This window comes from Diceros bicornis (genome assembly GCF_020826845.1).
Source record: "Diceros bicornis minor isolate mBicDic1 chromosome 13 unlocalized genomic scaffold, mDicBic1.mat.cur SUPER_13_unloc_1, whole genome shotgun sequence".
NCBI lineage: Eukaryota > Metazoa > Chordata > Mammalia > Perissodactyla > Rhinocerotidae > Diceros > Diceros bicornis.
In genome coordinates, this window is record NW_026690866.1 from 16,842,302 (window position 1) to 16,914,390 (window position 72,089).

The 72,089-nt window shown below is 39.1% G+C and overlaps 1 protein-coding gene and 3 long non-coding RNA genes across 4 annotated transcripts; all 4 read right to left on the bottom strand.

The window, feature by feature from the left end:
* Positions 1 to 15,541: 15,541 nt before the first annotated feature.
* On the bottom strand, positions 15,542 to 20,424 carry LOC131401681 (uncharacterized). Its single transcript, XR_009217834.1, has 3 exons — positions 20,389 to 20,424; positions 18,305 to 18,387; positions 15,542 to 15,917 (listed from the first exon to the last, which is right to left on the bottom strand). It is a non-coding gene; the product is annotated as an uncharacterized LOC131401681 (long non-coding RNA).
* Positions 20,423 to 37,402, bottom strand: LOC131401663 (centromere-associated protein E-like). The gene is made up of 4 exons (XM_058536908.1): positions 37,202 to 37,402; positions 28,437 to 28,622; positions 20,461 to 20,496; positions 20,423 to 20,428 (listed from the first exon to the last, which is right to left on the bottom strand). Exons 1-4 carry the CDS (start codon positions 37,400 to 37,402, stop codon positions 20,423 to 20,425), a joined length of 429 nt encoding a protein of 142 aa, XP_058392891.1.
* Positions 31,143 to 35,441, bottom strand: LOC131401682 (uncharacterized). The gene is made up of 3 exons (XR_009217835.1): positions 35,387 to 35,441; positions 31,856 to 32,146; positions 31,143 to 31,232 (listed from the first exon to the last, which is right to left on the bottom strand). It is a non-coding gene; the product is annotated as an uncharacterized LOC131401682 (long non-coding RNA).
* A 12,778-nt stretch (positions 37,403 to 50,180) lies between the features above and the next one.
* Positions 50,181 to 56,178, bottom strand: LOC131401742 (uncharacterized). Its single transcript, XR_009217919.1, has 4 exons — positions 56,031 to 56,178; positions 52,196 to 52,247; positions 50,615 to 50,702; positions 50,181 to 50,261 (listed from the first exon to the last, which is right to left on the bottom strand). It is a non-coding gene; the product is annotated as an uncharacterized LOC131401742 (long non-coding RNA).
* Between the last annotated feature and the right edge of the window lie 15,911 nt (positions 56,179 to 72,089).

Here is a 72,089-nt window from a genome sequence, read left to right on the forward strand (position 1 = left end):
GCTCCTAAACTTGCAGACCTTGGCTACTTGGGTCTTCAGTGAGCCCAGCCTGGTCCCCACTTGGACTGACAACCTAGATTCATTTATTCATTCAACCAATGTTTCCTAAGCACCTCTGTTTGCTAGGGACTCTTCTAAGATATAGCAAAGGAGGAAAAAGCCCAAAATATCCAAGACTTTGCCGGATCCTTGCTGTAATGGATCTTCCCTTCTAGTGGACCTTGGATTCTGCACCGACCTCCTTACAGTATTTTCAATTTGTGCTCTGCCTTTTGACTGATCTTTCAGTCTTGGAATGATTTTATGTATGTCTCTCCATGAACAGAAATTTCCTACGTGTTCTTATGTTTTGACTACTTGACCTTTCAGATCTGCTTGGACTGCAAATCCTGGCTCCCTGTGGAATGTTCTAACTGTGTATATGCGTGTTATGGTTAACAGACACAGAGGATTCTAGACAATTAGGGCTGGAAGAGGTTGTGTAATCCATCGCCCTCACTTTAAACAGAAGAAACAGATGCTGAGAGAGCGCCAAGGCCATGTCCCAGAGCACCTGGTGAATGAGGAGCAGAGCTTAGGCTGAGCCCAAGGTCTTCTGACATCAGAATCCGAACTCAGGGTCTGGCTGGTTAGAGTCACCTTAACAAGTGGCATTGACTCCTTCTGATTCCCTATCCCAGTCATTAATATTTCTTGCGATTTTTTTTTTTTTTTTACAAATGAGTGTCATTGGCTCACATGGATTATTAAGATGCTTTACATCATAGGCAGACTCAATAATTTGCAAGTTAGTGTTTGGTATTTTAAAAGTTAACACTTACATATTAAACTTTCAGCTTCACTGTGCCCCACCATGTCCCTCCCTGATGCTTTTACAGCACTCCAGACATGAAGGAGACTGGGTTCACACATGAGTCTCACATGTCTTACCCACTGTGATCTAAGCTTTCCCCTTTTACCATTGCCTATGCTTCTTCCCAAATCCTGTGATAAGGATCAATTTTCAAAAATGCATCTAAGTTCTGAATAACATAGAGGTTCATAAACTCCAAACAGGCAAAAAATGGTGATTTATATTTTAAACAAATTTGCTAGTTCAACATTCTGAGGGCCCACCCAAACATCCATTCTATGCACTAAACAAGTAGTTTAAAAGCAAATTCCTTTGTTACTGAGTCAATTTCCATATCTTTCCTTTCAGCATTCATCTGTGTCCTTCTTGACATTAGGTTGAATCTTCAGAGCAAAGTATCAGCCCTGCTGTGCCATTAGAAAGTTCTTCTTCTGCCCTGGGTTGGGTGGCAATCAGGACTTCAGTCATCTCCTCCAGCTGGCATTGATGGGAACAGTGGCTCTTCTGCATTTCAATAGGATTTAACTTAGCCTTGAACTGAGCTGGTTCTGTACCTAGTCAACCCCTTTCATTGTCTGAGCCCATGCTATCTACTACTGCTGGCTTATAAGCTCATTTGAAGTCAATGTTTTTTACATTTATACCCCTCTCCCCCAGAACACCGAGTGTAGTGCTTTCTATCGAAAGGCGCTTAATATTTATTTGTAAAATAATATGAAAAACATTGATAAGCTGTGTGAAGGCTGGAGAATTCAAAGGTGGCTGACTCGGGAGGAACACTCTTCAGCGCACACAGTCTCTCAGCTCTCTGGAACATCTGTGGTCAGTGCAAGACAGGAGTGCAAGGAGGATGCTCAGGGTACAGAAAAGCAGTGGGGTGCATCCATCTTGAGAGCGTGTGCCTAGTTTTGACTCTAGCCACTTGCTAGTTATGTGACTTGAGCAAGTTTCCCAACCTCCTAGTTTCCCCCTCAGTACAGCAGATGGGATAAAGTAGTACCTACCTCATTGGTTTGTTGTGGGCCCAGAGGCCTCCTTGCTATCCCTCTCCCTGGAGGCCTCTCTCCAGACAGCTGAATGGGTAGCACCCTGCCTTCATTTGGCCTCAATGGAAATCTCATCTTAGCAGTGAGTTCCTGGCCTTACTGATAACCGAGCTTCTTTTTTCTTCTTATCATTTATAACCACCCCACATGTTACATGTTTATTTGATTATATATTATCCTGCCTCACCTCTCCAAAATGGAACCTCCCTTACAGAAGAGACTTTGTTTAGTTCTCTGATTTGCCTTTTGCACTTAGAATGGAGCCTGGCATGTAGAAAGTGCTTAATAAATATTCTTTGAACGGGTGAACTGGAAGGTTCGATGAGTTAATTTATATCAAATGCCTTGGTATTCACGTTCATTACATGTTAGGCATGTTAACTATTATTACTCCTCATCACCTGTGGGGATTCTTTTGGATTCCAAGGATCGAGACCTGGAGACTAATGTGGTGCTCATCTTAGCAGTGGTGGTCATTTTACTTAGGGAGAAATGACTTGATCATCAGGTACATGTTGTGGACGCTGAGATTCATTGAGAAGTCCCAGTCTTTCTCCTCACAGTCCAGGATGGTTCCATGATGGACAAAACTGGAAGAGTGAGTAAACAACGGGGGAAATTGTCATTCAAAGATATTTCTATTCCATTTACTTATCAATTTTTTTGTCATTTATTGACTTAGACCACTGTCCCTTCCCTAACAAGACTTTTAACAATTCAAACATAGTATCACTTGGGACATTAGGTAAGTAAGTGTCTCAAGAACTTAAGCTAAAAAAATGTATTTGAAAACAGGATCTTACTTTTAAAAGAAGAAGGCAGGATACTGGCTGGGTGTCATAGTGGTTACGTTTGCACGCTCTGCTTTGGTGGCTTGGGGTTCACGGGTTCAAATCCTGGGCATGGACTGATGCACTGCTTATCAAGCTATTGTGTGGCAGCATCCTACATACAAAACCGAGGAAGATTGGCAACAGATGTTAGCTCAGGGCCAATCTTCCTTACCAAACCAAACAAAACACAACAAAAAGGCAAGAGTTTGGAGCCACCAAACATAAGAAGCTTTATACGAAAAGCACAGGAAACGTCAACACCAATAAAAACAAATGAGGATGCCTGCCCTATGTGTCTCCTATTTCAAGAATTACAGTGCCCTCAGCTGGCACAGATTTAGCATTGATGAGGGAAATCAAAGTTGCAGGGAAAACAAGTATCTCATCTTCTCAGGGCAGAAAAGTAATGTTGCTACTGTTCAGTTCTGGTATATTGATTGAAAAAAGCAGAGCAAAACAAAACCTTAAAATAGCCTTCATTCTTTTCCAAGTCATGTTTCCTCAAGGAAGCCTTCTAAACAATCGAGTCCTAAAGATCTCACTGCCCACCGTACCAAAAGTATGTAATTACTTATAAAATATTGTTGGTTGTGATTCCCATGTAGCACTGTACCTTCAGTTCGATCGAATGACAGCAAGAACCAACCACATTTCTTGCTATATTTCTATATCCCTTACTTTGATGAAAATGTAATAGATGCTCAAAAACTAACTTTGCTAGTTGATTTTTTCATGGCTCTAGGTATATTCTCATATGAGAGATGAGCAGGTTATTTATAAAATAGATCATTACAAATTGTTGCTTTGCTTTAATTTCCATATATTGTAACATTGATAAACTATGGATAGACTGAGATGTTTTTCATTCTGAAACATAGTTAAGAAGAATCATAAAAGTATATTAGAAAGCTCTAGGAATTTTCTATCAATGCTGCAGTATAAATGTAACACCACATAAGAAAAGTGTAACAGACTTTATCTACTTAGTCCTGTGAGAGCCTCACCTACCCTGGTCTCCACTGTCATGCCTGGGAAGGGAGTGAGCACTAGCACTCGCTGCTCCAGGAGCAGCCGCACCAGCTCCAGCCTCTCAACTTCCTTGCGTAAATCAGCAAACTGGGTATCACACTATCCAGTTTGATTAAGCCATTCTCTTTGAGCTGTATTCAAAGGGACAGAATGAAATTTCTTTGGCTGGTAGTAATTGTCCGCTGTGCTTGGGAGGTGTAAAGGACTTGCCACATAGTCTGACAAAAAACTGGGAACATTCGCATTTCAATAAACTGAGTTCTTGTCTTCTGGTAGATATTCTTTGCTTTAAAGACACTCCTGGAAAACAGCTTTGCATTTTATTTTATAAGTCCTAGTGGAACATCAGTGACAAGTCCACTGGTGTGAGCCTGTTCCCAGTCTTATGAAGATCAATAGCTTTGGACTGGTACCAGTTGTCTTGAGGATCCTTAATTGCCTTTAGACCAAAAGCCCATGTCAATTCCATGGCTGTCTTACTTGCTGAATCTTTCTTGTAATAAAAATTCTGTCCAAAATCCAGCAGCATTTCCTAAAGGATATATTGGGGTTCACAATGAATAATATGGCCATACTATCAAAATTCTTTTAGAAATCAACAAGTTATGAAAGAATGAAAAAGTTATGTTACCCAGCAACATGAAAGAGAATGTCACTTGTCTCTATGTCATTGGCAAACGGATTGTTTTTTTAATTCTTTGTGACATCAAGGACTTGAGTTGAATACCTAGAAAATAAAACAAGGAACACAATTTACTCACACCCATAAAAACTGTTCAACTTGAAGAGGTAGCTGCTTTGAAGAATGAAGATTGTAGTGTCTGTCCATTTAGGCTTCATAGGATTGTTTACATTGGTAGGGTCTTAAGAATCTTAAGAATCTCATTAATGAAAATCTTTAAGTTCTCCACATCTTGACCTCCCAATAACACAACTCTCTCTCTCTTTCCCTTTCTCTCCACTCTCTAAATTGAATAATAAAGGTCTTTTCTGAGAAAAGACTTCACAGTGAAGCATGAATTATCTATGTCAGGAGCATCCCCATGAGACAGCAGGAATAACTGAGAGCAGGCTCGCTGTAACCCACTCCTCCCCAGAGGTGGAGGCCCTGCCACAGGAACCCTGGCTCCTGTCTGAGAGAGGTGTGGGTAAGGACATGGCAATGGGACAGGAGACTGTTTCCATTTGTGTGCTTTACCTTCGTGTCAATTCCATTATTTACTGGAAGTGTTGGGCAAGGGGGTCATCACTTATTTCTGGACTAAATTGCAAGGAGAAGAAATGAGGGGCCAGGAAAAGGGATGAAACACTTGAAGGCTAGACATGAGAGATCCTCCCTGGGGACTGAGAAACACAGTGTACCAGTTACTAAATAATCCCAAGCATTCTCTAATGAAATAAATTGTCATCATTTTTATGTTTTTTAAATACATACATATGATTTATTTTATGATTCTCATAGATATAGAAAGAAAAGATTATAAACAAAGAAAAGGGAGAGAAAGGGGAGAAGGTTTCAGAAAGACTTCCTGCTCTGAGTGCTTTTCCAGTACAACAGCTTCCCTCTGACTTGGGCTTACAATTCGGCACAGTCTAATTCCGTTCACGAATTCAATAAGCTAATTTGTTTTGATCAGGTAACCTGTTCTATTTTGTGGGAACAGTTAACCTTCATATGAGCTCTCTGTTCTGATTTCCTTCAGAAGAATGCTAGTGGAAGTCCTTTGATGGAGTTGGGTTTAGTGTGGTGCAGTGAGGGGTGACACACAGCTCAATAATCTAGATAATCTCTAAGGGTTCCGGATCATATGTGACTTTAGCGCTGAGCTGTCCCCAGTATGGTAGCCACCAGCCACATGTGGCTGTTGAGCACCTGAAATGCAGCTAGTTGGAACTGAAATGTGCCATGAATGTAAAACACACGTGAATTTCAAAGGTTTATTATGGAAAAAAGAGTGTAAAATATTCCATTAATGATTTTTATATTAAGTAGGTTAAAATGATACTATTCTAGATAAATGGAGAAAATAATAAATCATATTACTAAAATTAATTTTCACCTGTTTCTTTTTACTTTTTAAATGTAGCCTCTAGAAAGTTTAAGTCACACATGTGGCTCACATCACGATCTACTGGACAGCACTGCCCTGAGAGGAGGGGCACCCCAGGGAGAGTTGTCATCAGTAGTTAACATAACAACTGTTCAATTTCCACATACAATTTTGTTATTAGGTACTGAATCCTTCAACATGTTGGATAAAAATAAATAAGTATACATCTTAAAATCCTGTTTGTATATTTCAGTATACAGAGTTTTGTCTGTAGCTTCACAGAATATAGATTTGATATCAAAGAATCAGGCTCTAAAAAGAAGGCTGATAGAGCTTAGCAACAAAGGAATTTCCTTTCAGCATGCAAGTACTGTTTTTATAACACCTCATGGACTCTGGATCCCAAGTTCAAGCTGCTGAGTTGCTTACCTAGTGCTTTTCCAGTTCCTGAAGTGTGGACTCATTGACATCTGTGGCTATGAATTTGGCACCTTCTCTTGCAAAAGCCTGGTAGACACAATGCACCAATAAACCCTTTGTTGACTTGGTTAAGTTGCTCTCCCGAATGCGAAGTCATGTAGCCTTTTCTCCCTTTATCTTTCTTTCATTGTTGTTCTCCTTATAAAATGGGTGGAGTTTCAAACTATCTAATCCCACTTCACCCTTCCTCTTGTGACTATTTTTATCGTTAATTAGAACTAGGTGACATACATCATGCTTGTCATTTGATGTTGTCCCTTTAAGTAATATCAAATAAAATGGTGTTTTTAAAAAACTAGGATTCTGTTATTAACACCTCTCAAAATACTACTATCCTGTAATTTGACAGCCTGTATTCCATTTCTGAGCAGGTGACTAGACTCCACATAATAAGAAAAATGGGTTATTTCAACACTTTTCCACATAAGAGTGTACTAGTGTTTTCATAAATGTCAAACCATGTCCTACTGTGATATTTAAGGTTCATTATTAGCTCAGGAGAGGAATATAATGTGCAAAAAGTTGTTATAAAATAGAAGGTAAAGATAAACTTATAGTCTTATAACTCTGGAGTGCTAAATATGAATTGAAATGATTTCAGAAAGCTATGCACTCCTGTAGGACCCCTGCAGTATATTTATTATGGTGCAGAGATACTGAGGCAGAGAACTAAGTTTCGCAGAGTCAAAAGTCATGAGATCATAATGAACATGTGAGGTGTGCCCTCCTTCATCTGCCTGGGATCAGGAGCAGCCACTTTTATATTTGTAACTTAAGACAACAGAAGCACAAAAACCAATAAAAAATTAGAGCAGAATTAAATAACCATGGGATGTGTTTGCATAATTCAATACCTCAAAAGTTAGTGGACAAACAACCAGAGATAAGAACTTACTAAGGCAGCTGCCCGGCTGATCCCCTGAGCAGCAGCTGTCAGGACGATGACCTTCCCATCAAGTCGACACGTAACGGAACCTACAGTTTGAACTACAGATACGTGTGTTTCATGGCTACACTGTAGCACATGGTCCTGCAGAGTAACATCTAGAACCTTTAGAATGGACGGGTCAATGTACTCCTTTAAGAACTTGAAGATGGCAGTGTCTGATTTCTCCAGGAATACTTATTCTAGATACCCAGCTTTGTACATCAAGACAATTTGGCAGAACCCACCGAAATGATATCTGGTAACAGACAGACATTGGACTTTACCCACCTCTTAGTTTCTTCAGAACCTGGAGAAGACAGCCTCTGATGCTGATCCAGCTGGAGAAGAGTCCTACCCTCCACACCACCTCCTCCCCACTGCCCCTACACCACTGCTGTGGCACTGACTTGTCCTCCCTGCTTTCTCTCCTGTAAACTTCTGCTGAGGTTTTCACGATCAACCATCAATGGTTTATTTATATATTTATTTATTTATTTATTTTGAAGGAAAGATTCACCCTAAGCTAACATCTGTTGCCAATCTTTCTCCTTTTTTCTTACTTCCCACCACGCCCTCCACGCCACAAGCCCCAGTAAGTAGTTGTATATTCTGGTTGTAAGTCCTTCTAGTTCTTCTATGTGAGCCGCTGCCACAGCATGGCTACTGACAGATGAGTGGTGGTTCTGTGCCCGGGAATTGAAACCCAGGCCGCTGAAGTGGAACGCACTGAACTTTAACCACTAGGCCATTAAGGCTGGCTCTCGTCTATCATTTTTCCTTGTCCCCTGGAAAGACTTCACCATTAGCCTCACAGTCATTGAACAAAAGAGCTGGGAAATCTTATCAAGTAGAATACCCCCATTTTACAGATGAGGACACTGATTGGGCCTGCTCAAGATAAGAGAGGCAGTCAACTGCTGAGCCAGAACTAAACCCAGGCCTCCGGACTCTTTTGCTATGTGAACATTCCAGCCCCTAACTCTGCTGATCCTCTTCTAAAGTCTAAGCATACAGTAGTAACACTTTAACAGACATAACAATTTTTGAAAGGGAGGACTGAGAAATTCTGATAGATGGTAAATATGATGTGCATCAGATGTTTGACCAGTGCTGACTGTAGACGGCAGGGTGAGAGGAATGGCTAGTGATGAGGTTGGCGGTGGTGAGGAGTCAAATGATGATCAAATGAGGTTGTCTTCAAGGAATCAGTTTCCTTCTCTTACCCTGCTGTCATTATTGTGTGCCTGTGACCTCACACCAGGTCGCAAAATGGCTGTAATGTCCCAAAGCATCATATCTGCATTTCAGGACAAAAAAAAAGGGAAGGAGCAAAAGCCCAAGTGTTCTATCCAAGAAGGAAGCCCTCCTCAGAAATCCCAGCTCTCCTGTCATTCGTCAATCCTAGCAGCAAGTGACACTAGGAATTTGAGAGTTCTGTTTTCCTCCCCTTACAATGCGAAAGGCAGGGGAAAGTGAGTGGGTGGGTCTGAATGTACCCACTGAAATAGCACACACACAGCCTACACACGCCCTCGGCTCACTGACCTGCCTGACAAAGAACAGGCACCTAGTCTTGCCTAGAGAGCTCCTCCTATCCAGTCCCTTCCTTTTGAACTTCCCTCCGTCCTCTTCAGCCAGATTTCTCTTCCCCAGTGAGCGCTCTCCTCTGAGGCCCCTGTGCGGCTCTGCCTGCTGAGCAGGGTCACTCAGCAGCTGGGGCGCGGAGACTTCCAGAGTGCGCCGGCACAGATGGGCCCGGAAGAGGACCCGGCGTGGCCAGAGCCTCAGCTGCCATGGTGCAGACGAGGAGGGGGCGAGGCGAGGCTGGAGCAAGGCCCGCAGCGAGGAGCGTGAGGGCAGGAGCCGGCGCTGCGGCCGGCGCGCTCACTCCAGACAGCCCCGCCAGGAACGCGCACCTCCTCCTGCTCGCGGCCCTGGAGACCCCGTGGACGATGGGTGGCGCTCGCCCCCACCCTAGGGGGCGCCTGCCCTCCAGACCTCGAGCCCCCTGTTGAGCCGAGGCCGCCTTCCAGGCCGCGCCCGCGCCCGCGCGCGGACAGGAGGCGGGGCCATCCTGTGGCACCTGGCTGAGTCCCCCAGACCCCCACACTCCCCACCCCCATCCAGCCCCGTCCCTCCTCTCCGCCCCACCGCTTCCCTCCTGACACCCATGGCAGAGCCTCCTGAGACCACTGCCTGAGGTCTCTGCCCATGGCTGCCCCTCCCCACAAGGAAGCCGACCTGCTCTGAGCAGTGAATATTCACTGGTTTCCCCCTTCTCACAGGAACTGTTCATTATCAGTTTTAAACAGGGAAGAGCTGAGCTGTCTTCAGTATACGCTCTGGAAAGGTGGAGACTCCAGTCACCTAGCACCGGTCCTGAGTACGGCGGTGACTCGCTGTCCCTGGCCTGTGCTGTGGATGCACTGCCAGGCCCCCACACCTGTGATGCTGACTGTGGAGCAGTCCACACGATAAACCACTCCCTGGTGGCCGCCCTGCCTTTCTGGGTCCGGTTCTGGAGGCAAAGCCTTAGGGTTAGATCAGCTGCACTACCACAGTAAAACGGAGTTTTTGGGAAAATGAGTGCAAATGGCCTGAAAAGGTAAAACAAAGCAGCTCTCAAATCCAATGTGAAAAGCAAATATGATGGCTTTCTTACTCTCAACACTGGAATGAAATTGTTAATTTTTGAATAGCAGAGACAGAGCATTTTCAGGAACTCTATCTTCATGAGCCAGGAAGAAAAATGTTCACTTAAGACACTGTAAAAGCCTCTCATCTGGGGCTTGCCAGTGGCGCAAGCAGTTAAGTGCACGTGCTCGGCTGCGGTGGCCTGAGGTCCACTGGTTCGGATCTTGGGCACGCACCAACGTACATCTTGGCTAGCCGTGCTGTGGCGGCATCCCATATAAAGTGGAGGAAGATGGGCACAGATGTTAGCCTAGGGCCAATCTTCCTCAGGAAAAAAAAAATAGGAGGATTGGCAGATGTTAGCACAGGGTTGATCTTCGTCACAAAGAAAAATCCTCTCTTCTTTGGAGATTTTGAAAAACTTACTAATATACCAGAGTTTCAAACTTGTTAAAATTGTATCCTTATCCTGATCTAACTGCTAAAATCAATCCTGAAATAAGTAACATGCAGAACAAAGCAACATCTAAAAATTAAACCTCTCTTTTTCCCAGTCCATTTAAAGCTTCATTTTGAAAATATCAGGAAATGTTACTTTAGAGCAGCAGGTGGATGGCGTGCACCAGGTCAGTGAGGGAGCAACAAACGGAGACCTGTGTGCAGACAAGTCAGCCGCTTGATAATGCATGCTGGGATCTGTAGTTCTGGTTCCTTCCAAATTTGCTCCGTTCAGTTTCCTTGAGTTTTCAGCAAAAGAGTTCTACATTAGTGTACTTAAGTGTGTACGTGCTGTCATTCTAGTGGAACTCAGGTAGAACTAACATGGAGTAAAAGGTAAAATAATGGAAAAGCCCCTCACAGCATAGGTAGGACTGGAAATCATTCTCTTGGCTTTGCCCCCTCTCAGTCCCTGGCATTTGTTTGTGTCTACTGCGTGCTGTTCTGGGGTGGTCAAGATTGAATGAGTCAGAGAGTGCATGTGGAAGATGGCAGAGCCTCAAATCAGAAGGTGTACAGCTCATTGAAGAGACTGGAGGCTTCCCTCCTGGCCCTTGACCAAGACTGTTGAGGGAGGGAAGTACAAGTTTTCTGTGTTTAAGGTATAGTTATGGTTCTTTTGTGACCCAGTCTATTCTAGCACTAATACATATTCAGTGGCAGAAAGCAACCGTCCTGACTGCACTGAGGGGTGGCACCGGGGAACATGTTGAGCTTCAGTGGGAGTGTGGAGGCTTGAAAGGGAAGAACACGTTGGGTAAGAGCAAAAAGCCACATTTGGCTGAAGAGAACAGAGATAGAAGATGGAAAAGAAAGGGCTAGGTCATGGGAGCCCTCTATGCTAGGCGTAGTACCTGGGACTTGATCAGGCAGGTAACTGAGCAGAGGGAGTGTGTAGGTTGTTTGTTCATATGCTATTTAAGCGGGTTCACTCAAAACCCACCCCACTCATGCTCCCCTGCCTTTTTCATTATAAGGATGATAAAGAAATGACAAGTAATAGGCTATACTGGAGTATATGAGGAAGCCATTTGTTTGAAACTAATTTGGCCTGACCTTGTTTTTTCAAAAGGGCCTGAGGTGGCCTGTAGAGCATGCATTGTAATCTGCTTTAAGAATTTACTATGTCCCGAAGACAAGAATGATTCCCCTAAAGGAAAAGATGCAAGCTCTCCCACATCAACATTCCCTTCAGGATAAGCATCTCTCCCTAAACTAAGAATTAATTACTGAGCTGCTGTGCTCACCTGTGACCACTCACCTTGTGACCACCAACCTGCTGTGTTCACTGACCTGCTGTGCCAGCAAAGCAGTCTCATGAAGGTTGTAAAAGGGACATTCCTGTCATATGTGATGTATGCTCTTTGTTCCAACACGGTGTATAAGCACTCTGTACACCCTGGGCAATAGTCCTCAGATATGGCTCATAATAAATTCACCCTAATTTTGATTTATAGACTGATGACGGATTATTTGTCTCCACAAGGGGTGGAGAATGAAACTTTCAACTTCCTAGCCTCCTTTGCTGCTGTTGGCCAATGAAACGTGGGTTGGGCTTTCTGAGGAGGGCTTCCCTTTTGGATAGAAAGGCCTTTGGCTTTTGCTCCTTCCATTTACTTGGGGCAGTGCCTGGAATGAGGATATGATGCCTTGGGACATAGCAGCCATTTTGTGACTTGGTGTCAAGTCAGAGGCACACATTAAGAACAGTAGGGAAGAAAAGGTACCCCGTTCCTTGAAGACAGGCTTAAGACAATAGCCCTAAACCAACCCCTCTGGACTTTTCACCTGAGAAAAATGAAGGGTGAAATGAAGGGAACCATAGCACCAAGGACTCAGCGTGGAAACCAGCAGCACAGTGTCTGTTACATCTGTGCTTAATAATGTGAATGATCATTAGAAATTCAATTACAGTGGGTGGCAAAAATTGCCCTGAAAGTGTTTTAAAGCCCTGACTTAGTTTCTGCTTGTGTCCACCTAAGGTCTGTGGTAAAGCTGTCACTCACTGGCCCACTGTAGCTCCTAATCTGGGGCCAGTGACAGTAATCACACCCAGCTGTGCTCCTTGCTTTACAAACAACACCTTTTCTTTGACTTTTGAAGATTTTGGAATAGACTTTTTATGAATATGGCAGTTCCTCAATCAAGACTCACTCACGTACCTCTTTCTTGATGCAGCTGTCTTCAGCCTCCTTTTGTTCACAGATCTTTGACAATTATGCTTACTCTACGACAGCGGAAGTCACGTGGTATTGCAAAGATCGGCTCACCCCTCTGTACAGTCACCGGACTAGATTCGTTCAGAGCTAGGGACTGTATCATTTTTGCCCTTACATTCTGATCAGCTCATATTAAATGCACGAGTTATCTGTTTTTTCAGATCCTTTTAGTGTAGTCTGACCATATTACTGCTTTTTAACAGTCTTGCAAGTTTCCATTGCTGATTTTCATCATTGTTCCTTCAAAATCATTCATCATATGATACTGAAACTCAGATCATGAGTTAAGCAACATTCTGAGGGAGACGTCAGCAAGATGGAGAAATACACAGTCCCAGCTCTCTTTTCCCCACAGACACAGACTTACCGGCAATATATGGACCAAAACACTTTGTGAGGACTTCAGAAGTCACTAAACAATTTGCAGTACCCTAGTCGAGGGCAAAGCTGAGAACACCCACCCTGAAGTGGGTCAGAAGAACCCTTTCATTTTACCCACGGCCACCTTTCCTTGAAGCGAGCACAGCGCAGACCTGCTCATGGTTTCTCACTCATGGGCAGTAGGGGAAAGAGGCGAGAGGAGAATTCATGCAAATTTCTGTCTTTTGGAGGGCTGCCCGCAGACTGGTTTGTGTCTCACCTGACCTGAGTGCTGATGGAACTAGCATGGTCTGGCACCAGAGGGCCTGCAGTGCCCCAGACAGAGGCTGGTGTGGCTCACCACCATCAGGAGAAGGTGCCCAACTCACAGTTTCATGCTCAGAAGGCAGGGAGGAATGTAGGCCATGTGTCTTGTGTGCCAGCTTTTTCGAGGGCTGCCATCGGGACTGGTTTCTATCTCACTTGATTTGGGGTGCTGCTGGGGAGCTGACATAATTTGGATGCCTGGGGGCCAATGAGAACAAAGGAGAGTGGGATGGCTTCCTTTTGCAGCACCAAAGAACCTGCAGTACTGCAGACAGACACCAGAGGGAGCAAGAGATTATGAGCGCCTGAAAGAGAAACTGGCCAACCTCTCCAATTGGCAAATTATGCACACAAGCCTAGAGAAGTCACATCCCGCCAAAAAGATTTCAGAGGACCTCACAATCTAGCACTGGGCTGATTGACGAAGGTCTTCCCCTGTATGAAGCAGCCCACAAAGACTGGAAGAGGTGGCTGCTTCTTCAAACGCATAAAACTCAGCAAAACGTCAAAAAGTACACAAAGAAACAGAGAAACATGGCCCAATCAAAGAAACAAATTAAATCTCCAGACATCAACTCTAAAGAAACAGTGAACTATGAATTACCTGACAAAGAATTCAAAATAATAGTTACAAAGAAACTCAAAGATCTACAAGAGAATGCTGATCGATAACTAAAGGAAATAAGGAAGAGGATTATGAACGGAATGAGAATATTAAGCAGATGGGAACTATAAAAAGGAACCCAACAAATTCTGGAGCTGAAGAATACAATAACTAAATTGAAAAATTCACGAGAGGGGTTCAGTAGCAGACTTTATCAAATAGAAGAAAGAATCAACAAAGTCGAAGACAGATCATTTGAAATTATGCAGACAGAGAGGCAAAAACCAAAAAGAATAAAGAGCAGTGAAGAGAGCCTAAGGTATTTACGAGACATTAGCAAATGGACCAATATATGCATCATGGTACTTCCAGAAGGAAAGAGAAAGGGACAAAACGTTTCTATGAAGAAATAATGGCTGAAAACTTCCCAAATCTGTGGAAGGAAATGGACATCCAAATTCAAGAGTTAAGCAACATTCTACTAAACCTGATATATGAAGACTGATTATATTTTTAATGGCATTAAAGTAGTTATCACCCAGATGAACTTACCTACTACTTCACATTACTCTTCTTCAGTGGAGGAGCAGACATAGTAAAGAATCAGACCTTCAGCTGTGTCAGTGTTTTTTTTTTGGGTGCAAAGAACAAACAAGACTGCCGAGGGACATGCCTGCGGGAGAGGATTATAGGAAGGGAAAATTTCCCCTTCACCCTAGTGAACCCTATGACAGGATGTTAAGGTAAGGGAAATTTTCCAATCCATAGACTTGAAAGTCTTGCTAGATGCAATTCATAATCTCTTCCTTTGAATGAGTCTTCTTGCCAAAGAGCCAGGAATGTCTTGAAATCACTAACTCTTTTCTGAACCTTATGCAACTTGCTGTTTTATGTGGTTTTTCAAAGTCACGTGAAACAAAAGTAATATCGGATACTTTGTAAAACCATAGTTCTTAACCTCTTGTAGGGTAATAGACCCCTCGGAGAGTATGTTAAAAGAAAGAATGGACCCTACTATCCTAGAAAAATGAATCCACACACAAAAGTGAACATAAAATTTCAGAGGTTTTACAGACCGTGTGAAGCTATCCACAGATGCCTTATGTGTTTGTGGTGACCCCAGTGTTAGGAATATTACTTTGAAAGATATTGGTGCTGGCTGCTCATGTCTAAAATGAAAGGGTGGAATAAATGTTCGATGAGGTTCCTCCAGCTGTGAGTGAAGTGAAATAGAGCATAAAGTCAAGTAACAAGCCAACCAAGTGAGAGTGCTGGTACATGGTGTGGGGTGGGTGGGCAACAGAAAAGGGAGACAGATGTCTTGCAGTTGTTACAGCAAAGGAAGATTAAGACTAGAAACTGGAGAGGTCCCAGCACCTGTGATCCTTTAACAACTTAAATCCAGAAGGCGTGTATATTTTCACAGCAAAATTCAGTCAACAAATGAGAGAGGAGAGCCAAATACAGCCTGAGTACCCCACTGAGAAATATTAACTAACCTTATGTGGAGTTGTTACTGGAGCTACTAATTAAACATTTACTGAATGTGTAAAGTATTAAAAAAAGAGTGTATAATTTTGTTAATTAAATGATGCTATATATTAATTGATGTATTATCTAAGTCACGTGTGGATAACTTTACATTAATGAAATATACACACAGAGACTGGAAATTTCCTTCAATGACTTTATTATTTACAATAATATATAAAGAAATAAAACAATCCAGCTTCTAAAGTATTACCACATTCAGGAAGAAGGTATTGCTGTCACTTTTCTAAATTACTGGAATGCCTTAATTTCCTATTCCTTCATCTTCTAACTCTAGTAGCAAAGTGACAACTGAATTGAAATTAAGTTAGAGGCTGACATCGCTACCAATGACAGACAAATAAAGTAACAGATACAGTCATTTCCAAACAAGGGACACCAGTCCCCAGGAAAGTGATGGGAGAGGGGTCTACTGAGTCTGGCACGTAGGCACAGCTCTTCCTGACGACGTGTGACAGGGGACCCGATGAGGATCCACTTGCTCAACTCCAGGTTTTTGTTCTTCTGAGAAAAAAATAAAAAACAAAAGTCATCTCCTAAAAAATACACAAAAAGCAAGGACGACTGGCGGTGGACAGGATGTTAAAACCGTAGAGACGTGAAGAGTGAAAAATGTCAATGTGGTCATTAACTTCCTCAGGTTTGGTCATTAAAAATGTATATTTCACTTCAGCAGAGTTGGAGAAGTTTATTCCCCATTTTCTGACAAAATGAATTGTTAAGAAAACCCTGTTGCACATAAAACCGAGAAGTAATAAAGTCTTATTCAGAATGCATCAACTGAAGATTCAAAGTGAATCAAACATTAATTAATTGAGTTTGATTTTCTTTTGACCTATTTTTAGGAAAAAAAAACCGTTATGCTAAACAAATAGTGTGTATTTTAGAGAATATTTATCATCTTCAGAAAAATTCCCTTGAGCCTTTAAAAAGCACTACAGCTACATCTATTTCTTTATAAACAATATTTATTTTCAAATAATTATATTCATAAAAGTGAATCTAGCGTAACCGCTCTTATCAAGTATTTTAAGTTGTTGAGATAATTCAGAATACCTTTTATAATTAAAATTAAGAACTGACATTAAAATATTTTAGACTGATATATTAGAGACTATGTCCTTGAATTCTGAGTTGGTCAGTTTTTGATTTATATAATCCTCTAGACTACTCCTTTACTTATTTCACTTAAAAACAGTTACAGAGAGATCCAAATATTGACAAAAGGAATTAAACATTTGAATTTGTGGGGTCTGTCCTGTGACAGCAGCAGTGAGAGCTGTCCCTCACTGTCAACGTCCACAGCATTGGAGTCTGTCCCCATGATGGCAGCAGGGAGAGCTGTCCCTCACTGTACCCTCCACGGCAGTGGGATCTGTCCCAGTGATGGCAGCAGGGAGAGCTGTCCCTCTCTGTCACCCACCACGGCAGTGGGGTGTCACCTGTGATGACAGCAGGGAGAGCTGTCCCTCACTGTCCACCTCCACAGCAGTGGTTTCTGTCCCCGTGATGACAGCAGGGAGAGCTGTCCCTCTCTGTCACTCTCCACAGCAGTGGGGACACCTGGAGGGCTTCTTCCATGACACAGTTTGTGTGGGGTCCACCGCCAGTCATTCAGTGTACTGTCACTACTCAACACATATTCGTTAACTAAATAAACCTTAGAATGATAAAGCATACATTATTAAGTATTTTATACTATGTCTGTAAAAGAACTGTTTTGTAAAATTTAGGTAAAATTGCAGAAAACTGTGAGGTGTTTATAAAGTGGAATAATCCACTGGGTCATGGACTATTTACACAGGAATGGCAAAATGTGTGGGGAAGATTCTCAATGTCCATTTCTTTTGAATTATTTTGAATTCAGGTACAATATATACCTGAAAGTCACTTAAAAATCAAAAGTAATGTTCCTGATGATTCTGTAAGAACGAAAGTTTCATTTTTATCCCTTGAAGTTTTCCAGGTAGGAGCTGCGACTGTCCTGCGATAGACACTAGGGCCGTTCACACTAAATACATACTAGACGACATCTTTAACACTATCTCTATTTTTTTTTTTAAATGAGTGGACAATAACATACACAGATATCATCTTACGTTTGACGACAGCTAGCATGTTCAGCGTGCTTTCACACACGACTCTGAGTCTGACCCTTACAAGTCTATGGATAATCTAGACGGTCAGCTGTCATCCTCACGAGCGCACAGGCCGTCGTGTGAGGGTCCTCAGCCTGGAGACTCATTTCTGACTTTAGCTCAGTGATGGTCCCACTACACAAAGCTGCCCCAATGGCTGGTCAGGATTCTCTTTCTTCAAATGCAACACAGGAGGTAGAAAAATGGGAAAAGGTGTAGTTTGAGGAATGGATATGCAGAAATTGGATCATTGGATTTGAAAACAGTGCCTAAGATAAGCTTCAGTTTGCCAGTGATCATCAATGCTGTATTTTCAGTATTAAGAACAAGTAGGATAACATTAACTTATTTTTACTGTGTACTGATTATATTTTTATGGTGCACATGATTAAAATCTATTAAGACATGCTTGTATTTTTATTGGGAAGGGATCTTCTACCCTGATAGTTAAGTCATTCTTTTGTAGTACTGAAGGTATCTTCACCAATATGTAAAGATGTGACAATGCAAGGGTAAAATTCATATTTTTCCAGAAGCTATAATGGATAAATAGTTGAGAATACAGCAAACTAAGGAGATGTCACAGGATATATATGATCCCAATGAGTTCCCTTCAAAGATAATTCTTTCTAAATTAGTGATTAACTTAGGTTTATTCTTGACTGTCTCATATATAATAGTAGTCTTCAAATGTGTAAGTATGCTGAGAAGTGAGATGGAAAGCATCAGGAAGTATCAGCATTTTCTACTTACTTGAAGTTTCTTGGGCCTGTTGATTTCCTCTAAGATTACATCTCAGTCACCTCCTTGCATCTTTTGATCCTCGACAGCAGCTTCTGTAGGAGTAATTCTATTAAGAACAACAGAAATATGTAAAATGCCAGCAACTAATTTTAATGGAAGAATAAACAGAACTGCTGTCAAGAATTTCCTGATAAGATACATCACATTGACATAGTATACTTAAGCAGCAGCAGATAAGTCCCCAAGATACCCTCCTGATATCACACACTTGAAAGCTATAAATAACACCATCAAATTGGAAATGTTCTGTTTGGTTGCAGGGGATATTTTTTTTATCATTAAGATACCAATTCTTTTTAAATTTCTGAAACCCCAATAGCTATTAATTGGATATTGAGCAAAATTACATTTGGGGGCACCATAAAACAAATAATTGGGTCGTTACCATGAAGCACTAGAAACATCTTGAAGCTACAGAAATTACCAGAGCACAAAGGCAAAAAGCAGCTTCCTGTCTACATGGTCAGGCAAGCAAACCCATGCTGCAGCTCTGATCTGAGATGACACAGTCAGAGGCCAAATTCTGCTTGTTGGGCCCAGTAGAGAAAGACATTTTGTGAACTGTTTGAGCATGAATTGGCAATGCTAATTTATGAGACTTTCTGCCTTTCTTAGAGACTGAAACTATCTGCTGATTCTATCCTGTAAGTCAAAATGCTTTTTATAATGATGAATTTAATAGGTATAAACTCCATGAAAGCCAACAGTCCTATCGACTCAGATGATGAGTCTGGTGAGGACGCATGAAGAACGCATGAAGATTCAGAGTGCTACTTTTTGGGCAAAATTAGATATCGTCACTTAATATTCATTCATTAAACACTTAGAGGAAGAACAAAAAGTGTTAGGAGTCAGAGGGTATCTTAAGAAATGCTCTAATACAAACCTATCCTTTTATTGATTATGAATGTGAGGACCGGAGACATTAATAATTGGCAACATTATATTTCTAATTCAGATTCCCTGACTCTCTGTTTAATTTCCTTTTCATTATGCTACACCACAAAGGACCTTAGGAACACTGTTATATGTGATACTATATGTAAATAAATCAATAAAAAGAGGATATGCTCTTGGGCACTGAGTACTACAATTTAAAAGGAAATACAAAGGCGGAACTGGTGGTGTAGTGGTTAAGCTCACATGCTCTGTTACGGAGGCCCAGGCTTCCCAGGTTCAGAAAGTGGGCGCAGACCTACGCAACACTCATCAAGCCGTGCTCTGGTAGTGTACCATATAAAGTAGAGGAGGATGGGCACAGATGTTAGCCAAGGGCCGATCTTCCTCAGCAAAATGAGGAGGATTGGCAACAGATGTTAGCTCAGGGCTAATCTTCCTCATCAAAACAAAACAAAATTAAAAAAATAAAAGGAAATACAACCTTTACACAAAAACATAACAGGAATTAAAAAATAAAATTAAGAGAACCAACAAAAAGCTTTGTCAAACAACTAAAGACATGCACACGTTCTGAATACTCACCTTCAAATATAAGGCCATATATTTTTTATTTTTTTGGAGAGGAGGACCAGCCCTGAGCTAACATCCAATGCCAATCCTCCTCTTTTTTGCTGAGGAACACTGGCCCTGGGCTAACATCCGTGCCCATCTTCCTCTACTTTATATGGGATGCTGCCACAGCATCGTTTTAACAAGCAGTGTGTGGGTGCGCGCCCGGGATCCGAACCGGGGTACCCATGGCTGTCATAGTGGAGCGTGCACACTTAACTGCTTGTGCCACCGGGCTGGCCCCCATAAGGCCATTTTTAAGCTGGTTATATATTACTGAGCAAGAAGCATCCAAAGACATAGTATGTTAGTCATTGATCAGAATTGTGCTTGTTTTTAAAATCTTTGTATTCGTAAAGAGAATTTAATAAATTTGAAATCTGTAGATGTTTGTATTTATTTTACAAAAAGCAATAATAATATCTTAATATATTTTAAAAAGTTAACTAATGCAAAGAAATTTAGACAGTTTAGAAGGGAAATTTAAGCTATTGAAGTCATAGTCAATTGAGACAAAGACATACTCCTTCTCCAACTTCTTGGCATTTCTCTTCTTCTCTAGGTCTACTTTCACCAGCTTGCTGCAGATATTCTACTTCTTTAGAGAGCTTAGCTGTTAAAGCAACATTTTCCTAAATTTTTTAAAGAAAGGACAAATAAAGTAATTTTAGAGAAGTTTCAAAGTCTTGTTGACTACCTTGATCTGGTAAGAACATTTTACAACAGCAAACTACAAATATACAAAAACAGGAAAGGCACAATTCTTAACCCTAAAATGAATAGCAAATAGATATTTGATGTGAAGTATATTTGAAGCTATTGGATGGTAATGTGTAATTAGAAAACCTATAACTCATTTCTTAAAACTAATATTTTCCCAATTGATAAACAATATACCTAAACAAAATGAAACATAAAGGTTGAAAAGAACAAAATGGGTAGACAAAGGGAAATGAGGAAAATGAGAAGAGATGAACAACAATATAAATATCAAAGTAGAACTGAATTCAAGGCACAAATTATTATATAACATTATTGGAGATATTCCATACTCAAGGACAGTTCTATCTAGTTGTATAAATGTATCTACTTCCTACTCAGAGAAAAAAAATTATTCATATATCATACAAACATATATATAAATCTTTTTAATAAATATATTTCATTTCTTAGAGCAATTGTAGGTTTACAGAAAATTTGAGCAGAGTACACAGAGTCCCCATATACCCTTGTTCTCCTCCTAGATTCTCCTTTTACTATTATTTTATAATTTATTTATTGTGGTCACTTTGGCTTATAACATTATAAAAATTTAGGGTGTACATCATATTTCAATTTCTGTGTACACTACATCCTGTTCACCACCCAAAGACTTATTACAATCCATCACCACACACATGTAACTAATCACCTCTTTCACACTCCTTCCTCCACTCTTCCCCTCTGGTAACCACCAATCCAATCTCTCCCTATGTGTTTCTTTGTTGTGGTTTTTATCTTCTATTTATGAGTGGGATCATACGGTATTTGACTCTCTCCCTCTTAATTATTTCGCTTAGCATAGTACCATTAAGGTCCATCCATGGTGTCACAAATGGGCAGATTTCATCCATTTTTATGGCTGAGTAGTATTCCTTTGTGTATATATACCACATCTTCTCTATCCATTCTTCCCTTGACGGACACTTAGGTTCCTTCCAAGTCTTGGCTACTGTGAATAATGCTGCAATGAACATAGAGCTGCATATATCTTTTCAAATTAGTGTTTTCACATTCTCTGGATAAATACACAGCAGTGGAATAGCTGGATCATATGGCAGTTCTATTCTTAATTCTTTGAGAATCTCCATACTGTTTTCTACTGTGGCTGCACCAGTTTGCACTCCCACCAGCAGTGTATGAGAGGTCCCTCCTCTCCAACATTTATCGTTTCCTGTCCTGTTAATTATAGCCATTCTGACGGCGTGAGGTGATATCTCTTTGTAGTTTTGATTTGAATTTCGCTGATAATTAGTGATGTTGAACATCTTTTCATGTGCCTGTTGACCATCTGTATATCTTCTTTAGAGAAATGTCTGTTCAGATGTTACCCCCGTTTTTTGAGTTGTTAGTTTTTGTTGTTGTTGAGATGTATGAGTTCTTTATATATTTAGGATATTAATCCCTTATTAGATACACGGCTTGCAAATATCTTCTTCCAATTGTTAGGTCCTCTTTTTGTTTTGTTGATGGTTTCCTTTGCTACACAGAAGATTTTTAGTTTGATGTAGGCCCCTCTTTTTTTCTATTGTTTCCCTTGCTGGGTCAGACATGGTAATTGAAAATGTGCTGCTAAGACCAATGTCAAAGCATATACTGCCTAGGTTTTCTTCGAGAAGTTTCATGGTTTCAGGTCTTTAATCCATTTTTGAGTTAATTTCTGTGTGTGATGTAAAAAAATGGTTTACTTTCATTCTTTTGCATGTGGCTGTCCAGTTTTACCAACAGCATTTATTGAAGAGACTTTCCCTTCTCCATTCTATGTTCTTGGCGCTCTTGTAGAAAATTAGCTGTCCATAGCTATCTGGGTTTACTTCTGGGCTCTCGATTCTGTTCTGTTGATCTCTGTGTCTGTTTTTGCTCACTACTCTCTACATCTCTCACTGAGATGCGCCCAGCTCATATCAGGTGTTTCTCTTATCGCCAAAGGAATGTGCATCTTTCTGGTGATTTTAGGTTGCTTTCCAAAACAGGTGAATTTGTGTGTGGGCCCTATAAGAGCAGACTTTTCTTTCCCCTTATGTCCAATAGCTTCTCCAGAGGTATTCCCCTTTGTTGTTAGTAGCCAGCAAAGCCAAGTATTATGACACTTATCTCAGTTGTGCTGAGTTCAAAAGCTGTTTCTTTCAGTAACACTCCCCCACTCAGATACTCCACTCTTTCAGGGAACGCTTTGTACCTTGGAATTGCTCCCAGCTGTGAAGTGTCACAGCTGGGAGGTGGTTTTTTCCTCTCCCATAAGGAATTTCTGCCTCTCCTACCTCAGTCAGCATCATCCCTTTTTCTGGGGGTTGTTTTATTTATTTATTTATTTATTTTTTGAGGAAGATTGGCCCTGTACTAACATCTTTTGCCAATCTTCCTTTTTTTTGTTGTTTTTTCTTCCCAAAGCACCAGTACATAGTTGTTTATCATAGTTGTACAGTTGCAGCTCTTCTATATGGGACACTGCCTCAGCATGGCTTGATGAACGGTGAGTAGGTCCGCACCCAGGATCTGAACCAGCGAACCCCAGCCGCTGAAGTGGAACATGTGCACTTAACCGCTCTGCCACCAGGCCGGCCCCTGGAGATACTTTATATCCCATTTTCAGTTCTCTCTTAGGGGTAATTGTTCCAAGAGTAGTTGTAAATTCAGTGTGTTCATTGGAGGAGGTGAGTTCAGAGTCTGCCTATGCCACCATCTTGACATTATCTTTCTCTCTGATCATTAACATCTTGTATTAGTGTGGTATATTTGTTACAAATGATGAGCCATTATAGATACATTGTTATTAACTAAAGTTCACAGTTCACGTTAGAGTTTATTCTTTGTATTATACACTCTATCGGTTTTGACAAACGTATAATGACATGTGTTCATCATTTCTGCATCATACAGATTAGTTTCACTGCCCTAAAAATCTCCTGTGCTCCACCTATCAACCCCTCCCTGCCTCCACCTGAACCCTTGGCAATCATCAATCTTCTTACTCTTTGCCTAGTTTTGCCTTTTCCAGAATGTCATACACTCTGGAGTGGGCTTTTTAAAATTAGCAATATGCATTTTAAGTTCCTCCATGTCTTTTTGTGGCTTGATAGTGCATTTCTTATTATTGATGAATAAATCATTCATTTCTTTTATCGTTGTTACCACAGCCATACAATGGATTACTATTAGATATTGAATAAAAAATAAACCCATCTAAATAGGAACCCCTGGAGCTCCTTATTCCTCTAGGCTTTCCCACCAGTCCCCATAAAAACATTTGCACACACACACAATGGCTAGCAAAGACTAAAAAGGTGCAAGCTTCCAAAAATGAGATGCTCAACTTAAGGAGGTCAATGAGCGGGTCAGATGAGCCCATTCGTGGAGGAGCCCTCCATTTACTCAGTCACAGCACCACTAAAAGACTCTGGCTTTCTGGACCAGATGCTGACATCAGGGACTCCCTGAGTACGTCACTGGCTGGAGCGGTGTCAATTTTGTAAGAAACTGTCCAACTGTCTTCCAAAGTGGCTGTACCATTTGCATTCCCACCAGCAATGCGTGAAAGTTCCTGGCTCCACTCCTCGCCGGCATTCAGTGTTGTCAGTGTTTTGGATTTTGGCAATTATGATATTTTGAGATACTGTGGGTGTGTAGTTGTGTCTCATTGTTTTTTGATTGGCACTTTTCTAGTGACATATGAGGTGGAGCATCTTTTCATATGCTTATTTGCCATCTGTATATCTTCTTCTGTGCGGTGTATGTTCAGATCTGTTGTCTACTTTTTACTTAGGTTGTTTGCTTTCTTATTATTGAATTTTAAGTGTTCTTTGTATATTTTAGATAACAGTCCTTTATTAGATATACATTTTGCAAAAATTTTCTTCCAGTCCATGGCTTGTCTTTCACAGAGCAAATGTTTTCAATTTAAATGAAGTCCAATTTATCAATGTTTTTCTTTCATAGACCATGCTTTTGGTGTTGTATATAAGTCAATGCCTAAAGATCACGTAGATTTTCTCCTATCTTATCTTCTAGCTGTTTTCTAGTTTTGTGCTTTATATTTAGGTTTATGATCAATTAAGTAACTTTTTGTGAAAGGTGTCCAGTTGTTGAACACCATTAATTGATAAGACTATCCTTTTCCATGGAATTGCCTTTGCTCTTTTGTCAAAGATCAATTGACTATATTTTTGTGTATCTATTTCTGGGCTCTCTATTATCTGCCATTGATCAATTTGTATACATTTTGTTTTAAAAGTTCAAGGAACTCTAAAAACATTTATTAATTTTGATGCCAAACAAAAATTTCAATATATTCTAAAAATTCAGAAATCACAGTAATTTTTTGCCACAATATAATGAAATGAATTAGTATATATAACAGTTTGAAAATAATTCTTGGGTAAAAGAAATCAAAATCGGAAATGCTGACTTAGAAATGAAAGACAATGAGAATTCCATATTTCAAACATATGGCATGGGACCAAAGGTGCACTCAGGAAATACTGACAGCCTGAAACAGTTTACTAATAACCTGAAAACATACGTTCTTAGCTGACATCATCTATTTATCATATTTTAGATGGATTGTGTTTCCTTGGTCTACTAGCAAAAGAATTCCTTTGAGAGTCTGATTTGAATTACATTAACTTTAGAAATTAATTTGGGAAAAACTGATGGTTGTACAGTATTTAGGCTACAATCTAGGAAATGACATCTTTCTTATTTTAAACTACATGCTCTTCTATATTTCCTTTTAGTGTTTTGTTGTTTTTTTCATATATGTTGCGAAATTTTTTGTTAAGGTTAGTCACTCGAGCATTTTATTTTAGATTTTATTCCCGTTATAAATAAGATCTTTTTCTCCTATAGTGCAGGATGTCCCTAAAGTTCTAGCACAGGTTAAATTGTTAACAAATTCACTGCTACTTTATCTAAATAATTTGTAAAGCTACAACAGAGGAAACATATTAAGATTTAAACAAAACTGTTAATGATTCATTTGTTCATATTACTTTCTTCTATATTCACGTAATAAACCCTATATTATATTGGACAGCTATATCCAGGCAAATTAAAATAATGGTGAATAGGGTAAAAGTTAATATATTTACATTTTATTATGCCAAGTCTTGAGTTAAATACACTTTGTTGCATTTTATAGAATATTTATAAAATATACAGAAACAAATTCTTAAATAGTCAAGCTGTATAAAGATTTTATGGATACCCTGTGATTTGCTTTCTTTCCCCATGGGCGCTGTACAATGGCAAACCCTATTATAGTATCTCAGTGTATGCAGGAAAGATAGTTACCTCTCTGTAGATACCTGTCTCAATCTATACTGAGCATGGAGAAATTTGTGGCTCACTCCCTCTTTCTTGAAACACTACCTCCACTTATATCAAGGACCTGGACCCACTCTCTCTTGCCCACCCCCCTTTCTCTTTCACTCACTGGCTGCTCCATTTCAGTGTCTTTTGTTTACCACACATCTCTTCTCCATGATGCAGTCTTCATCCAGTCTCATGATTTTTATATGCTGATGATTCCCCAAATTTATACCTCAAGTCTAGATCTCGTTCAGACTCATACATCCAGTTGCCTAAGTCACATCTCAACCTGGGTGTCCCCAGTAGGCATTTCAAATTCAACATGTCCAAAACTGAACTCTGATTCTGCTTCCCTGGTTTCAGACTTGCCCTTCTGGCAGTCTTTCCCATTTCCATAAATGGCAAGTCTATCCTTGCGGCTGCTCAGGCCAAAAACGTTGGAATCATCTCTGACTCCAGGAAATATGAGAGGTACGTTTTGCTTTCTGTTTGATAAATGAAATCTAAATATTCCCCAAAAAACAAAAGAAAAAGAGGGGCCTGCCTGGTCTCTTAGTGGTTAAGTTCATGGACTCTACTTTGGTGGCCCGAGGTTTGCAGGTTTGGATCCTGGGCATGGACCTACACACTGCTTATCAAACCATGCTGTGGTGGCATCCCACATACAAAATAGAGGAAGATGGGCACAGATGTTAGCCCAGAGCCAATCTTCCTCAGCAAAAAGAGAAGGATGGGTAACAGATGTTAGCTCAGGGCTACTCTTCCTCACCAAAAAAATAAAAAAAGAAATATGAGAGGAAGAGATGTGTGCTACTTCTGGGCCAAAGACTTTAAGAGTAGAGATTTGGAGACAATTTTCAGCTTCTCCATCTTGTCTCTTTTCTGTGAGCCTGATCATGGACAGCACACAACTTGGCTTTAACCATGCAGATGAAAATAGCACCGAGGGAGTGGTGGAGAAACAAGATGGGAGAATGTGACGCTCTGAATGATTAGGTGGAATGGAGACACTCGCCAACCTGGAACTCACACTTTTATGTGTGAAATAAGCTATTTTGTTTGAGCCTTTGCATTTTTGCTTGCCTTTGTTGTAGTAGCTGGCACATCACTAACAAACACACTCTCCTGGATACTATTTTCAAAGGGCAGCCCTTAAAAAATTAAGTCAGACCTTATCCTTTTGCTAAAACCCTCTGATGACTTCCCATCTCACCCAGAATAGAACCCAAAGTACTTACAACAGTTTCTAAGACCCTTTATGATTTGGCTCTCTGCTACTTCTATTTCCCCCTCTATCACTTGCCCACTCTGCTCAGGAAATGCTGGATTTCTGGCTGTCTCCTTGAACATGTCTCAACTACTTGCATGTCAGGGCCTTTGTATTTGCTACTTCCTTTGTCTAGGAGGCCCTTCTCTCCCAGACAGCTCACCCTGTCACCTCATCATCCTAATAGTGTGGCTCTCCTCATCTCCCCTTGCAAAATCACATTCCTACTCTCACACACCCCCTCTCACCCAGCACCTCTATAACCCTATGTGGCTTAATGATTTTACATTGCACTTTTTCCACCATTTGACCCGCATATATACTTGTTTATTTTCCGACTTCCTGAATCAGAATATAAGCCTCTTGAAGGAGGCTTTATTTTTCTCCATTACTGTTCACATGTCATCTAGAACAATGACTAACACATAGCAAGTACTCAACAAATGTGTGCTTAATAAATAAAAATGTGATAATTTAACTATCTGAAATATTAATTACTCTTAAAGATGCTAAAGCTTTACAATTGATTTTCTTGGTTTTTGGTTCTAACTGCAACTGTCTAAAAACAAAATTAAGATTATTTTCTCTTGCCTCTCTGTTTCATGTCTCATTGAATGGACCACAATTTTCAGAACAATGTTAAATAAAGAAAAGAGCAGACATTCTTGACTTGTTCCGAATTTTGGAATGAAAAGACCACTGAAGCAGGAACAGTGAACTGAAATGTCTATTAAGTTTTGATCCAAGTAACAGAGGAGTGGGAAGTGGCTGGGGCTAAAATGAGAGGGAGGAAGGATGTGATGAAGAAGGGTGTGACTGGTGTAATGGCACACAAGCTGAAAAACATTTAAACTACGTTCTCTCTAGAGAAAAAAGGTCAGATTCAGCCCATAGGCTACCAGGGGATTAAGTAGGGAAAAAAAAGAATTGTAAAATGTACTTATCTAACAGAGTGTGAAATATTTAGATAAGAAGCATTTTCTTTGAAAAATAAAAATATATATTTTTAAATGTAAAGAATATTTAGGTTTTTTAAAAATAACTTTTTTAGGAAGATAAAAGTAATCATTATGTTGCATGAAAAGATACTCCTGCATTTAATTTTCAAGTTGTCACTTGCTTTTTTTTGAAGCTTGATTATAGAACTTCAGACGTAAAAGATCAGAGTCCCATACTATCTGCCAAGCTCAACAATAAAAGAAAGAATCTCTTTCATCTATAAAATGAATTTGTTCTTACCTCAAGGTTTTGGACAATTGCTTTTGCTTTTATCAGGTACTTATTTGTATCATCAACTTTCAAAAGCATTTTATCTATGGCATCATTAGTCATCTCTTGTTCTCTCTGCATCTCTATAATCTTCTCTTTTTTGTCCTTGGCACTTTTTCTTGCTTCATGGAGTGCAGTTTCTAGCTCTTGAATTTTCTATTAAAAAAACACACATATATAAGGTCTGCCTTTGAGACAGAATCACAGTATATAAGTTTAAGACAAAGGTGATCATATACGGGTATTAAGTTTTCAGATTGCATTAACAAAGCATAGAAGAGAAGCCGAATGACACTCAATTTACATAGTTATTCTTTTTTTCATTTAGAAGCTGATGATTTTTGGACTAAAAAATGGCCCGGTTTTACATAAGCATTAGTGTTTATTTTATTTACTAGTTACCATGGTGCTAAGCATATTAAATAGGCACTTACATTTTAAATTAACATTAGTCACACAAAGTACACTTGTTAATTGACTCTTTAGAGTAATACATGTAACGTATCTTTCTCTTTCTTTTTATTACCTAGTTTTTACATTGAAAAATACAAGTATGTGGAAAAATTCAAAGGGACATAAGGAAGAGTAAGTTTCCCCACCTCAGAACCCACACTAAGTCTCAAGCGATGACTACTCAACTCTTTCAAGAGTATCCTTCTGCAAATTTAAGTATCTAAGAACATGTGAAAATACAGTTTATAAAAACAGTAAGTCATACACACAATAGTGTGTAAGAAGAAAGTACACACACAATAGAGCATAAGGAGAAAGTGCCAAAACAGGACTGTATTTGAACATCAAGAAGAGAGAAATCATGACTACAGAAGAAGTACTCAACTTTAACGTAGACAAAGAAGACGTCTAAATTGTTAATGATTTTGTTTACCTTGGTTCAGTCATCAATTTAAATGGAGACTGTAGTCCAGACACCAAGAGAAGACTGAGACTCAGAAGGGCAGCAATGAAAGAATTAGGAGAGATCGAGTGTAAGGAAGGGAAATTAGACACTAAGGTCAAGATTATCCACACTCTCATACTACCAATTACTATGTATTGGTGTGAAAGCTGGAGTGTGAAGAAGGCTCACAGGAAAAAAACTGGATTCATTTGAAATATGGTGTTGGAGGAGAGCTCTACGGATACCCTGGACTGCCGGAAAGATGAACAAGTGGGTCCTAGAGCAAATTAAGCCTGAACTATCGCTGGAGGAAAAAGATGAAACTGAGGCTGCCCTCCTTTGGGCACATCATGAGAAGGCAGGAATCTTTGGAAAAGACAATAACACTGGGAAAAGCAGAAGGCAGCAGGAAAAGAGGAAGACCAAATATGAGGTGGATTGACTCCATAAAGAAGCCATAGGCATGAGTCTATAGGAGCTGAGCAGGGCTGTTGAAGAGGATATTGCGGACATTATTCATTTATAGGGTCGCCAGGAGTCAGAGCTGACTTGATGGTCCATAACAACAAATATATAGTTCTGTTTTTTGTGTTGTTGTTTATTTATTTATTTATTTATTTTGCTGAGGAAGATTAGCCCTGAGATAACATCTGTGCCAATCGTCGTCCATTTTATATGAGTGATGTAGGTCTACACCCTGGATCCAAACCACAAACCTGGGCCACCAGAGCGGAGTCACCTGAATTTAACCACGTGGCCATCGGGCCCCTGCTTTTAATTTTTTTTTTTTAACTTGAAAATGCATTTTCCAGATCTTGTTCAATATCAACCCATAGATGTCTCATAATTTTGTTTTCATGGATACATACATCCTGTTTCATGGAGGTATTATAAACTAATTAACCTGTCACCTACCAATGAACATTTAAGTTATTTCCAGTTTTTTATACGTACACAAATACCTTATTTTAAACACCTGAATTTGTTCATATGTATAAGAGTATTCACATACACACACATGCAGGTTTTCCTGGAAAATGTCTGTTTCTTTTGGTCCACCCAGAACTTATTTGTGTTTAATGAATGAAGTAGGAGTCCAGACTTACGTTTTCAAGAAGGCTAGCTGGTTGTTCTGATGCAAACACTAAGTAAACCATCGTTTCCCTACTGAGTTGACTGCTACCACTGTCATACACTAAGTTCTCATACTCATTTGAGTGTACTCCTGAACACTCTACTCTGTTCCACTCCTCTATTTCTACATCACCACCAAACTACTCTATGCTACACTAATTTGGCATAATTATCAAACTAATAGCATATGATTTACTCTCTGATGGGGTATTCTTATTTCTTCAAGGCTTTCATGAAGTTTCTTACTCAAGTGTAAGTTATCCATTTCCACACTACGCATAGAGAAATTTTGGCCTCAAATTACTTCTTGAATCGTTCCATTTCATTCACTTTTTAAATGAGATTTATTGACATATTGCATTTTAAGAAGTTGAAGTTCTTTTTTCTGAAGTTCTTGGATCTTGAGATAAGTATAAAAAAAGTTAGAATGCAAACAGAATTCCTTCAAGGAAGGAAAACAGTGTCTATTTGTTACATACGCGCACATACCTATGTCTACATATCAACTTCTATCTGCTTTCTCATTTGACAAATAATTTCATACAAAATTTCTCCCGAAAGAACAAAACACATACCTTTTTCTGTAATTCATCTTTTGATTTATTTAAATCATGTTGAGTACTTGAAATTTGACTTGGGTTTTCTGAAACTCTTTCTCTCAACTTATCAATAGTTTCTTGGTGTTCTTTCAAATGCATACGAGCAATTTTTAGTTCTTGTTGTGTTTCTAGATCCTTTATTATTAGCAGAAATTGAGAAACATGATAATATAAAGACACATTACCTTTTCTTAATGATGAACTAGGTAAACAGTCTTAAGAAATACATGTTCATAGTTAAAAACCACCACCACACCACCCCAAATCAGAACAGTACAGAAGGATATCAAGTAAAACTTCCTGTCTCTCCCCTCGCCCATCCCAGTCCTGCTTCCTGTTGAACTGGGCCTCTTGCTCTTCTCCTTTCAGACCACTTGCACAGCTTTCTGGATCAATGTCACATAAAAAGTGCCCCATTCTTATGCTTAGCATTCCATTATACAGACAAACCCCACTTAGCCAGTGCCTTATGGCAGACACTTGGATTGCTTCTAGAGTCTGTTCACCATAAACAGTATTGCAGAGAATGCTGCTGTATTTCTGCCCAAATGTGTGAATATATTGGTAGGATAAGTTGCTAAAGTGTAAGTGCCTTAACAAATGTATATGCTGAAACATTTTTAATAAGATATTGTCAAACTGTCTCCCTAAAAGGTTATAACTTACATTTTCACCAACAGTACCATTGATTTAAAAGAGAAGGAGGCTTCTTGTATTTAAAACATGTTCACTGGATAGGAAGAAAGAGCATAACTCACTCTAACTATGGTTTCTTGTAGGTTTGCCTTGAGTTGGTCTCTCTCCAGTTTGAGATTCTCTTCTACTACTCTTAGACTATCTCTTTCTTTCATTACAGATTTCATTTCTTCAAGGTTTTCATGAAGTTTCTGAGCCAGCTCTGAGTTCTCCATTTCCATTTTATCCAGAGTTAAACTTTGGGTCTTGAATTGTTTCTTCAATTTCTCTATTTCAGACATTTTTTTCTGTGTCTCACTGACATCTTCTTTTAACTTAAAAAGTTGATGTTCATTTGTCTTAAGTTCTTGGATCTTAAGATCATCATAAAATAACATGTTAGGATACAGATGGTTTTTAAGGGAAGTATCAGGAATAGTTTCTAAATTGATTAAAACAATAGGCTTCCATGTGACTCAATATTCTGCATAATTCCAACAGAATTTACTTTCTTTTGAGGTATAATATACATAAGCACACTAACCTCAAGTGTATAGCTCAATTATTCCTGACATACGTATACGTCTATGTAATTACAGCCCAGATTAAAATACAGAATATTTCTAGCACCCCATGAGGTTCCTGGGTGCCCCCTTACTCCAGCCAACCACTATTCTGACCTTGATCATCCTAGATGAGTTTGCCTGTTTTTGAACTTACAAATCACAATGTATGTATCCGTTCTCCTGTTGATAGGCATTTGAGTTGTTTTCAGTTTTTCACTATTATGATTAGAGCTGATATGAACATTCTTGTACATATCTTTATGTGGAAGTATGCATTCTTTTCTCTTAGGTACATACTCGTATATGCTGGGCCACAGGCTGGTATACGTTCAGTGTGAGTAAACACGGCCAAGCTGTTTTCCAATGTGGCTAAACTGTTTTACATCCCCAAAGGATTTTAGGCACAAATAAGTCAGATATCCAATCAAATAAGCCTCCCTTCCCCCAATACCTTTTCTTGTAATTTAGCATTTGAATTTTCTAAATCCATCTGCATATTTGATATTTCATCTCTCTTCTCAGAAACAATCCCTCTGAGTTGATCAATAATTTCCTGGTGCTCTTTAAGATGCATGTGAGCAATTCTTAGTTCCTCTTGTTTTTCCAGATTCTTAATCATTAGAGAATTTTAAAAACAGTGATATATCTTAATTTTAACTAGTATTTTCTTAATGAAAATGATATATTTTCTTAGTATAAATAATAAAACTATTACTTCTTAATCTACATCTTTGTTGTTAGAAAATTACAAACTTATCCCCCCGTCCCTACCTCCCCACAACCAACTCCTAATTCCCAAAGGCAAACATATTACATACGTACTATTCTATAGCTTGCTTTTCCCCCTAAGGGTTATTTTGGGCTTCCATAATAGGACGTGCAAATCTATTCCATGGTTTTATTATGTGCTGCATAGTATTCTGACATAGTGCTTGTGTTTACCCAGTTTCCTTCTGATGGACATTTAGATTGTTTCCCATTTTTTAGTACAAATTGCTACAATGAACAACCTTGTGGTGTGTATTTCTGTATGTGTGTATAAACATAAATATATATTTATCTTAACAATTGATTAAGTGTACATATAGGATAAAGTCTATAAAGGAAATAATGGTTGCAGAATTTAAAATTTTCAAGAATACCAAACTATGTGCCTAAAAGTTATATCAGTTCACGCACACTAATAGTACCCCTCATTTCAAAGAAGGCTCACTACTGTCAGAAAACCCCATGTCTCCTCACTAGGGTGGGGAATGAGTGTAACTTACTTTAGCTTTCAGCTCTCTCAGGCTTTCACTGAGCTGGTCTCGCTCCATTTTGAGGGTTTCCTCCACTCTTCTGAGGCCATCTCTTTCCTTAGTAACAAGTTTTATTTCTTCAAGGTTTTCAAGATATTTCTGAGTCAACCTGAACTTCTCTGCTTCTATACTTTCCAGGGTTGAATTCTGGACCTCTAATTGCTTCCTAAATTGCTCTGTTTGATGCGCATTTTCCCTGAGATCATTTTTTGCCTTAAGAAGTTGATGTTCTTTCTCCTGAAGTTCTTGGATCTTGAGATAATCATACAATAAATTATGATATAGACAGATATTGATAGAAAGCTAAATAATAGTTTCTAAATTAATTAAGGCAAGTAAAGACAAATCTTTGCTTGTCTTCAATTTTAGGCTAATTCATATACTGTTTCTTTACACAAACGACCCGATTCAAACTGTCAGTTACTCAGATAACAACCGAATGTGATCTTATTTGGAAATAGGGTTTTTGCAGATGTAATTAGTTAAGGAATGAGAGGCTCTTCTAACTGGACTAGGGTGGGCCCTAAATCCAATGAGAGTGTCCTTATAAGAGATAGGAAAGGACACGCAGAGACACAGAGAAGATCATGTGAAGATGGAGACAGAGATGGGAGTGATGTAGCTACAAGCCAAGGAATACCGAGGATAGCTGGGAGCCAAGGATAACAAGAGGCCAAGAAGGACCCTTCTCTAGAGCCTTCGGAGGCAGCATGGTCTTCCGACATCTTGGTTTTTGACTTCCAGGATCCAGAAATGTGGCAGAATAAATTTCTGCTGTTTTTAAGCCACCGAATTTATGGTAATTTGACACAGAAGTCCTAAGAAACTAGCATAGAGTCACTAGGTAAATCAAGGAGGCAAAGTGAATATGAGAAAAATTTAAAAAGAAACTGACTAAATATACAGATGTAGCTGTCAAACTGTAATTCCTCATCTCTTAAAATCTTTTTGGATAATTTATTTTTACTTCCAACAAGGTCTTTAGGGGGTGGCCCACACAAACATTGAAGCATTAACTTTTACATAAGGCTATTGATTTTACTTCTTTAGGAGGAGAATGAAATAGACAGGAGGTTTCAGTAAATTCAGTTAGGTTATAGTCAAAGGGATGAGAATTACGAGAACACATGTTAAGAAAGCATCATTCAACAGAAGCACAATGGAAACAGCAATGTATTATTTATAATGCAAGTGGTACTGTTCTTAGAAGAAATAGAAAGTTCTCAGTGGGTGCCTTTTAGAATTACTGGAGCAGTACAATTGTTACAAGAGTCTTAGCTCTTATGCAAATATACTATGACAGCACCTTACTTCCATTAAGGAAATGATTCAGGAAATTGTAAACATCTAAGGGATGGCAATAGTGACAAATCTTACATTTTAGAGAATGCCTAATACAGGTCTATAAGGGCAGGGGCTTTGTTTTATTGACTAATGTATCTCAAGCACCCAGAGCAGAGCCTGGCCCATGGCATTGCTCAATAAATATCTGATGAGTGAATATATCATGAGTAGTTTAGATGAACCAAGGCCCCCCTCTCATCTCAAGACTCCAGGATAATGTAATCCTCACAAAGGACAACAGCAACATCTTCGTGTGAGCTGAAACTGTCCAAAACATTAGCAGTGAGATCTGACCATCTGGGAGGCATATTCTATTTCTGAAATTTAGGTCTACTGGGATAAAAAATTATTACCAAAAAAAGTTTAGTCAGGAAATATGGCCAGGAAGGTAACTTTAAAAATTCACCTTTTCCTTTAGCTTTTCTTCAGCTTCTGCCAGTTTCTCACAGGTCCTATAAAGCACTTCCTCTTTCTTTATGGTATGGTTCTTTTCTTGTACAACTATCTCTTGTTGTTTTTTAAGCTCACCTCCAAGAATTCTTAATTCTTCCTGGTTTTCAGTGGCCTAAATTTTTTTAAAGTTGACATTAAAATAAATACTAGGTTACATTTAAGAAATCAGATAAAAATCAGCATTTACCTCAGCCTGAAAATGGAGGAATCATGGCAAAGTATATTGGAAAAGACCTATTGAAAAAGAACATAAGTCTTTATTTTAATCATGTAAATGCCAAGAATCTGCTTTCCTATGTTGTTTCTTTATTGCTCAATGTACATTCGCAGCATGAGAATTAGAACTGGATCTAACATTCTATCATGAGAGGTTTGCTTGTTTTCTACCCCTAAGCCAAAAGAGACCATCTCTACACTTTCATCAACTGATGATGAGACTCTAATTATGGGCTTTTCATACACTGGGATGGCTTGTTTTGGGGCATTGATTTTGAGCAAGCTCGAAATAGCAACTGTCCTTTGCTAGCACGACTTGGGCTAATCTTACTTATTATCTTTAAAAAGTGACATTCTCCACTATCAAGACCAAAAAACATTACAATCCAGAGACTGAGAAGAGAATATGACCTTTGTCTGTATTCTTATTTACATTCAGATATTTTGAGCAAACAGACAATCCCAAGAAACATGAAAAATTACACAAAAGGTCAGGTTCTACCGTGATCCACAGCAAACTTTTCAAAATATTAATTTCTATCTATTACACATTATATTGCCCCTAAATATAAAAATAAAGCCTAAAGTAGGTTTGAAGATACTGGCAAATATTAACAACAAGCAAACATGTAATTAGAGACAACTACAACAGCATAAATACAAGAGAAACATTTAGGAACAAATTAACAAAATACGTACAAGATCCGTACACTGAAATCTACACAACACATCACTGAGAGAACAGAGAGTTTATAGAAAGATACACAATAAGCACATGAATGATGCCCAATATCTTTAGTCATTGGGGAAAGGCAATTTAAAACAATGAGGTTACACCCAATAGAAATGGTTAGAATTAAAAACACCAATAATATGAAGCTTTAGTGAGGATGTGGAGCCATCAGAATTCTCTTAATTTGCTGATGAGAATTAAACTGGTACAACTACTTTGGAATTGAGTCTAGTAAACTCTCATCAAGTTAAATATACATGTCCCTATGACACAGCTATTCCATTCAGATACTTACCCTAGAGAAATAAAAAACATACGTTCATAAAAAGATTAGTATAAGAATGTTTACAGCAGCTTTATTCAAGAGTCAAATAGCGTCAATGACTCAAATTTCCAACAATAGGAGAAAAACTAAGCAAACTGTGGCCCATTCATACCATGGAATAGTACCCAGCAATAAAAAGACATGTAGAAAGAAGTGAGACACAGAAGAGCACATGCTGTGTGGTTCTATTTGTGTGAAGTTCTAGAAGAGACATGGTGATCTGAGGTGGAGAAACATCAGGATAGTGACTCTACGGGGCAGAGGGTGAGGTGAGGATTGACAAGTGGATGTGTGAGGGAACTTCTTGTGGGTGGAAGTGTTCTGTATCTTGACTGGGGTGGACAGTACACAAGGGGACACATTTGTCAAAAGTCATCAGACTGGACACTTGCAGCAGATACATTTATTGCGTGTAAACGATACCTCAATAAAGTTGTAAAAACCGGAGACACAAAGATAAAAACACACTACCAAGTACCCGGTGCTGAACTCACCCTGTCAGTACTCTCCCTCAGGTCAGTCTTCAGTTGCTCCTTTTCTGCGGTAACACACTCTAACATTTGTCGCAGCTTTTTTTTCTCCTGTATCAAAGAAAATATCATTCTCTGTTGTTCAATCAGCTCATTATCAACATCTGCAATCAACACTTGGGTTTTTTTGGCTTCCAAATTCTGCTTTCTATCTATGTCAACCATCTCATATATAAATACAATAGAGAAGAATTTCTTAGTTTTAATAATAACAAAATAGCCAACACATATTACTTATTATGTACCAGGCACTATTTTCATATATTGATACATTTAATCTTCACTATAACCTTATGAGGTAGGTACTATTATTATCTCCATTTGACAGGTGAGGAGACTGAATCCGAGAGAGGACAGGTCATTTGCCCACAGTCACTCAGAGACGTAGAGTCATGCTGTGAGCCCAGTGCTCTGGCTCCAGAGTTTGTGCTCTTGTGCCTGTGTACTGAGAAGAGCTACCTGGACAGCTACAGATGACCCACACTCACCTTCACGTCTGACAGGTTAACCTGACTTTGTGAAGGAGTGAGCCACCTTAAACTCTCCCCCTCTTTCTTTCCTTCAAAAGCTGGAAATTGTAACCTCTTCCCTACTCCCAACAAATCTTTATTTTCAGAGTTTTATGTTATATAAGAAGGCAAAAGAGTTTTATTAGAAACATATTTCATATCATAGCATAATACATGTTTTCTTAATTTACACTTTCCACACACTGCTTAAGAAAAGCACCTCATGTCAACTCATTTATCCATAAATAAGGCTGAAGCAGAGGTAACAGAATACGTGGACTGCTTGGTAAAAGGAGACAAAACTGACATTACAAGCATAGGTATGAAATTACGGTATCACCATATAATCCTACACTACCCCAGTAAAAATACTCAGCTCCATGTTGGCCACAGATGTTTGAAAAAGTTGTTATAATAATCTATATTTTCATTAGAAAAAAAAAAGAAAAAGAAGAAAAATAATCCAATGACACTAACTTCACACAATCACTATTAGAATTCTGGAATACTTCCTTCCAGATTTTTTTCCATTAAATTTTTTTTTTACATTGCAATTATGATTCATTTATTTATACATAACATCCTTTTTTAGGTTCACTTTTCCACTTAGATTAGATGATATGCATTTTCCCAAGCTGTTACATCATCTTCAAATTATAATTTTTAGTAGCTGCTCGATTCTCTAGACTGGATATGGACAAAACATATTTTACTTACCTACCCCCTTACTGTTGACAATAGGCACGAGTTTCTGACAAAGATGAGCACAGAGCTAACTACTAAGTACATGAGAAATTAACATTTGTAACACACAATCTTGGGGACTAGTCTGTCAGATACTATAATTCAGAATCTTGCATCTTTATTCTTATATATCGGAATATACACAGAAACAAAGCAGAGTGAGACAAAGTTCAAAACTGAACTCAGCCTAGAAAGTATTTCAGCTACCAAGGTTATGAGCAAATCTAATAGCTCTAATCATTAAAGAAAAAAAATTGTGTTCTTTATATGAGAATAAGACAACTAATCACAAAGTTTGAAATTTCTGTTGAGATACACTAGAGAATCTCACTTGCAGAGAGAGACACATCAAGCTGGACTGAAAACGAGCACTCGAAGTGGATTCATGATAGACCTATTAGTGCAGCCCTCTGGTGCCCTGAAAAACAGAGGGACGACGGAAATGCCCAGACCCACTTCTTTATCCACATGGGTGATTCCAGCATGAACATATCACAAGACCAAGCTGATCGCGGCCTCTCATCCCAGATTTCAGAAACCTGGATGAACAAAATGGCCCCAGAGAATGCCCAGTCAGACCCTTTTATCAACACAGATGATTCCAGCATGAACATAATACCACAGATCGGCTCGTCACAGTGAGTGTAACTCTCCTTTCCCCTCACTCCTCCTCTACTGCCCTTTCTCAGGGGGCCCTGTGCCTGCATTTTACATTTGTTTAAAAGCAGCTACTGATTGTTATATCTTATTTTCAAAAGTCTATTTAAAGAAACATTCCCCTCATAAAAGTGGAAATTATAAATTTTAAACCAAGGTTAAGTGTCTTTGGCCCATGGTTGACCTAAATTATAGATAAGCTGAGAACACAAGATACAAAGCAAGTGAAAATGCTTCCTAGGAGAAAATGACTGAAGCATAGGCATAGAGGAGGAGAAAGCTCCTTTTCCAAGGAAAGAATAATGTACCCCAGGGTAAATGGGGAAAAAAAGAAGATCATTATATACAGGAATAGTATATAAATGTATATATAAGTTTATTTACATAAGTTGGATCTCACTGAATTATTCTGTAGTATGCATTTGCTTTTATTTAACAGTGCGTCCTGGAGACGTTTCCATCTGTATATAATGTCTACTTTAAAAATTTACATGACTGTACAAAATTCAGTTATATTTCTATACATTAACAATAAACAATTAAAAAGGAAATTGAGAAAACAATCCATTTACAATAGCACCAAAAATAATAAAAAATAAAGGAATAAAATTATCCAAGAAGGCAAAGACGTGTACAATGAAACTACAAAATGTATCTGAAATAAATTAAAGCAGCAACAAATACACAGAAAGACATCTATGTTCATGGATAGGAAGACTTTGTATTGTAAAGATGTCAACACCACCCAAAGTGATCTCCAAATTTAATGCAATTCTTATAAAATCCTAACAGTGTTTGCAGAGATAGAAGAATCCACCCTGAAATCCACATGGAATCTCAAGGGGCTCCAAACAGCCAAGACAATCTTGAAAAAGAACAGAGCTGAGGCCTAAAACTTCTTGATTTAAAAACTTACGACAAAGCTGTATTAATCAAAACAGTGCAGTACTGGCATAAAGACAGACATACAGGCCAATGAAATAGAATATAGAGCCCCGAAATAAACTTTTGCATATATGGTCAAATAATCTTTCACAAGGATGTCAAGCCCACTCAATAGGAAAGGACAGTCTCTTCAACAAATGGTGTTGGACAAACTGGCTATGTCACACAGAAGAATGAAGTTGGGCCCTTACTTTACATCATATAAAAAATTAACTGAAAATGGATCAAAAGCCTAATCATAAGAACTAAAACTATAAGACTCTTAGAAGAAAACATGAGAGGAAAACATCGTCACACGTGTCTTGTCAATGATTTCTTGGATATGAAACCAAAAGCAAGGCAACAAAAACCAAAATAGATAAGTGGACTATATAAAAATTAAAAACTTATGTGCATCAAAGGACACAATCAACAGAGTAAAAAGGCAAGCTATGGAATGGGTGGAAAGATTTGCAAGTCATACAACTGATAAAGGGTTAATATCCAGACTGTATAAAGAAATTCTACAACTCAACAACAAAAGACAAAAAACCCAATTTAGGGCCTGGCCCGATGGCTGAGTGGTTAAAGTTCTGTGTGCTCTGCTTTTGTGGCCCGGGTTGATGGGCTCATATCCAAGGCGCACAACTAATCCGCTCACCAACTATGCTGTGGGGGTGTCCCGCATCCAAAAACATAAAGGACGATTGGCGTAGATGTTATCTCAGGGTTAATCTTCCTCAAGCATAAAAAGTAGAATGGGCAACAGATGTCAGCTCAGGGAGAATCTTGCTCAGGAAAAAAAAAAATCCCATTTAAAATTGTAAAAAATAAATAAATAAAGCACTTAGGGATAAATGTAGAACTCTAAAAAAAAAAACAATTTAAAAATGGGCAAAAGGGGAGTGACATCAGCATCATGGCAGAGTGAACTCTTTCTCCGATAGGATACAATAAAAGAGACAGTCACAGACCAAGAAGGGTCACTCACACAGCACAAAGGGACATTGGAGAGTCCCACACTGCTGCATATCTGAGAGTGGACATGCTGGGGCCCCCCAAGGAGGTGGGGAGAGGTAAGGAGAAATCCCCCCCCATCAGATCGGTGACTCTGGTCTGTGAGGCTCACAAAGGGGGGTGTGGCTGCCTTCTGCAGGGAAACTGTAGCCCGTCAAGCTCTCTCAGCCAGTGGGAAACTCCCACACAGAGGACTCAGAACTGCTGCAGGGGTGTATCAACATTTGAGGACCCCAAGAGAGAAGATAATGAGGGGCGAGTGAGAAGCCCCCCCAGGGACTGGGAGCACAAAAGAGAGAACCATTCCCAACCACATGACCGATGCTGCAGCTCCACTGATCAGTCAGAGCAGCCACAGCGCAGGCAGCCAGGGAGCACCAGCAGCCGCGGAGCACAGGGCGCTCAGATTACATAGCCCTTGACCCTTACCGAGTGGCAGGAGGGGGAAAATGCAACCAGATATTTCCAGGGTGAGGAAAAACACGGTGAATACAGCAACCACGTTGCAAAAGTACATTAAATCGCCATACCAGAAGGAAAATGACAAGCACCCAGAAATCAACCCTGAAGGCACAGAAATTCATAACCTAAATGACAGAGAATTCAAAATACCTATCATAAAAAAGCTCAACGAAATACATGAAAACACAGAAAAGCAATTCAACAAGATAAGGTGTTTCTTCACAAAAGAGATTGAAATCATAAAGAAAAACCAATCTGTATTGATAGAGATGAAGAACACAACGGAGGACATAAAGGAGAGTCTGAGATCTTTAAAGAACAGAGCTGACAATACGGAGGAAAGAATTAGCATTATCGAGGATAGGAATACAGATATGCTCCGGATGGAGGAGGAGAGAGAACTAAGACTAAAAAGAAATGAAGAAAGTCTCCAAGAAATATCCTACTCAATTAGAAAATGTAACATAAGAATTATAGGCATTCCTGAGGGAGAAGAGACGGAAAAAGGAACAGAGAGACTATTCAAGGAAATAATAGCTGAGAACTTCCCAAATCTGGGGAAAGAGCAGGAAATACCAGTAAGTGAAGCCAATATGTCTCCTAAATATGTCAACAGGCAAATGCCCTCTCCAAGGCATATAGTAGTATAGCTGGCAAAAGTTAATGACAAAGAAACAATATTAAGGGCAGCTAGACCAAAACAAAAATTAATGTACAGAGGAATTCCCATCAGGCTCTCAGCAGATTTCTAAACAGAAGCTTTACTGGCTAGGAGAGACTGGAATGATATATTCAAAATCCTAAAAGACAATATCTTTCAGCCAAGAATACTCTATCCAGTGAAAATACCCTTCAAAGATGGTGGAGAAATAATAATTTTCCCAGATAAACAAAAACTAAGGGAGTTCACGGCCATGAGACACCCACTGCAAGAAATGCTCAAGAAGGCCCTCATGCCTGAATAAAAGAAGAAAAAGGGAATACAGAGCTTGGAGCAAGGAGAAAAATAGGTAGACAAAATCAGAAAAAACAGTAGATCTTTATCAGAATAGGTTAGCAACCACTTAAATACCACAATGAAAGATCAAAGGAAGGATAACACCACAAAGAAATGTAACCTCATCACTTTAAACACACATCCACACTACAAGATGGAATAAGTTGTGACAAGAATAACTTAGAATGGGAAGAGGAAACAGATCAAATGGACTTAGTCTAAGGAAATAAGAGGCCATCAGATAATGGACTATCTCATTCACAAGATTTTTTATACAAATCTCAAGGTAACCACTAAACAAATAATCAGAACAAAATCACATATGATAATAAAGAGAAAACAAAAAATGTCATAAGACAGAACTATCAAACTGAATTGGCAGTCCAAAACACACGGGGCAAGAAACAAAGGAAATTCAAAAGAACCAGAAAATAAGCAATAAAAATGCAACATTAAGCCCTCATATTTCAATAATTACCCTAAATGTAAATGGATTGAACTCTCAAATCAAAAGACACAGAGTGGCAGGATGGTTTGAAAAGCAAGATCCAACAATATTCTGCCTCCAGAAAACATCTCAGCTCTAAAGACAAACAGAGGCCCAGAGGGAAAGGATGGAAGACAATACTCCAAGCTAATGGCAAAGAAAAAAAAGCAGGTGTTGCCATACTCATATCAGACAAAGTAGACTTCAAGATAAAACAGGTTCAGAAAGACAAAGAGGGCCACTATATAATGATAAAAGGGACCCTCTGCCAGGAAGATATATCAATTATAAGTATATATGCACCCAACATAGGAGCACCAAAGTACATAAAGCAACTATTAACAAACATAAAGGAGATATTAACAACAACACGATAATAGTAGGGGATCTTAATACCCACTTACATCAGTGGATAGATCATCCAGACAAAATGTCAATAAGGAAACAGTTGACTTAAATGAAAAACTGGATGAAATGCACTTAGTAGACATATAAAGAGCACTTCACCCAAAAACAACTGACTACACATTCTTCTCAAGCGTGCACAGAACACTCTGAAGGATAGACCTTATGCTGGGAAACAAGGCAAGCCTCAATAAATTTAAGAAAAATTAAAATAATAACAAGTATCTTTTCAGACCATAATGATATGAAACTGGAAATAAACTATAAGAAAACAACTAGGAAAGTGACAAAGATGTAGAGATTAAACAACATGCTACTGAACAACCAATGGATCATTGATGAAATCAAGAGAAATCAAACAATACCTAGAAACAAACACAAATGAAAATATGCCATACCAACTCACATGGGATGCAGCAAAAGCGTTCCTGAGAGAGAAATTCATAGCACTACAAGCCCACCTCAACAAACACTAAAAAGCCTAAATCAGCAACCTTGAATTACTCCTAACAGAACTAGAAAAAGTAAAACAAGCAAAGCCCAAAGTCAGCAGAAGGAGAGAAATAATAAAAATTAGAACAGAAACAAATGACATTGAGACTAAAAATACAGTAGAAAGGATTAATGAAACAAAGAGTTGCTTCTTTGAGAAGATCAATAAAATTGACAAATCCTTAGCCAGACTTACTAAGAAAAAGAAAGAAAAGGTTCAAATAAATAAAATTAGAAATGAAAGAGGCAAAATTACAACAGATACCATGGAAATACAAAGGATTATAAGAGAATACTATGAAAAACTATATGCCAACAAATTGGACAATTGAGAAGAAATGGATAAATTCTTAGACTCACACAACATCCCACAACTGAACCATGAGGAAATAGACAATCTGAATAGATGCATCGCAAGTAAAGAGATTGAAATAGTAATCGAAAACCTCCCAAAAAATAAAAGTCCAGGACCAGATAGCTTCTCCAGTGAATTTTTCCAAACATTCAAAGAAGATTTAATACCCATCTTTCTCAAACTATTCCAAAAGATAGAGGAAGATGGAACACTTCTTAACACATTCTGTGAAGCCATCACCCTGACACCAAAGCGAGGCAAAGACAATACAAAGAAGGAAAATTATAGGCCAATATCACTGATGAACATAGGTACAAAAATCATCAATAAAATATCAGCAAACTGAATACAGCAATACATTAAAAAGATTATACACCATGATCAAGTGGGATTCATACCAGGAATGCAGGGTTGGTACCAACTTAATACACCACATCAATGAAACAAAGAACAAAAACCACATGGTCATCTCAATAGACCCAGATAAGGCATTTGACAAGATCCCACATCCATTTATGCTAAAAACTCTCCACAAAATGTGTATAGAAGGAAAGTGCCTCAACATAATAAAGGCGATTTGTGACAAACACACAGCCAGCATCATACTCAATGGGGAATGTCTGAAAGCCATTCCTCTGAGAACAGAAACAAGACAAGGCTGCCCACTCTCACCACTCTTATTCAACATAGTACTGGAGGTTTTGGCGAGAGCAATTAGACAAGACAAAGGGATAAAAGGAATCCAAATAAGCAACGAAGAAGTGAAACTCTCACTATTTGCAGATGACATGATCTTATATACAGAAAACCCTGAAGAATCCATTGGAAAACTATTACAAATAATCAACTACAGCAAAGTCGCAGGGTACAAAATCAACCTGCAAAAATCAGTTACACTTCTGTATGCTAATAACAAACTAACAGAAAGAGCGCTCAAAAAGATAATACAATTTTACAATTGATTCAAAAAGAATAAAATATCCAGGAATAAATCTTACTATGCGGTGAAAGACCTATACAATGAAAACCACAAGACATTACTGAAAGAAATCGATAACGACATAAGGAAATGGAAAGAGACCCTATGCACATGGATTCGAAGAATAAACATGGTTAAAAAGTCTATATAACCTAATGCAATCTACAAATTCATCACAATCCCAATCAGAATCCCAATGACATTCTTCACGGAAATAGTACAAAGAATACTAAAATTCATATGAGGCAACAAAAGACCCCCAATAGCTAAAGCAATCCTAAGAAAAAAGAACAAAGCTGGAGGCATCACAATCTCTGACTTCAAAACATACTACAAAGCCATAGTAATCAAAACAGCATGGTACTGGTGCAAAAACAGACACATAGATCAATGGAACACAATTGAAAGCCCAGAAATAAAGCCACACATATACGGACAGCTAATCTTCAACAAAGGAGCAAAGAACATATAATAGAGAAAGGAAAATTTCTTCAATAAATGGTGCTGGGAAAAGTGGACAGCCACGTGAAAAGAATGAAAGTGGACCATCTGCTATCACCATTCACAAAAATTAACTCAAAATGGATCAAAGACCTGAAGGTGAGACCTGAAACTATAAAACTCATAGAAGAAAATATAGGCAATAAACTATTTGACATTGGTCAGAAAGGAATCATTTTGAATGCCATGTCTAATCGGACTAGGGAAACTAAAGAAAAATTAGGCAAGGAAGACTTCATCAGATTAAAAAGCTTCTACAAGACAAATGAAACCAGGATCAAAATGATTAGACAACCCACCAGCTGGGAGAAAATATTTGCAAAACATATATCTGACAAGTGGTTAATCTTCGTAATATATGGGGAACTCACACCATTGAACAACAAAAAACAAACAACCCGATCAGAAAATGGGCAGAGGAAATGAACAGACACTTCTCCAAAGAAGATATACAGATGGCAAATAGGCAAATGAAAAAATGTTCAACATCACTAATCATCAGGGAAATGTAAATCAAAACTACACTAAGATATCACTTTACACCCATTAGAATGGCTATAATCACCAAGACAAGAAAACAACAAATGTTGGAGAGGTAGTGGAGAAACAGGAACACTTATACACAGCTGGTGGGAACGCAAACTGGTGCAGCCTCTATGAAAAACAGTATGGAGATTCCTCAAAAAATTAAAAATAGAAATACCCTATGATCCAGCCACCCCACTACTGAGAATCGATCCAACGAACCAGAAATCAACTATCCAAAGAGGCTTATGCACCTTTGTGTTCATCACAACATTATTCACTACAGCCAAGACATGGAAGCAACCCAACTGTCCATCGACTGATGATTGGATCAAGAGGATGTATATATATATATATACACAACAGAATACTAGTAAGCCCTAAAAAGGACAAAATAGTCCCATTTGAAACAACATGGTTGGACCTAGAGGGTATTATGTTAAGTGAAATAAGCCAGAGAGAGAAAGACAAATGCCACATGCTCTCACTCATATGTGGAATATAAACCAACACACAAACAGAGAAAACTGTATAGTGGTTAGCAGGGGCAGGGGGGTGGGGGAGTGGGCACAAGGGGTGAAGGGAGACATGTATATAGTGATTGACAAACAATAATGTACAACCGAAATTTCACGATGCTATAAACTATTAAGACATCAAAAAACAGAGTAAGTTAGTATGCACCACTAGGAGGAAATGAAGTGGTAAACTCGTAAAAGACATTCTTTGATAATCTTTTGTATTTCTGAGACATGTGCTGTAATTTCTCCACTTTCATTTCTGATTTTACTTATTTGTGCCTTCTCTCCTTTTTTCGTGGCGAGTCTAGTTAAAGGTTTGTCAATTTTGTTTATTTTTTCAAAGAACCAGCTCTTGGTTTTATTAATTTTTCCATTGGTTTTTAGTCTCTATTTCATTTATTTCTGCTCTGATTTTTATTATTTCCCTTCTTCTACTGAATTTTGGCTTTGTTTGTTCTTCTTTTTCCAGTTCTTTTAGGTGCATTGTTAGATTGTTTATTTGAGATTTTTCTTGTTTGATGAAATAGGCCTGTATTGCTACAAACTTATGCGTAAAGATACATGCACCCCTGTGATCATTGCAGCGATATTCACAATAGCCAAGACTTGCAAGCAACCTAAGTGCCCATAAAGGGATTAATGGATAAAGAGGATGTGGTATATACACAATGGAATACTACTCAGCCATAAGAAATGATGAAATCCAGCCATTGTGAAAGCATGGATGGACATTGAGGGTATTACGCAAAGTGAAATAAGTCAGAGGGAGAAGGTCAAATACCATATGATTTCCTTCATTAAGTAGTAGATAATAACAACAACAAACAAACACATAGAGACAGAGACTGGATTGGTGGTTACCAGAGGGGAAAGGGGGAGGGAGGAGGGCGAAAGGGATAATTCGGCACATGTGTGTGGTGATGGGTTGTAATTAGTATTTGGGTGGTGAACATGATGTAATCTATGCAGAAATAGAAGTATAATGATGTACACCTGAAATTTATACAATGTTATAAACCAATGTTACTGCAATAAACAAAAAATTAAAAAAAAATATATATATATAAATTTGTTTGTGAGCTATGAGAAGTTTAATTTTATTGAGGTAAAATATGCCCTACCTACAGAACACCTACATGCAGTTACCATAATCAATAATTTCTCAAACTTGAAGTAAAATATACATTTCTTCTCATATCACTATTCTATATGTCATCTATAAGATATCAATGCTGTTACAGCAACTTTATTAATTGACTGAAAATATATAAATAATAGGCAGAGAATTCTTAAAGCAGAGACTTGAATAACTATAGCAAAAGAAGTGCTATCATAAGACCGCCATTTGATATTTTAGCTCATTTTTAAAAAGATGACTAAAATGTAAGATTTTTACAGAATAGGGGACCGTGACGGTTAAAACAAACAATGACAAGCAATTACACTATCTTATTAGCTTGCTATCTTAGGACTAGAAGAGGAATTCAAGATAATTAAAATGAAACAAAGTAGTTTTAAAAACTATTGATAGAGACTCTTTTTAACCTAACTCTCTATGTATTTGTGACAATTTTTAAAAATTATCTCTTAAAAAAAAGCATCTCTACTTGGCCCATTTGAAAAATCTCAAATTTTGCCCTTTGGAAATGAAAAACAATATCTAAAATAATTTCAAGAGACCATACCTTTCAGTTTATAGTAAACTAAAATTTTTATGAGTTGATTTCTCCTTATTAAAAACTATTTGTTTTAAATTTAGGTTGTAGAACTCAGATAGATGATTTAAGAGGCTCTGGGCATTTAGGCAGTTCTCAATTCTAAATCTCTCTATATTCTTTACTGAAATACATGGCTCATACATACCTCCTCTAACTGTTTTTTAAGATCAATTATTTCTTTTCTATATCTTTCCAGGAGAGCTTCATCACTTGATACCTCATTAACTTAAGGGATATTCTTCATAGACTGAGCAGTTCCGGCAAACTGGGAAAAAATACAAGAGAGTTAAGTGTTTGACACTGAAAAGTTAATTTACTTAATATTTAGATTCCTCGTAACTAAGTTTTGTAAAGAAAAATCAATACTCTTCCCAGGTGGCTTAATGCTTGTGAACACAGAGCATTCTATGTCCCTGTGACAATGCTCGTAATTTATCCTAGCTGCTAGTCTTCAGGAGAGTCAAAGAAATATCTTGATGACAGGTGCTGACAAAGAAACTACAAACACTGGCTCACTGGAATCCCATCTACACCTCAAAATCCTGTGCAAAGGTTCCTTCTACTCTAAAGATTTGCCTCCAGTCAAAAGACTCTCTCCTTCCTTTGATCTCTGTCCTACTTATTAGCCACTTAACTCTTAATCCATGGCAAGCATGTTGGAAGACAGGTCTTTTCTTCCCTATAAGACTATAAATTCTATGAAGCCAGGGACTCTATCTTCTATCTGCTTCTCTGGCAGGATTTTGATCCAGTGCTCAATAGCTACTTCAAGCAATGTTTCTTCACATATGAGTGTCAGAAGGAACTTTTATTTTGGTTAGGAAGCTTGGCCCTGAGCTAACATTTATTACCGATCCTACCCTTGTTTTGCTGAAGAAGATTGGCCCTGGGCTAACACCTGTGTCCATCTTCCTCTATTATTTTGTATGTTGGATTCCACCACAGCATGTCTTGATGAGCGGTATGTCAATCTGTGCCCAGGATTAGAACCTGTGAACCCCGGGCCACTGAAGTGGATCACGCAAACTTAACCACTATGCCACCGGGCTGGTCCCCAGAAGTAACTTTAAGAGGATATGTGTGGGGGACCATTAAATGACACTGAATCCTTCATTGAGATAGATAGTCTACTGACATTCCTCACTTTTCCTGTTTTAAAAAAACAGAAAATGCAGGCCTTAGGCTCAGAGAAATTTCAGACAATAATTCACTAACAGGAATTTAAGAATTATTTTGTTATAAATACACACCCACCAGTTTTTTGGGTCACCTTCTGTTTGTTGCAAGTGATAACCAGTTTTTCATTTATGGGATTGATATATAGTTTCCTTTTATAATAAGTTAAATTTAAAAAGTGAGTTATTTAAAGAAAAAATCAAGTCAATTTCAGTAAAATACTGAAGAACAAAATTGTGTAGGTGGCATATGAATGACTGAAGTTTGGGAAAATTAAGGAATGTTCTTTAGTAGACAACACATCAACTTTATTTTAACAGGTATATTATATCAATTAAAAAAACTGTACCTAATTTTAGTAGGTAATTTTTTCTTCTGAAAGATAATTTCCCCCCATAGTAAGTTGAGATAAAAATCAAACTCACTTGAAGAGTAGTCAGGGTTTCATTCAAAGACACTGGAATAATTGTGCAGATAATACATGTTTTTGCATTTCCTCCCAAGGAATTCTGGAGAATTCGTGTTAATTTGCTGTCTCGATAATTTATGAAAGCACTGAGTGAGGAACGAGTTTGGGAAGAAAAAAGAGTAAAACTTTTTATATAACAAACGTGGTTGGTTTTTAATGCAGAACCTTCAATTAACTACAGTTAAAAAATTGATTCTTTACAGGTTACACGAGGCCAAGCAAAACTACTAACTAAAAATATTCCATTTAATTTAGAAAGTAAACTTAGTAGGTCACAGTCATACATACAAGAAGCAATTCATGCTCATGGAATCACAGCAGCTTTTGAATATATGGGAGAAATCAGTACATTTGTTTGAGTGTCACTGAAATATCATAATTTTCCACCTAATGAAAAACGTTAATATTAATAGGTAAATGTACAATGGGATAAACTTACCCATCTTGTCCATCACTAAGTTTCTTGATCACTTGTCGCAAAACAAATAAGCTACGATTTATATTACAGCCTTCCTTGAGTTTCACACCTGCATTTATTAAATAAATAAATGAAACTAAAATTTTCCCCTGTACTAGATTATGAACTTACTTATCAGTAGGTTATGAGAGAAATTAGAAACTGCAGGGTCAGATGCTACAGTCTGGGCTTCAGATTAGATCTGCGCCCACCTTTATTACCACAGGTAGCAGGCGCTCTCTCTCTCTCTCTCCCACCTGTTACGTGAATCAGAAAGGCTCTCACCAGAGAAACAGCAAGAAGAAAAAGATGACTAAGAAAAGATTAAGGAGAGAAAGCCATGTCCTAAAAGAGGCCTGCTAACTCCTCAATTCAAATCTATTTTTCCAAACCCCCAAATATACGCAACTAATGACTTACAACCAAATTAGTTCATAGCAGCTCACAACCAAACACATTCTTATTTTTAAACTATTAATATGCCCACATGGCTCAAACAAAAACACACGGAAAAAGCCCTCTCTCACTTTTATGCTCCTTTCATTCAGTTCCTGTCCCTCTACCGGGAAACCACTGTTATTAGCTTATTCTTCTGGAGATTTTTAGAAATACAAGTTCATATATATTAAGTTTTCCCCTTTCTTTTTTAAACAAATAGTAGCATACCATACACACTATTTTGCACTTTGCTTTTTTCACTTGGCAACATACCATATATCTTATTGGTAAACACTGGTCTTTCTCATTCTTTTTTATAGAATGGAATATCATTGTATGGGTCTACCAGAATGTATTCACCCAGCAGCCTGCTGAGGGACACGCAGGTGTTCAGTCTACCCTGTACACAAAAAATACTGCAAGAATCATTCCGAATAGCGATTATCTCACAGGTGCCTTAGTCAGCTATTGCTGTAATATTGCTGTTACCAAGCCAGCTTAAAACAACAGGCCTGAGGAGCCACTGCTTTGGTGAGTACATGCCATGCTCAGCTGAGTGTCTCTATGTCAGGCTGCAGAAAATTAACACAGAGAGAGGCTTGACACATTTACGGTTCTGAAGCTTCCTATCCAAGTATGCTTTTCCATTTGTTTAAGTGTTCGGTTATGTCCTTCAGGTCTGTTTAAAGTTTTCTTTATTTTGATCTTGTGCAATTTTTGCTGAGTTTCTTCTCAGGTATTACATCTTCTAAGTCATTATTGTAAATGGGATCTTTTTGTACATTAAATATTCCAACAGGTTGTTCTATTATGAGTTATTCATGTCTGTACATTAATTTTGTACCCTGTCACCTTTCTGAATTTCCTTACTGATAATGGTGTCCATGGTACTCTCAGGAGCTTTCCAGCTATAAATCTCATACAGAGTTTTAGCATTTTAACTGATGCTATAGCAGCCCAAAGAATATAATTAACCAGATAAGGAAGCTGCTCTTTATGTTAAAGACTTTTTATCACAAAATTATCACCATTACCTTATTAGATTCTAAAATGCCTGCTGCCATTTGTATTCTGTAAAAGAACAGCAGGACATTCAGACCAACATATTTCATGAGTTTTCATTACCTTCAGCACCTGTTTTTTCAGCTCTTTCCCAGCCTGCAAGATCAACCAAATTCTGTAAGAGAGGAAAATAAAACATTAGGAAGGGTAACTTGAAAATAATAAAATCCAAACTACCGAAAGAACGTTTTTAATCCATGGCTTATCTGAATACCCCGTGTTTCCTAGTCTCTCACCCCACTCTTTAGGCCTTCCCTTGTCTGAGTCAAACTGACCTCTACACCTTGTTCCTTCTTTATAACGCATCCTCTATAATGTTGCCAGAATAGTTTCACTTTCTTGCACCAAGTTCAAAATCTTACCATGGTGAACACAGTTCTCCACAATCTGGTACTTGTGTTGCTCTAGCCTTATTCCTGGCCATCTTTTACTCTTAACTCTGGATGAGCTCCTGACTATGCGCTCCACAACTCATGTACTGTTACACTTTGCCATTCCCTTTGTTTAGCTAGTTCTGACCTTCTAGTCCACCCCTACTCTCTATTCAGCACCAAAGGCACATGTTACCTTCTCAGTGCAGCTTTGCCAACTTTATCTTTTTTCCCCCACACCTTGAATGAACTGTTCTTTCAACTGTGTACCCAGAGATCTTTACAGATATGACTTATTATTATAGCCCTTACTGTGTTGTGCTAGTCATTTATGTCTCTGACTACACTGTAGCATCTTTAAAAGCATGGGCCTCTCTTTAATTTCACAAATTTTGCCGAAACAAGTGACCTCCTGTCCTGTTCCAGGCAGCATGTCAGGTGCTGGGACATGGCAGTGATCCAGACAAAGAAGGACCCTGCGCTCAGAGAGCTCACATTCTGCATGGGGTGGGATGGGGGAGAAAGTCAGTGAGAGGAGAGAAAAAGACAAATAAGCAACATATCACCATGAGGGTAATACAGACAATTTAAACAGAGTGCCAGAGGAGGGAAGAGGAGAGGTCAGAGTATGTTCTTAGGATTGAGTGGCAGGAGAAGGCTTCCTATTTAGCTAAAATCTGCAGTGACAGAGAAGAGGAAGCCAGCCAAGCAAAGACCAAGGGACCCAGACTCCCAAATAAAGAACAGCCAGCACACCCAGTCACAAAGCAGAAATGAGCTTTGTGTGTTCAAGAAAGAGAAAGGGCAGCATGGCAGCGTTGGTGAAGCAGAGATGGGACAAGACAGGGTAAGAGAAGTAGGAAGGGCTCAGATTATGTAGGGCTTTGTAGGCAAGAGTAAGAACTGCAATGGGAAGCCATTAGAGGGATTGAACAAGAGAGTGACATATCTTGATTTAACTTTCTGAAGGGTCACCTGTGGGCCCTGGGTGGAGAACAGATTGCAGAGGGGCAAGAGTGGCAGCAGGAGCCCAGTCAGGCGGCTTGTGCAGAAATCTGAGTGGAGATGACCGTGGCTTGTGCTGGGGAGTGTGCAGTGGAGACGGTAAGTATGGAGGGATGTCTTCTCTATTCTTTTCATCTCAGAGCTCAGCACTGTGCTCAGAACAGGGCAAAGGCTCAGTAAATATTCTTACTGCATTAAAAGGAAGTCAGAGATTTAAATTACTTCTCTCTGTGGAGACTTCCAGGGATAAGCAGGTCATTATACACTTCTGCTTTATAGTCCTATCTCAGATACTTCTTTCCTCAAAATATTCAAAGAAATTTGATGTTTCTTGTACAGTATCTACCACAGATGACCTAGATACATAATAAAGGGGTGAAGTGGTGGTGAAGGCAGCATGAACTAAGGTATAAAGATGGGAACAATCATTAGTGTTCAAAGATACCAAGAGGTCCAATCTACCTTTAAGGGAGGAGCTCAGGTGGAGCAGAAGGATGTCAACTTAGACTGGTTAAGACTGGACAGATCTTGTTAAGGAAGTGATGCAACAGAAGTTTAGCCACATTAGAATTCTGTATATTGGACTGAAAAAGGAAAACCAGGTCGTGGAGGCCAGGTCCAGTGGAATGATACAGTAATTCAAGTGAGATGAGGACTTGGGTATGACACCCATGGAAAGCTAAAGGGTGGAATCAATAAGAAATGGCGATGATGGGAAAAAAGGGAAGGCAGAAAAAGATGAGGCAAAGCTGACTTGGGTTTCCAGCCTAGATGACTAGGATAATGCTGAAACTACTGGAAAAAAGGAATATTCACCATGGTAACAAAAAATAACTTGGTTTTAGTAACACTAAAGTTTGAGCTAACAGTGGGACACAGTTATAATCTTTAGGAAGATGTGAATGAGAACTCAGAGATCTAGATACAATAAAAACTCGGCTGTCATCAAAAGAGAAATGCTAACATAAAGTCAGAGGGCAAGCATGGGAAGTAAGAAAGGCCACAGAACACTCCTGTGTTGTTGTTAGGAGGGTAGGAAAAAGAAGCCACAGAAGCGAACAGGGAAGGATCAGAGCTAAGAGAACCTGGATATTATTCTCCCAGAAAGGCCAGGAGACATTCAAACCAAGGCCCCCTCCAAAGAGCCAGAAAACGACTCTCTGGGAAGACTGCATTCCAAGAAGATACCTAGAGTGAATGGGAGTCTGGAGGGTTGGACTTGATGGTATCTAAAGTCCCTAGATAATAGAGCATCAAAGAACATGAGAAAAGTCCAAAAATGGATCACTGAATAGGTCAAGAGTATTAAAGCTAAATTATTAAAAGTTAAAATTTCACTGAAATATCACAGGCCAGGTTTGGGAAACAAAACAGAAGTTAGGTTTTGTAGCATTTTTTGTTGTTAAATTAAAGCAGGACTAGACTATTGAAATAAATATTATACTGCGTAATAAAATAACTGCGGTGAACTAGAATTAGATATTTAATTAAGACTCTGACTTTTCAAAATCTAAAAGTGAATAAACATATTATAGATTTATTACTTTTTTCCCTGAAGTTTTCAAATCAAACAGAATAATCTTAAATCATATCCCACATCAAGCTAAAGAATTTAGTCCCTGAAGACAGAGAATAAAGCAATAATGGTAAGGAATAGGAAGGAAACACAAAAATGAGAGATGATACAGTGCAGCAAAAAGGAAATGGGGGTTTACTTATATGGAAAGAAGGAATATTTGTATAATGCTTATATTCACTTATTCAACAAACAAGTATTGAAGATAAACTAGGTACAATGTGCTGAGGCTACAAAGATGAATGAGATATCACCCTTCTCTGACGGATTTACAGCATAAACATTGTGTTTATAATCTAAAATTTATTTTCTTATTGTACCTAAAAATGAACTTGAACATGTGATTTATTTATAACCATCCACGTAGGTTTTTGTTGATTTCCCAAGTCTCAATTCTATTGGCTGAAACTAAATAAATAATAAAAAATATCCGGAGAGAAGTCAAGATGGTGGCATAAGCAGACTCTGAACTCAACTCCTCCTGGGGACACAGACAATTTACAACTACTCATGGAAAAATTACCCCTGAGAGAGAACTGAAAACTAGATAAGAGGAACTCCTGCAACAAAGGACAATCATAATTGAGGTGGAAGAGGCAGAAACTCCCTTCTGGAGAGAAAAAAATGCCGCCTTCACGAGCTGCAATGCTTCACAGCCACCCGGGAGCAGGCCAAAGGTACACAGCTCTCCCTGGAGGAGCGGGGCCCTGAGCCGGGGAGCGCCCCTGCTCTAGGCACTTCGTGGACCCAGCACAATCGAGGTGAGTGGCATAATATCTGACTTTGCCTCCTACTAAAACATTGGGGAGTACCCCCATAAAAGCTGGTTCACGAAGAAATTAAAACCGACGTTTAGAGGGCCCACGCGCAAACACACCCGTTTCAGAAATCAACATAAAATCACCAGAAAGAAAGGTGCACAGTGCTTTGGTGAAAACAGACTCACCTGATAGGCTCTGAGTGCATCTTAGTGAGAGGTGAGACCTCTCCAGGAACTGGGACATTGCCGGCGGCCATTGTTGTGGCCTGGTGTGGGCGTGCTGACACAGACACCATTGGAGTTCTCCCTGGGGCCTGCTAGCCCAGGGTCTGTCCCCCTACTAGAGCACCAGTTTAATCCAGCTCAGCCAGGGCAGGCAGCCCACCCTGTTGTTGGCCCCACTCAGCAACAAGCCCTCAGGCAACTTGTGGGCCTGCATACATTGGTGACTGGATTCTCTGCAGCCTGGTGACTGAGCCCACTTCTGTGGGGCAGGGCGTTCACAAGGAGTAGGTGGAGAGTGTGGGGCAGTGGTGGAGTGTGGGGTGCGCCCACCGTGGAGAGACTGGGTCCACTTCAGGATGTTGCGCACATGGGCCAGGACTGTGTTGACTGTGTGTGTGGACCTGTGGGCGGTGGGGCTTGTCAGCTGCAGAAGACTTGTGCTTCCCAAAGACCCACATAGGGGTTTTGCCCCACCTACCGAAGCCTGAAACAATTGGGTGCTCCCATGCCTGAGGCCAACCCCACCCAGCTGCAATCATCAGAGAGCTGACAAGAGACTTAAAAGCTGGAGGCTTGTAGCAATTGTGAGCCCCTGAGCCTAACAAACTGCCACGCTGGGGGCCTATTCACTTGAAAGAACTACTGCAAACTAAATGTGGTGTTAGAACTTGCAGCCAACTGTGCTGGGGCTTCCCACACCTGATAAAGAGACTGAAGTGCCCACAACAACTACATAACTCAGCCTCTCTGGGCGCCTACAGGGAGAACAAACATACCACAACAGAAGGACACACGTAGCCCACATAGCGGTCACTCCTGGAACATTGAGAACTGAGGGAAGCACACTGCAGGCCTGCTAAGGCATCACTTATATAAGGTCACCTATCCAAGTGCAGGGCATGTAGCTGACCTAGCTAATACACAGACACGGGCACAGGAAAAGTGGAAAAATGAGAAGGCAAAGGAATACCTTCCAAGTAAGGGAACAGGACAAAACCCCAGAAAAGGAACTAAGTGAAACAGAAATGAGCAAGCTACACGACAGAGAGTTCAAACAAAGAGTGTTAAGGATGCTCACTGATCTGGGGAGAAGAATGGATGAACTCAGTGAGAATGTCAAGAAAGAAATGGAAGATATAAAAATGAACCAATCAGAAATGAAAAATACAATACTAGAAATGAAAAATTCACTAGAGGGACTCAAAAGCAGAGTTGAGGAAACAGATGAACGGATCTGCGAGCTGGACGAAAGACTAGAAGAAATTACCCAAGCTGAACAGGTAAAAAAAAAAACAGAATTAACAAGAGTGAGGACAGTCTAAGGGACCTCTAGGACAACGTCAAGTTCACTAGCATCCGAGTTATAGGTGTCCCAGAAGGAGAAGAGCGAGACAAAGTGGCAGAGGATCTATTTGATGAAATAATAGATGAAAACTTCCCTAACCTAAGGAAGGAAACAGACATCCAGGTACAGGAAGCACAGAGAGCACCAAAGAAGATAAATCCAAAGAGGTCCACACAAAGACACGTCATAATTAAAATGTCCAGAATTAAAGATAGAGAGAGAATCCTAAAAGCCCCAAGAGAAAGACAAGTTACATACAAAGGCAACCCCATAAGTCTATCAGCTGACTTCTCAGCAGCAACCTTACAGGCTAGAAGAGAGTGGCACCACATAATTAAAGTGCTAAAAGGGAAAAACTTACAGCCAAGAATACTCTAGCCAGCAAGGTTATCATTCAAAATGGAAGGAGAGATAAAAAGTTTCCAGACAAAAAAATTAAAGGAGTTTGTCACCTAAAAGCCAGTGCTAGAAGAAATGTTAAAGGGGCTGATTTGAGGGGAAAAGAGAAGACCACAAATAGGAAAAATTATCTATTTCCATGATAAGAGAGTAATGGATACAAATGCACAAAAAAGAGGTTAGATATGATACCAAAAACATAAAATGAGGGAGGAACGGAGTTAAAGAGTAGAGCTTTCAGACAGAGGTCAAACTAAAGAGACCATCAATTCTGTATAGAGGTCTACTAAAACACTGAGAAAAAAAGTTAAAAAATGGCAGTAAGTACATACTTATCAATAGCTACTTTAAACGTCAATGGACTAAATACTCCAATTAAAAGGCGTAGGGTGGCTTTTTGGATAATAAAACAAGACCCATATACATGCTGCATACAAGAGACACACTTCAGACTTAAAGACACTCACAAACTGAAAGTGAAAGGATGGAAAATGATACTCCACGCAAATGGCAATGAAAAGAAAGCTGGGGTTGCAATACTCAGACAAAATAGACTTGAAAACAAAAACTGTAAAACGAGACAAAGATGGTCAATACATAATGATCAAGGGAATGATCCAACAAGAGGATATAACACTTGTAAATATTGACGCACACAACATAGGAAAAGCTAAATATATAAAGCAATTATTAACAGACATAAGAGGAAAAATAGACAGTAACACAATAATAGTAGGGGACTTTACCACTCCACTTACACAAACGGATAGATCATCCAAACAGAAGACCAATAAGGACACACTGGCCTTTAATGACACACTAGAACAGATGGACCTAGTAGATATACACAGAGCATTCCATCCAAAAACCGAAGAATACACGTTCTTTTGAAATGCACATGGAACATCCTCCAGGGTTGATCACATATTATGTCACAATACAAGTCTACATAAATTTAAGAAGATTGAAATAATACCAAGCATCTTTTCCGACCACAATGGTATGAAACTAGAAATCAACTATAGGAAGAAAATCAGAAAAGCCACAAATAGGTGAAGATGAAACAAAATGCTACTGAACAACGATTGGGTCAACGAAGAAATCAAAGAAGAAATCAAAAAATACCTGGGGACGAATGAAAATGAAAATAAGACATGCCAGAATTTATGGGATACAGCAAAAGCAGTACTAAGAGGGAAGTTTATAGCAATACAGGCCTAGCTCAACAAGCAAGGAAAATCTCAAATAAACAATCTAAAAATGCACCTAAAGGAACTGGAAAAAGAAGAACAAACAAAGCCCCAAATCAGTAGACGAAGGGAAAAAATAATAATCATTGCAGAAATAAATGAAATAGTAACTACTAAAACAGTAGAAAAAAATAATAAAACCGAGAGCTGGTTCTTTGAAAAGATAAACAAAATTGACAAAACTTTAGCTAGACTCACCAAGAAAAGAGAAGGTTCAAATAAGTAAAATCAGAAATGAAAGAGGAGAAATTACAACAGACACCTCAGAAATACAAAAGAATAAGAGGACAATATGCAAAGCTATATGCCAACAGATTCAACAAACTGGAAGAAATGGATAAATTCTTACAATCATACAACCTTCCAAAACTGGATCAAGAAGAAATAGAGAATTTGAATAGATCAATCACCAGTACAGAGATCGAAACAGTAATCAAAAAATCTCCCCCAAAATAAAAGTCCAGGACCAGACGGCTTCCGTGGTGAATTCTACCAAACATTCAAAGAAGACTTAATACCTATCCTTCTCAAACTCTTCCAAAAATTTGAGGAGAGTGGGAAGCTCCCTAACTCCTTCTACGAAGCTGACATTACCCTGATACCAAAACGAGACAAGGAAAACACAAAAAATGAAAATTACAGGCCAATATCAGTGAGGAACATCGACACAAAAATCCTCAACAAAGTAGCAAATCGCATACAACAATACTTTAAAAAGATTATACACCATGATCAAGTTGGATATATTCCAGGGATGCAGGGATGGTTCAACATTTCCAAATCAATCTATGTAATACACCACATTAATAAAATGAAGAATAAAAATCACATGATCATCTCAATAGATGAGGAGAAAGCATTTGACAAGATACAGCACCCACATATGATAAAATCTCTGAATAACATGGGTACAGAAGGAAAGTACCTCAACATAATAAAGGCCATACACGACAAACCCATAGCTAATATCATCCTGAATGGTGAAAAACTGAAAGCTATCCCTCTAAGAACAGGAACCAGACAAGGATGCCCACTCTCACCACTCCAATTTAACATAGTACTGGAAGTCCTAGCCAGAGCAATCAGGCAATATAAAGAAATAACAGGGATCCAAACTGAAAGGAAGAAGTGACACTCTCACTATTTACAGATGACATGATTTTATATATAGAAAACACTAAATAATCCACCAAAAAACTTTTAGAAGTAATAAATGAATATGGTAAACTTGCAAGATACAAAATCATCATAAAAAATCAGTTGCATTTCTATACACTGACAACAAAGTAGCAGAAAGAGAAATGAAGAAGTCAATCCCATTTGCAGCAAAAAGAATAAAACACCTAGGAATAAACTTAATCAAAGAGGTGAAAGATCTAGTACACCGAAAACTATAAAACATTGCTGAAAGAAGTTGAAGAAGACACAAAAAAAGGGAAAGATATTCCCTGCTCTTGGATTGGAAGAATTAACATAGTTAAGATGTCCATACTTCCTAAAGCAATCTATAGATTCAATGCAATCCCTGTCAAAGACAGGGACAACATTTTTCACAGAAATAGAACAAAGAATCCTAAAATTTATACGGAACGACAAGAGACCCTGAATAGCCAAAGGAATCCTGAAAGAAAAGAACAAAGCTGGAAGTATCACACTCCCTGATTTCAAAATATACTACAAAGCTATAGTAACCAAAAGAGCATGGTACTGGCACAAAAACAGACACACAGATAAACAGAATAGAATCAAAAGCCCAGAAATAAAACCACACATCTATGGATAGCTAAACTTCAACAAAGGAGCAAAGAACATACAATGGAGAAAAGAAAGCTTCTTCAACAAATGGTGTTGAGAAAACTGGACAGCCACATGAAACAAAATGAAAATAGACTCTTACCCTACACCATACACAAAAATTAACTCAAAATGGATTAAAGACTTGAATGTAAGACCTGAAACTGTGAAACTTCTAGAAGAAAACATAGGCAGTACGCTCTTCAATATCAGTCTTTGCAACATATTGTCAAGCACCATGTCTAACCGGGCAAGAGAAAAAATAGAAAAAATAAACAAATGGGACTACATCAGACTAAAAAGCTTCTGCACAGCAAAGGAAACCATCAGCAAAACGAAAAGACACCCTAAAAATTGGGAGAAAATATTTGCAAACTATACATCTGATAAGGGGTTAATCTCCAAAATATATAAAGAACTCATGCATCTCAACAACAAAAAAAAATGAACAACCTATTTAAAAAATGGGCACTCATATGATATTTGACCTTCTCCCTCTGACTTATTGGACATTGCGGGTATTATGGAAAGTGAAATAAGTCAGAGGGAGAAGGTCAAATACCGTATGATTTCCCTCATTAAGTAGTAGATAATAACAACAACAAACAAACACATAGAAACAGAGTTTGGATTGGTGGTTACCAGGGGGAAGGGGGGAGGGAAGAGGGTGAAATGGATAATTCGGCACAAGTGTGTGGTGATGGGTGGCAGTTGGTATTTGGGTGGTGAACATGATGTAATCTATGCAGAAATAAAAGTAGAATGATGTACACCTCAAATTTATACAATGTTATAAACCCATGTAACTGCAATAAACAAAAAATTTAAAAACATAAAAATTAATTTAAAAAAATGGGCAAAAGACCTGAACAGACATTTCTCCAAAGAAGATATACAGATGGCCAACAGGCACATGAAAAGATGTTCACCATCATTAACTATCAGGGAAATGCAAATCAAAACAACAATGAGATTTCACCTCATGCCCGTCAGAATGGCTATAATTAACAAGACAGGAAACAACAAGTGTTGGAGAGGATGTGGAGAGAAGGGAACTCTCATACACTGCTGGTGGGAGTGAAAACTGGTGCAGCCACTATGGAAAACAGTATGGAGAGTCCTCAAAAAATTAAGGCTAGAACTACCATACGATCCAGCTATTCCACTGCTGGGTATTTATCCAAAGAACTTGGAACCTCCAATGCATAAAGATACATGCACCCCTGTGTTCATTGCAACGTTATTCACAATAGGAAAGACCTGGAAGCAACCTAAGTGCCCATCAAGGGACGAATGGATAGGAAGATGTGGTATATATACACAATGGAATACTACTCAGCCATAAGAAACGATGAAATCCAGCCATGTGTGACAACATGGATTGGCATTGAGGGTACTATGCAAAGTGAAATAAGTCAGAGGCAGAAGGTCAAATAGCATATGATCTCACTCATTATGTAGTAGATAATAACAACGACAAACAAACACACAGAGACAGAGATTGGATTGGTGGTTACCCTAGGGGAAGGGGGGAGGGAGGAGGGCAAAAGGGATAATTAGGCACATGTGCGAGGTGATGGGTTGTAATTAGTATTTGGGTGGTGAATGTGATGTAATCTATGCAGAAATAGAAGTATAATGTTGTACACCTGAAATTTACACAATGTTATAAACCAGTGTTACTGAAATAAACAAAAGTATCCCCATATTCCATCACCACTTTAACTTTCAAATGTGAATAAAAAAAAAAAAAAACCCAAACCCATTTGCTTACTGGTTAGGAAAGGCCTCAACTCCTACAGTCCTTACATCTAAATTGTAGGAGAAGGCAGCCATAAAAGAACAGGAAGAAAGATCTCTTGAATTCTTCCTACATGTTAACTAGTCATCTCGTGCTACAGATGAGAATAAACTACCAATTCATAGATGTTTTTGCCTATTTAGTTCAGTTAACAGTTCTTATGAAACCAAAGATCCAGCAGCTGAATTAAACTTTGCTTTGGTCTGTAGAGTACATCATCATGGTTCATCAACACTCACCAAATGGGACATCTTGACAGATCCTTCACAATTAGAGGGTTCATCTTTCTCTCTACTTTCCAAAATCTAGACAGAAATGGCAACTTGTAGAAAAATTAGTGTATTCTTAATTGGAAAGACCGAGTAGAGAGAAAATTACCTACCATCCTAAAAATAGCATGAGAACGACTGCTTCTCTGATTCATTTTTGTAACTCTATAATGTCTGTTCTCTGTAAAAATGAGTCACATTTCAGCTGCATACATTAAAATGCAAAGAAAAACATTAACTTTTATTTTAACTTAAGAAAGAAAAGTGTGGTTTGAAGCCTAAATACATTCAACTGAATAGTTTTTACAAATGTTTTGAAGAAACACAGCATAAAGTCTTACTTTCTCCCTTTGTGATCCACTTCAAAGCCATTTCTGGTGTATAAACAACTTCCTCTGTGAGATCACCCACATACGGATTCCTCTGAAACAAGGTTAATGATTGGAAGAGTAGAGAAATAGAAGTCACTTAAAAGTTTGCATCTCAAAAAGAAGGTGCAAACTATTACAGCATTCATTTGTGGAAGGTAAAAGTGGGCAATGGGGACTATTACTCTGTAAAAAAAATAACAAGTAAGCCTATGATATTTACAATTTATTTCCTATATCAAAGCACACCAAATTCTAACTTCATCTTATTCTTTTTAGACACTTACACAAAGGTATTACAGCTGTCAATATTTAAAAACGATACATATCCCTTAAAAGATGAGCTCTATGAACACAAGTAAGAAGACAAAAAACAAATCACAGAAACAGGAGACACTTTAAAAAATATGGAAATTAAAGGTAAACGTTCATGAACAATAATCTCATTAAGTCAGTCTATTTGTTGAGCCACTCTCTTAACTCTGTTACTCACACTGAAGTCTTCTCGAATTATTAAAGATTTCATTTTTTGAGTGTCACAGAGTAAGTCTGTAATGGTTTCATTGTATATCTCCATGTAAGACACACGTAAGAGAAATTCCCTATCAGGAAACTAGAATAAAAAATATGTAAAAACGTCAGAGATCATCCTATTACTGAATGCTTATGTGCTCTTATTAAACATTAAAATATTCTTTGAGAAGTTATCTTTGTAAAATAAACAAAAAACAAAACAAAAAAAGCCCCTATGGTTCTACATCGAGAAAAATAAACACAAATATAAATGCATTGTTTTGGAAATAATGAAAATATAGTATTATAGCATTAGAAGAGGAGAGTGCTTAGCCCAACTCTTTAAGCTTAAAATAAAACCCTACCAAGAGATGTTCAAATAAGAACCTTAAAAATCATCAGGTTGCCTATCCTGGTCTCCTAACCATATCGACCCTCTCCTGCTCCTTAATGATCACTGGCAGCTATTCAAAGGCAGTGATAAGACTTCTTGTTTCTCAATGCCCACTTTTTAGCAGGCGTATTACTGCTTCAGGATGCAAGGGAAAGAATGAAAGAAGTTTAAGCTCTATAAAGTCAGTTTGTGGGGAAAAGTGAATCTATGCTCTGCCTTTCTTCTTTCCCTGTGGATAACCAAGAGAGAACTGTAAGCATACTTCCTTTCACCATGAGAAGACATTACTACTTTTACCTGTATGTACTAGAAATTTAGCTACTTACCTTCTTAACTTTGTTGAAAATGTCATGAATTGCCCTGGGGATTATTCCTAAATCATCTTTGGAACCGATCATGGTATATGTTTTGCCTGAAGCAGTCTGCCCATAGGCAAATATAGTACCTGCAGAAACAAAACAGACACACGCAAGAATAAAAATGAATCTAGAGTGTGTAAAACTATCAATACTGTTGAACAGACACCCAAGACTAAATAAAGCATTTCTGCAGTGAATACAAACCATTGTAGCCTTGCATGGCAGAGTCTATGATTGGTACTGCTATTTCTTCATACACAATTTCAGTCGATTCATTATTGAGAAAGACACGATCTAAAAAAAACAAAAACACAGAAGTTAAAGTAAACAAATCAACTATGCATTCATTCTGAATTAGTAGTTGCCCAAAGAAATAAAATTGTCAGAATATGGTATGATAAAATATTTGTCGCAATATTTTCTTCAACTTAGTAGTCCTCTGAAAATACACTTCTCTATAAGGTAAAATGTGTTGGTTCTCACACACAAAAAAACACAAGTCAGTTATCCTATGTGCTTTCAAGAGAGAGTAAGGCACAGTGGCTGAATGTGGGGGTCTGGAATCTGACTGTCTGCGAATCTTGGTTCTGCAAGTAAGTACAAGCTGTGTGACTTTGGGCAAGGTGGTTGATGTCTCAGTGCCTAAATTCCCTAACCTGTAAAATGAATACATATTATCTTCCTTATAGAATTACTGTGAGCCTATGGTTAATACTCGGGAAATGTGAACTATTACTAGTCTTTGAGAAATTTTAGTGTTTATACCATGTCTAGCAAGAAGGCCTGGCTCAAACTAAACCAGGAAATGCAGACATTTGGAAGAAAAGTACTGAACGAAGCTGAGGGGTTACAGAGAATGGCCGGTTGGCTGGCTGCTGAAGGCTGGGTTTAGGGCAGCATTTGCACTGATGAATCCACTAGCCCAGGATGCAGTTTCTGTTTTTGTAAGCGCATCAGGAATGGACCACTCTTTCAGTGGTGGCCTCACATTAGAAAGCTTACAAGAATGGATTTGTAAATCAGGAGGGAAATGTACAGACCATCTTGAGAAACTCAGTGATGACACTGCTCGCACCATGACCACATATCTGCCCTTGTAGGTGGAACCATATGGAGAGCCAAAGTGCCATTGGAAAGCTGTTGGGGTCCTGATTTCAGAGCAAGGACAGATGGCAGGATTATTCAGATCTCAACGCCAACAGCTTCAGACAGGTGGGTGAGTCCAAATCCTTTGTGAGCATGCACGGCCACTGACAACCTATAGTACTTGAGTCTGAATGCCTGTGTATCCCTTGTTCTTGTTTTTCTAATCTCTGGCACACACTGTTTTACCTTTTTAAAAATTATGTTGATACTATCAAATAGTCTTTTAGCAGGAATCATTTTTTAACCTATACATCTTTGCTCCAAAGCCTTATATGCTGGGTTTCTAGTGTAACACTAACTCGACAACCTAAGCACTCGTACTCCTAAGGTTGTTGAGAGGACCTCACTGTCCTCTACGGTACCTAAGTGGAAACATGGTAGTGTGGCTGGAACATAGATCTGACTCCCCCATCTGCTGGCTGTGTGACTTGCGTATCAGTTCCTCATTAAAATGGGAAGGTACATACTGCACAGGCTGGTTAGGAGAAATAAATGAGTTAATATACATGAAGTGCTTAGAATGGTGTCTGGCACATTGTCAGCACATATATGTGTGGGAAATCAATACACAAATCAGCCTAGCCAATGTTGAGGGCCTCCAAGTCCCTTTCTCCCAGCTGGTTCTCACTCATCCTGCAGGCTCCAGGGTAAGTGGTACCATTTCAGACACCTAGACTAGTTAGACCCCCTGCTACAAACTCCCACAAAGCTATGTCATCACGAGTGTAATTAGTTGTTGAAAGCCTTTCTTCCCACCATATGATAAGCTCCACAAAAGTGGTGGTAGGTCCCTGCTGTATTCTAGCAAAGAAGGAATATCTTCACTATTTATTCTGTCAAGAGTTTTCCTGAAAATAATTGTGGAAAGAATATACTAAACTGAAACATCTTAAAGATGACTCGACATTAAGCAACAAATTTTGGGCTTACAGAGTCTTAGGCCACAAATACACTAACAAATAAGAGGAACAGTGTTAGTTTCAGTCATAAGGCACTATGACTATAATCGTGTTTTAAATATCAATTTATTACCTTACTTATCATATGTGATAAACAATTTTTTAAAATTTCCACTGAAGGAGTTTACGGAAGGCTTAGTCTGATCTTTAATGACAAATGCAGTATTATTGAAAAGCCTTTTGTACTCAATAGAAAAGAATAATACGTTACCGTTTGATGCTATTATAAGCTTACCAAAATTGAAGGATATACTTCCATCAACTTGATAAATAGTATTATTGTCAGTTTTCCAGTGATCTTGCATAGCCCCTCCAAGAGCTTCTTTCCTAAAAGAATAAAAACAGTGCATTTTAATACAACTGGTTTTGAAGTCATGTTACATGAAAGAGAATTTAAAAGATTTCATATTCTGAAGAATATTCCAAAAGATCTTAATGACCTATACTATATACAAGAGCCATGTGGAAAGTCCCCCGTTGAGGGGTCAGCACTTTTAAGTGGGGTTTCAGCGACCTCCTGCCCTGTCATGGGCCTTTCCTTGGGAAGCTCTCCACTCCCCTCCCCCTACCCAGTACTGGCCACTGAAGAGAGACATTCAAATCCAACTCCAATTATGTCCTTCCTGCTTAACATCTTTGAAAACCATCTGAAATCCTTAATATGGCACATGAGACTGGGATCATGTTTATTTCTCTCTTCAAACTTATCTTCCTCTAACTTCCTATATACCCCCTAACTCCATACAAATCAACTATCTGAAGGTTCCCCCAAGATAACAGATTCAATCCCTCTGTGCCTGGAATACCCTGGCTTACCTTTCCAACAAATAACTTAACTATTCTTTCAGGAGTTTCCTGACACCAGCCCTGCCCCTTTCCCCACATTGTTATCTAAGGGAAGCACTAATGACCCCTCAGCAAACACTCTCCACCTGCCTGTCATAGCACTTGTCACAATGTATTGTAATGGTTTCTTTATGTAGCTGTCTTCTAATGCATTAGATAATGAGCTCCTAAAAAATAGGAAATTCCTCATCTGGATATGCTCATTTATTAAACACTCTAATATTTACCACATAATTCTCAAACAGAAAAATGTGTTTGTATTCTTGGGGAGGGGCAGAGATTAGAGAAGCAAAAAGCCTTCATTTCTTCCCGTTCCCCAGGGCAACAACGGTAGTACCTACACTGTACCCAAAAAAAAAAAAATGGACTTCAATACTGATAAATCTCAGTCATTCAACATTCTGCTTGCTGAATTCAGCCATTGACTGTGAAGTCTTGAGCGCCGTCTGAACCCAGTGCAACAAGAGAGACTCGGCCTTGCTGTCAAGGACACAGTAGAGGGGGAGACAGCCTAGTGCACCAGGACCACCTGTGAGGAGCGGCAGAAGCTCTTTCCCACAGGCGTCCCTGACTGGGGGGGGTGGGCAAGCGGGGGCAGGGTCAAGGAGGTGGGGGCCTGAGTTACAGCGGAGTCAAGCGAATCCCACAGCGGGACCCTCCAACCCCTCCTTGTCACTGTACCAAGAAGGAAACCGTGCAAGGCTGTGCGGGAACGGGTGGCCAGGAGCAACTCCTCAGCTCCGGGCTGCCTCGGGGACCTGGCCGGGTCGTGCCGCCTACCTGCTGAGGGGCCGCAGGCGCACGCAGACGGTGATGACCTTCTCCTCCGCCATCCTGCTGGCCATCCTGCCTTGAACGGGAACTGGTCCAGATGCCGCGCTGCAGCTGCGGAGCGCCAGGCCTCCCCGCTTAAAGCTTTCAATTTCCCCAATGCCGCGTTTGAATGGGCTGCCGCCTCCTGATGCTTCTCACCTGCAGCGCATGCTCAGCTAAAGGGGGCAGGGGGGTTAAAGGGTCTGGAGATAGCGCTCTAGGGGAATGCAGAGAGCCGCTATCCCAGTAATAGCAGAAATTGCTGTCACCTGCTGAAAGCCACTGAGGGGCAGGCAGCCATTTACAAACACATCCTCCACCGCACCCTTCAAGAGTTTGCAATCTGTAGAAAAAACAACGCAGAAAAAGTTTTTCACTAACAAAAGAGAATTATGACATTTAAACAATCACACTTTATTTTTTAATTAAAATGAGTCAAACGACGAATTGCAAGTCACTACCCAGCCCAGAAACATAAGAAACTTGTGCTGTTTAGAAACTCTGAGATTTAGGTTTCTCCTCTTGCTTTCTTTTTCTTGAAACTCCTGTTTCCATTGGCTGTCAGTTCCTGAAAGGTTGACTTAGGAAAAGAATTACCGAAGAATGGAAAAACTCACTTAGTAATGAGCTGAAACTTTTATTAGTGGAAGTGGGAAAGTAATTCTAAATTCTTTCCCAGAAACAGTGCTTGATTTTCCTTTGTTTTAAAGATTTATTTATTTATTTATTTTGCCCCCCAAAGCCCCAGTAGATAGTTGTATGTCATAGTTACACATCCTTCTAGTTGCTTTATGTGGGACTCGGCCTCAGGATGGACGGAGAAGTGGTGCCTCGGTGCACGCCCGGGATCCGAACCTGGGCCGCCAGCATCGGAGCGCGTGCACTTAACGGCTAAGCCACGGGGCTGGCCCTTCCTTTGCTTTAAATATGCATCTCTGTAGGAGATTTCATTTTCTTTCAGTCCTTTTCTTAGTTGATTTAAGATGCATCAAGAATTAACTCCTTTCAGGGTCCGCCCGGTGGTGCAGCAGTTAAGTGTGCGTGCTTCACTTCGGTGGCCCAGGGTTCGCATGCTTGGAACCCCGGGCAGGCACCAATGCACTGCTTGTCAAGCCATGCTGTGTCAGTGTCCCTTATAAAGTAGAGAAGATGGGCACAGATGTTAGCTCGGGGCCAGTCTTCCTCAGCAGAAAGAGGTAGACTGGCATCGGATGTTTGCTCAGGGCCAGTCTTCCTCACAGACAAACGTATTAAAAAAGAATTCTCTCCTTTCCCTCACCAAAAACATGACCTGCAGTTACTAATAACGGTTCATTATTTAGAGGAGTAGAAAAGTCTATTGATTCAATAAAACTATTTTGGAGGGTAATTTTGCAATATCAATAAAATATGAAAGGCACGTGTATGCCAGCAATTCTAAGACTTTATTTATAGATCTATTTGAAGTGATGAAATCCCGCCATTTGTGACAACATGGATGGGCATTGAGGGTATTATGCAAAGTGAAATAAGTCCGAGGGAAAAAGTCAAATACCATATGATCTCACTCATTAAGTAGTAGATAATAACAACAACAAACAAACACATAGCGACAGAGTTTGGATTGGGGGTTGCCAGAGGGGAAGGAGGGAGGGAGGAGGGGGAAATGGATAATTTGGCACATGTGTGTGGTGATGGGTTGTAATTAGTATTTCGGTGGTGAACATGATGTAATCTATGCAGAAATAGAAGTATAATGATGTATACCTGAAATTTATACAATGTTATAAACGAATGTTACTGCAATAAACAAAAAATTAAAAAAAAATGAAAAGAAAATAAATAAATATATAGATAGATAGATAGATTTGAATGACTGTGCAAGGACATATATATGACATATGACAACTTGCAGCGTTGTTTACAGTAGCAAATGGCCGAAAACACATTAAATTCCAATAAATATGGCACTAATTAAGTGGATGGCATTTTATCAATACAATGAAACACTATGTAGCCAGTAAAAAGAATGATATTGCTCTTTATGTGTACTTTAGAAAGCCATCCCAGATGTTTCATTAGCTGAAAGAAATCTAAAGTGAAGGACTGTATGCACAGTGTGGTCCTATTTGATATTTTCAAAGGATATTTGTATGTCTCGATATGCATACATGATTTCTAGAATGGTACACAGAATATGCCTATTTTCTTTGGAGAGGGAGGACTCAGTTAGATAATGGATCAGCCTTTCATTGTCCAGTAGTTCCCCCTTATCTGTGGTTTTGCTTTCTGTGATTTCAGTTACCTGAAGTCACCTGCAAACTGAAAATATTAAATGGAAAATTCCAGAAATAAATAGTTCCTGAGTTTTAAATTGTATGCCACTCTGAGTGTCATGTTGAAATCTCGAGCCATTCTACTCTGTCCTGCCCTGGACGTGACTCATTCCTTTGTGCAGGAGATCCACCTTGTGTCCACTACCCACCCATCAGTCACAGTAGCAATATTGGTTATCAGATCGACCATCGGTATTGCAGTGCTCGTGCTCAAGTCACCCTTATTTTACTTAATACTAGCAGAAAAGCACAGGAGGAGTGATGCTGGCCATTTGGATATGCCAAAGAGAAGCCACAGAGCAGCTGCTCTCATAGAGCTACGATTCTCTGAGGGCTGATGGATAGTGCACAAACTTCCCTCTCTATTCCTATCTCTGTCTCTCTCTCTACTGCTATTGGGTGGTTGTGAGAAGAGGAGTACAGCCAGATCAAGGGAGAGATTGATAAGGTGGGGGGTGGGGGCGCTAGTTTCTTATGAAACACATTCTTGTGGGTAGAAGCAGAAAATACAGAATAAACATGTAAGTAAAATAAGATGATGAGAGGAGGGGCCACTTTAGATGGGGTGTTCAATGAAGGCCAAAGGAGGGGACCTTTGAGGTGAGACATACATGATAATAATTAGCCAGACTTGGGAGGTAGGAGAGAGGGCTTACCAGACAGAGGGACAAGTAAGTCAAAGAATCAAAGGCTCGTATGTTAGCCACGTGTCTGAGGCACAGAAGGAAGGCCACTGTAGTTAGAGCATTTGGGGCAATGGAGAGAGGTAGGTGGGGCCAGGTCCTGTGGGGCTTTGTGGACCATGATGAAAAGTTTGGATGTTATTTAATAGTGAGGAGAAGCCTATGGGAGACTTTAAGCAAGAGAGTGAAAGGGGATTCACTAATTCCTCCAAAGAAGATTTTCGTTTCTATTTCACTATGAAAGTAGGAGCAGGCAGAATAAACTTTGCAATGACTCCTGTCAGCCTGTCTACCCACCCACTTGTCTGTGCCCATTTCCACAGTCTTCCAGATTGTAATAAGATGAACAACTGTCTTCCACTCTGACAATCTCCCCACCTGTGCACTGGATCCTACCCCTTCCTGCCTACTCTTCTCTCTCTTGCATCGTCATTTCCCCTGCTCAATTAAACCAATCTCCTCAGCAAACACATGCCTTAGTTTCTCCCATCTTGGACATCTGATAGATACTGCAAACTTAAAATACTGATACCAAATTCATGATCTTCCCTCAAAATCTGCTCAAACCAGTTTTCCACATCTCAGTTGATGGCAAATCCACCCTTCCAGTTACCCAGGCCACAAACGGTGGAGTCCTGATGCTTGACTTCTTTCTCCCAAAGTTGACATTCAATGTGCCTGAGAACTATGTTGGGGCTACCTTGAGAATATTCCAGAATATGATCAGTTATCACAACTTCTGCTATCCATCGGATCCAAAACAGCA

Bases quoted from the DNA above. Each gene is read 5' to 3' on its own strand.
- LOC131401663 (XM_058536908.1), bottom strand. From the start codon at position 37,402: ATGGTTGACATAGATAGAAAGCAGAATTTGGAAGCCAAAAAAACCCAA. The intron at 28,623-37,201 runs GTGAGTTCAGCA...TTTTTTTAATAG, and splicing joins TGAGGGAGAGTACTGACAGG to AAAATTCAAGAGCTAGAAAC. The intron at 20,497-28,436 runs GTAAGAACAAAT...TAAAAAATTTAG, and splicing joins CAATTGTCCAAAACCTTGAG to GAAAATGTTGCTTTAACAGC.